General features: G+C 38.8%; 5 protein-coding genes across 6 annotated transcripts in view; 2 read left to right on the top strand and 3 right to left on the bottom strand.

Moving 5' to 3' along the window:
• LOC103695987 (enhancer of mRNA-decapping protein 4-like) overlaps window positions 1–1,970 on the top strand; it is a 21,873-nt gene extending 19,903 nt beyond the window's left edge. The window contains exons 9-12 of the mRNA XM_017840347.3: window positions 429–599; window positions 724–885; window positions 1,065–1,190; window positions 1,390–1,970. Coding sequence (XP_017695836.2) covers window positions 429–599; window positions 724–885; window positions 1,065–1,190; window positions 1,390–1,698 — 768 coding nt within the window. The 3' untranslated portion in view covers window positions 1,699–1,970. The remainder of the gene's footprint in view (window positions 1–428; window positions 600–723; window positions 886–1,064; window positions 1,191–1,389) is intronic.
• Window positions 1,971–29,516: 27,546 nt separating this feature from the next.
• Window positions 29,517–29,813, bottom strand: LOC108510699 (chaperone protein dnaJ 11, chloroplastic). Its single transcript, XM_017840344.1, has one exon. It carries the CDS (start codon window positions 29,811–29,813, stop codon window positions 29,517–29,519), a length of 297 nt encoding a protein of 98 aa, XP_017695833.1.
• Window positions 29,814–44,489: 14,676 nt separating this feature from the next.
• Window positions 44,490–50,926, top strand: LOC103695985 (probable galactinol--sucrose galactosyltransferase 1). The gene is made up of 13 exons (XM_008777450.4): window positions 44,490–44,929; window positions 45,606–45,865; window positions 46,301–46,391; window positions 47,521–47,569; window positions 47,658–47,749; window positions 47,833–47,940; window positions 48,047–48,181; window positions 48,297–48,707; window positions 48,810–48,951; window positions 49,052–49,119; window positions 49,208–49,342; window positions 49,418–49,635; window positions 49,787–50,926. Exons 1-13 carry the CDS (start codon window positions 44,739–44,741, stop codon window positions 50,161–50,163), a joined length of 2,277 nt encoding a protein of 758 aa, XP_008775672.2. The 5' UTR covers window positions 44,490–44,738; the 3' UTR covers window positions 50,164–50,926.
• On the bottom strand, window positions 50,253–59,753 carry LOC103695988 (pentatricopeptide repeat-containing protein At3g24000, mitochondrial). Its single transcript, XM_008777452.4, has 3 exons — window positions 56,730–59,753; window positions 53,260–53,362; window positions 50,253–52,178 (listed from the first exon to the last, which is right to left on the bottom strand). Exon 1 carries the CDS (start codon window positions 58,930–58,932, stop codon window positions 56,956–56,958), a length of 1,977 nt encoding a protein of 658 aa, XP_008775674.2. The 5' UTR covers window positions 58,933–59,753; the 3' UTR covers window positions 50,253–52,178; window positions 53,260–53,362; window positions 56,730–56,955.
• A 1,814-nt stretch (window positions 59,754–61,567) lies between these two features.
• On the bottom strand, window positions 61,568–69,121 carry LOC103695984 (small nuclear ribonucleoprotein SmD1a). 2 transcript variants are annotated; one of them, XR_005507315.1, is made up of 5 exons: window positions 69,012–69,121; window positions 68,829–68,905; window positions 63,135–63,326; window positions 62,736–63,028; window positions 61,568–62,352 (listed from the first exon to the last, which is right to left on the bottom strand). XR_005507315.1 is itself a non-coding variant. In XM_039116891.1 (4 exons), the coding sequence occupies exons 1-4, from the start codon at window positions 69,023–69,025 to the stop codon at window positions 62,967–62,969; spliced, it is 345 nt and encodes a 114-aa protein (XP_038972819.1). In that variant the 5' UTR covers window positions 69,026–69,121; the 3' UTR covers window positions 62,513–62,966. The 2 variants fall into 2 exon arrangements, 1 of the variants encoding a protein (XP_038972819.1); XM_039116891.1 differs by lacking the exon at window positions 61,568–62,352 and having other exon boundaries at window positions 62,513–63,028.
• Window positions 69,122–72,089: the final 2,968 nt, after the last annotated feature.

Raw genomic sequence — 72,089 nt, 5'->3', positions numbered from 1 at the left:
GAAACATCAAACAAACATCAAAAAATATCAATAAAATACCAAAAAAAAAAATCAAAAAGAGTGATTACCGATTAAATATTCTTGAAAAGTTAAAAAAAATTGGATGTGCTGGTTCGGAACTGGCATGCCCTATACATACCGGTTCCGGTTTGGTACTGAACCATACCGGCCGTTGACCGGTATAGGTCTCTAGGTACCGGTTCGGCGGTCATGGTTATGGTTATGTAAGTGCAGTTTTAGTACTGTAAATCTAGAAGGGCATCTGTTTTCTGCCTTGTGATGTTTGAGCAAAAAATGAATTTGACTTTGCTGGTTTTTTTCCCACAGCCGTTAGCTACTGATTTCTTTTTGATTGCCACCGTTTTCTGCTTAGAAATTACAGGGCTAGTTTGGGTCTAAACAATTAATTCACTTGTGTGTACATGCAGGATTCATTAAAATCTTCTCTAGAATCCTCAGTGGCTCCTGCATTTGAGCAGTCTTGCAAAGCAATGTTTGAACAAGTAGATGCTGCATTCAGGAAAGGAATGACTGAACATACTGCTGCAGCACAGCAGCAACTTGAGGCATCACATACTCCACTTGCTCACACTTTGAGGGTAAGTGCTGTCAGTTCCGAATTAGTGATCATGAGGAGGTCGCATCTGGTATTGATATATTGAATTTACCTGTCATACAATTTATATTTTTAGTGATAACTTATTTTGTTTTTTGGTCCTGCAGGATGCAATCAATTCTGCATCAACAATCACTCAAAACCTTACCACTGAATTGATAGATGGCCAGCGGAAGCTTTTAGCTCTCCTTGCAGCAGGAAACACGAATGCATTGAATCCCATTTGTATGCAGCAAAACAATAGCCCAATGCCTGGTCTTCCTGAGATGGTAACACCCATCAATTTCCATTTTTGTTGGTCCTGCTTTTCTTTTACGTTTTTGTATTAGCCTTCTCCCTTTTGATCCTTCAATTGATTTTTGCAATCGTGGTCATTGCTTTCTCTGAATGTTGGCTTATTCAATGAGTATGCTAAGCTTATTCTTAGTGGGCCTTATTTGTACAGCAGGTGGAGGCACCTCTGGATCCAACAAAGGAACTAACAAGACTAATATCTGAACGGAAATACGAGGAAGCATTCACTATGGCTCTTCAAAGAAGTGACGTTTCCATTGTGTCTTGGTTATGCGCTCAGGTATAGCGTGCAGTCCTGCCTTTACATCAAGGAACATCACAAATATCGACTAATAGATGGATTAATGTTTGAGCCAGCAAATATTGGTGCAAGAAATGCTTTCACCTTCAGCTTTATTCATCTTAATGTTTCTGATTACTTACAAGTCTTAGCTGTCCCATTGTTCTTTTCTTTTTGCTCATAGTAGTGTGGTTTTCAGGTTGATTTGCATGCAATTTGTTCCACCGTTCCGCTTCCTCTGAATCAAGGAGTACTGCTAGCTCTTCTGCAGCAGTTAGCGTGTGATGTCAGCAATGAGACATCCCGCAAAGTGGGATGGATGACAGATGTAGCTGTAGCAATCAATCCAACAGACCCTATGATCACAGTGCATGTACGACCGATATTTGAGCAGGTCTATAACATACTGGCCCACCAAAGATCACTTCCCACAACCACGGCATCTGAAGCTACCAACGTCCGACTAATTATGCATGTTATAAATTCAGTATTGATGAGCTGTAAATGATCTCTACCCCTTGCCCCTTTTTCCTTTGTTATTGTGCAGAATCCTAGGGACTTGGTTTGTGGTTGAATCTTGTATAGAGAATGGGGGGAAGGAAAAGGAACAAAAAAAAGGGAGAAAAAAACAAGAGAGTTTAAGGGATTGTATGCTGTAAATTGTAGTAGTGTGAACCTGTCTTGCATCATTTTGTTGTGGTTATTTCTTCATCTTTGTTTGGAATGTGAACAAATCAATTCTAGAAGTAATTTGGATTGGTCTTCTGTCAACTTTTGTCATTTGGTGGTTGCTAATTGATTGCATTTCTTATATCATCTGCTTTTGTGTTTTTCATATGAGTATTCAAGAGATTGATTATGTGTTTTTCCCTGCATGCTCAACGCCACAGAGGCTTCAGAATTGTGATTACTTTCTGGTGGGTTTTCAGTTTTTCGGTCTGATGTCCCAAATCCGTTGGTTGGTCCAACACTTTTAAAGTTGGCTGGTCATCACATTGCATTTTGATTTGTGCTGGACTTGCATATTGTGATGGCCCGGTCAAGGCCTGGAAAGCTTGACCGGCCTAACTCGAGCTTGGCCTAGCCCAAGCTCCCATCAAGAAGGGGAAAAAAAAAGGGTCGAAGTAGAAGATTGTGATCCTCCGCGCAAATGGCCATTGTTAGGGAGGCACGGCTGCTGGGAGTTCCCCAGGGGACTGGTACCAACGGTTGGCGGTCGTTGGGGCCGTTGCAACCGGCAAACAGTTGATCGGATTCGTCGGTAAGTTGAGCTAACCTTCTCCTCCTAAAATCTACTATAAATGCCTTGATTTCCCTCCGTCCGATCAACCACCGAGCTCTCTCCTCCCTCTTCGGTGGCCAGCATGCCAGCTTGGCTGAGCACCGTCATCCAAAACTTTTTGTTCCTCCATTTAAAACTTTGTTTCCTCGTTTTCACGGACAGACTGTTGCCGGTTTTTTCCAGAGATTGGCATCGCTGGTTGAAATCCAGTGCCTCCACCTTGTGTTCTCCCTCTCACCATCGATGCTTCATTGGGCCATGTTGGCCGGCTCCGGGGAAGTTAGAAGGTTCTGCCCCTTTTCTCCTCCTCCTTTTTTTTTTTTCTTTTTTTCTGTTTTTTTTTTTTTTTTTTTTTTTTTTTTTTTTTTTTTTTTTTTTTACGACAATTCATATAACTCTAACTTGAGTACATCCAATCAAATCCAAAAAAGTAAAGAGTACAAAAAAGTGGGAAAGTCAGCTACAGATGTTCAAAGAAACTCTCCGGAGTGCCGGGCGACGTAGGAAGCGACCCAGTCAGCTGCTCTGTTTGCCTCTCGGTATACATGTGTTGCCTGAAAATCACCCATCTCCTGAACCAATCTTCGGGTCTCTAGGATGAGTGGGTGACCGTCATCGTACCTATCCGCACCCCGGATCTAATCGATCACCGCAGAAGAGTCCCCCTCGAGATGCACCCGCTTGGAGCCGAGGACCCTCTTTGTGAAGGATAAACACTTCCAAGCAGCCCGCAGCTCTGCCCTAACAACGGTGAGCCCTGGCATGCGACGACCACCAGCGGCCATCAACCTATCCAGAGAGTCTCTGATGACAAAACCCATACCTCCAGAAGCACCGTCCATCGACCGACTACTGTCAAACAAAAGAGTCCTCGATTATGGTGCCTAGGTCGAGCATGATGTCTTGCGAGGTCGATTATGGTGGACTCGACGCGGGTCCATCGACCTAGGCACCATAATCGAGCATGAGCACGAGCATCCCCATCGGGGGTTAACTGAATTGCAGAGTGAAGTTTGACGGTTTAAAACAAAAGATATGCAAGCCTTATACTCCTTACTAATTTTTACTTATTTTTTGATATTATAAAAATAGTATTAAATGTTGATGATATCATTTTTTTAAAAAATTAAGGATCAAGTATACGATATTATGAATTATAAACTCGATATTTATGAAATTGTATTTTTGTTACGAAAAGAATAATTAATGATTTTTTTGTTGTTAAACTGCTTATTTATGGACTATGAACTCTATAAAGCCATTTAGTATTTTATTTATGTATGATTCAAGAAATATAACTTAAGAAAAATTATTTTAAGAACTATGACAAAAAGGCTTTCAGATAGCTATGTATGACCATTGAAAATGGGGTAGATCGACATTCAGTTTTATACGACCCTGTCAACAGGTAATAGTAATTGGCATACGATCCTGCCAGCGGATAATAGTAGTTTGCATACGACCTTGCGAGTTGGCAATAGTAGTTTGCATATGATCCTATTAACGGAAAATAGTAGTTGGTGTTTGTCGATTACGGCCCAGTCACGGATATAATAGTGACCTTAGCATTTAGTCCGAGAGAAATAATTTAATCAATGATAAATGATTTATGATTTTATGTTAAACACCAGGAATCATATTTTATCAATGTTTTATGCATGCATGATTGGCTTTATGACTTATTTTAATATATTGTATTATGAAATGCTTTATTTTGTAATATCTATTATATTTCTTAAATGATGCATTGACATAAAAATTTATACTTGATATAGTAAAGTAGTGAAATATTTACTTACTGAACTGTGTCGCTTATATACATTTATTTTTATTTTTCTCTCTTCGGGCGAATAGGGTCAGTAGGGATGGAAGATAGTCCAGACATGGAGTTCATGCTAGCTGTTGCCCAGATAGACAACCCAAGAGGAGGGGGGTGAATTGGGTTTTAAAATAATTATTACAATTAAATGGTTTGTGAAATACTAATTAATACTTTTTGCAAGTTGATTAATTAGATGCTATGTGCAGTGAATGAAATGAAAGTAAGAGACACAAAGGCAATCACAAACAATGATTTTATAGTGGTTCGGAGCTAACCCTTGCTCCTACGTCCACTCCCCAAGCCTCACTTGGGAATTCACTATAACCCCTCGGATTACAGCCGGTTGTTTTACAAGCTCACAACCCAACTTGTTGTTTTACGAGATCACAACGAACTCGGTCGGTTTTCCCAGGCTCACCGACTAGAACCACCCGATTGTTTTCCCGGGATCACAATCAAACCCTTACACGTTGGTTTCAACCTAGGCTCACCAACAAACCTTTACACCCTTGATTCAATCCCCTGATTGAATCAAGTAAAGATCAAATGGATAGAAGGAACAAAGAGAAAAAATACAGCTTCTAAGAAAGCAGATATTCAGCAATATAAACAATAGAGAAGTTAAGAGCCCTCAAACTAGTTTATGACGATGTAGAGGAGGGCTTCTCGAACTCTGAGTCTCCTCTGAAATGTCTTGAAGACTTGAAAGCTGAAGGAGACTTCTTTAATGTTGGGAAGAGTTGGTTGAATGGAGTTAATGGCCCTCTTCCTTCTTTTCCGTTGAAATCACTTTGTAGATGAAGATTTCTTGTTATCTTAGAGTGGAATGTTACTTCTCTGCCGTGCTACAGTTCTCTGTGGCTATTTAAGCCATTCCCTACGGAAACTAGCTGTTAGACACAATCTTCTAGCCGTTCTGCACATTCTGCACATCCTGACAATGTTTTCGTTGGGATCGGAGTCGACTCGCGCGATCTGGAGTCGACTCGGCTGCAGCAGGAGTCGACTCATGCTTTTCTGGAGTCGGCTCGGCAACTGTTCCGAATTTGAATTAAAGTGCTCTTCTCGACTGGGAGTCGACTCGACTTAATCCGGAGTCGACTCCCCAAACTCTGGAGCTGACCTGGCACTTTTGGAGTCGACTCATTCCAAGGAATCCATAGAGGTATTCTTCAACTTTGCTCACTCGAGTCGACTCGAAAATTCTGGGAGTCGACTCGGCGCTCAGAGTCCGAACTCCCGATCTTCTGTCTTTTGGCTCGTGCAGTCTTGGAGTCGACTCGGACTGCTTCGGAGTCGACTCGGCTCTCAGTATCCGAAAAACAGTCTTCTGTCTTTTTGGGGTAGCGCTGCCTTGGAGTCGACTCGAACTGTCTTGGAGTCGACTCGCCTCTCAGAGACAAAAATACTGTCTTCTGTCTTTTTGGGGTCGCGCTGTCTCGGAGTTGACTCGGGCTTTGCGGGAGTCGACTCGGCTCTCAGTGTCCGAAAGTTGCTCTCTGACTTTTGCCTTGTATTACACTGAGAGTCGACTCTTGCTTCCTTTGGAGTCGACCTGCCAACCATCGGAGTCGACTCGCGTTCCTCAGGAGTCGGCTCGGCTCTCAGGGTCCAAAATGACTTCTCTGTCTTTCTGTCTGTAACTCCCTGGAGTCGACTAGGCAAGCATCGGAGTCGACTCGCGCTCTTCAGGAGTCGACTCGCTGACAGGTTTTGAGTTGGGTCTTTCTGTTCGTCTGTCTGTTCTCAGTCGGAGTCGACTCGTAATGTTCCAGAGTCGACTCGAGCCTGTGCCAGTGCTTCTGATACGCTTGGAGTCGACTCGTAATATCCCGGAGTCGACTCGAGTCTCAGACTTTGGTTCATATTGACTTCTTAACTTATCCAAAATGTCTTGAACCAAATCTAGAGACACTTAACCATAAATTTAAGAGAATTTCACTGAAACACTAGATTGAATTCATTAGTACACATAAGATATACTCAAATGCTTTGAGCTCATCAAAATCAAATAGGGTTATAATCAATCACTCCACAATCTCCCCCTTTTTGATGATGACAAAACATTGAGTATATGTAAAGTGAATTGCTCAACAAACAAGGAGATTTATAATAAAATTTTAAAATGAATTCAAGTGTCTGGTTATTTAATTTATCCAAACTTGAAAGGTGTGAAACAATAAATTTTGAAGTTAAAGCTCCCCCTTTCATTTGGAATTATATAAGCCTTCATGTCATGCAATCAATTGTTTGGCTTATATATATTTAATGATTTTGCTTTCTTAAAAATTCAGATTCTCCCCCTCAACACATGCATTCAACTTTGTTTTGATTCTCAGAATTTTCTTTTAGTGCATTGAAGCTTTTGAACTTAATTTTTTGGTTTTTAGAGGGAAAATCTGCCAATTTGTTCTTGAGTATGATTCAACTAATCTCCGAATATCCCTTGAATAGATTCTGGAGATTACTCCATTAGGAGCCCCAACAGAGAGATAATGAGCCTCGAGGTATCGAATCCACTAAGAACAAATTATTGTGTGTTTTAAAGGTTTTCTTTTTATTGATTTTCATTGATTCCTTTAACATATCTATTAAATATATTTCTCCTCCTTTTTGTCATCGTATCAAAAAGGAAGAAAGCAGAACACACAAGCAATTAGGGATAAAATTTGCACAATATTGAAGAAAATTGTCTACTCATTGTATTGATGTATGTGTAGGTACATTTGTGAATACAAAGAGTAAAGCAGTAAATACATGTCAAAATAAAAAACAATAAGCTAGGGCTTCCTCGAGGAGGATGTGGCTCCCTTGGTCAGTCTTGATTGTTCCATGAGTAGACTGACCCCATCAGTGACGTTCCCTAGCTGTGTGATGATCGCCGAGGTGGCCCTACTGTGCATCGTGGAAAGCTCAGTCAGAGTCTCCTGGAGTTTGTCCAACTTGGCGATCAACACATTCGCCAGTCGCTCGGCCCCCTGACTCTGAGTGCCCATGTCATGTCGGATGTCATCTCGCATCTTCCGTGTGTTGCTTGTAACATCGCTCATGTTTGAGAATTGGGCTTGAATAAGGCTTCTGACATTGAAGATCTCCTCCCTCAGATGAGCCATCATCTCGGTCACGGCTGATAAGGAGGGAACTAATGCAGAAGAGGGGGCAGTGGCTGGACCTCGGAGCTCCCTCAGTAGGTCGTCCCGAAGATCCCGTACAATCTCCTGTCGCAACTCCCGGAGCTGCTTAGGAGAGATCCGGACCTCTGTCGGCTGAGTGGGTGGTGCTGAAGAGGAGGGTCCGGCTGAGGTGGATGGTGCTGAGGTGGAGGGATAGGTGGGAAAGTCAGACTCAGGATCAGGACTGGGGGAGCGTCGAGTGGTAGGTGTGGAAGAGGATTTCCTGACCCAGACGCCTTCTACCTTATCAAAACCCATCCTGTGAAGGGTTCCCTCACCCATGCGATCAGTGTATCGCAGTGCGCGAGAGGGTTCCCCCTCAGGAATGAGGATCTCAGACTCCCTAAAAATCAAAGTGTATAGCATCCCATATGGAAGGGTGAGCCTAGGTTTGTCTAGTGGCTCACATAGGTATTTGTAGATCATCTTGGGAAAGTTAATAGGGGTGTCTTGGAGAATGTAATACATGAGGGCTAGGTCCCTCTCGGACACAAAGTCAAAACGGCCGGTTTTAGGAAATAGGGTCCTGGATATGATACTCAGGAGGAGCCGCATCTCAACAGAGAGTGAACCAGCGGACACCTCATCTAGTGGGGACTGGGGTGGACTCCCTAAAATGGCCGTAAGGGCCTCAGTCCTATCCTCTGGGTGTGTAGGAAATACCCAACTTGGGAAAGATGTAGGATTTGTGCTATTAAATCCTCAGAAATGAATAGAGGGACACCCGCTACGGTTCCCTGTATTCCACCATTACCCCTAGACACAGTCCCATAGAACTCTCTGACTAGCCCTGGGTATGTGGGGAGATCTAGTGAACAAAAGAACTCTAGGCCTTGGGCCCTCAACCTATCTCCTATGGTGAAGCCTTCCCGGGAGAGATAGTCGAAGTTGACAAATCTCCCGGTGGAGACCGCCTTCCCGGCGCACGGTCGCGAGGGAACCGGCCTCGGCGGAGAACGAACCGGAGGTTGTGGCCTCACGGGATCGTTCCGAGCCTTGGACCGTCGCTCGGCACCTCTCACGGGTTGGGGCCTCTTCCGGCTTGGGACAACCACCTTACGGGGCATTTTTGACCTAGACCTAATGGACGGAAGAAGGTCGACGGAAAAACCCTAATGACGGTCGGAGACGATGTCGGAGACGGCTCTAGGGTTTGTGAACAGTGGAGGCGGTGAATAGAAGTGTTGATTAAACGTTTGGATTAGGGTTAAAACCTCGGATCCCGACCGCGAGTCGACTCCAGTAAGTCGCGAGTCGACTCGACCTCGAGTCGACTCCAAAATATGCGCGAGTCGACTCCCCTAATGCTGTCATCGACCTCGAGTCGACTCCCGTCTATGTGCGAGTCGACTCCCCTTATGCTGCCATCGACCTCGAGTCGACTCCCGTCTATGTGCGAGTCGACTCCCCGTCATGAGCCGACTCTAAAACTTATCCGAGTCGACTCAAACTCTGGCACGCACCTAAAAATTATGCTATTTTCGTACCAAACAGGGGACAATCACTAAGTTATGATCTGATTTGATGATCATAGATGAGAAACTCTATATTTACCACAATCTAATCATCAAAATCAATGAACTAGAAGAGAACATCACTAGGATAGATCAATCACTCCTAATCCTCTCCTAAGCACACTAAATCGCTCTTCACTCAAGGGTTTTGTGAAGATGTCTGCTAGTTGATCATCTGTGCAAATAAATTGAAGTGTAACATCACCATTCAATACATGATCTCTTATGAAGTGATGTCTTATTTCAATGTGTTTGGTTCTTGAGTGCTGACTTGGATTCTTAGTTAAGTTAATAGCACTTGTGTTTTCACAATTAATGGGAATTTTATCTTGTTTAATTCCATAATCTTCCAGTTGTTGTTTGATCCACATGATTTGAGCACAACAACTCTCGGCTGCAACATATTCAGTTTCAGCAGTAGATAATGCAACCGAGTTTTGTTTCTTGCTAAACCATGAGATTAAATTTTCTCCTAAGAATTGACACGACCCGCTGGTGCTTTTTCTATCAAATTTACAACCAGCAAAGTCTGAATCTGTGTATCCTATTAAGTTCAGTCTAGATTCTTTAGAATACCATAAACCTATATTTTTTGTTCCTATTAGGTATTTAAAGATTCTCTTGACTGCAATTAGATGAGATTCCTTAGGATTAGACTGATATCTAGCACACATGCATACACTAAACATGATATCAGGTCTACTTGCAGTGAGATATAATAAGGATCCTATCATACCTCTATACATCTTTTGATCTACAGATTTACCTGATTCATCTTGGTCTAGTTTGCATGATGAGCTCATGGGTGTGCTGATTGACTTGTTTCCCTCCATATCAAACTTCTTAAGCATCTCCTTGATGTATTTAGCTTGATTGATGAAGATCCCTTCTTCAGATTGTTTGATTTGAAGCCCGAGGAAATAGTTCAGCTCTCCCATCATGCTCATTTCAAACTCACTCTGCATCAAGTCAGCAAATTCTTCGCAGAGGCGATTGTTAGTAGCACCGAAAATAATATCATCAACATAAATCTGCACTACTAACATATCTTTGCTTTTCTTCTTTAGAAACAGTGTTGTATCTACATTTTCCCTAGAGAACTCATGTTCTAGTAGAAATTTGCTAAGTCTTTCATACCATGCTCTAGGTGCTTGTTTCAAACCATAAAGTGCTTTGTTCAGTTTATACACATGATTAGGATATTGATGATTTTCAAAACCAGGAGGTTGTTCTACATACACCTCCTCATTAATATACCCATTTAAAAATGCACTTTTTACATCCATTTGAAATAATTTGAAATCCTTAGAGCATGCAAATGCTAGTAATAATCTAATTGCCTCAAGTCTAGCTACATGAGCAAAGGTTTCATCAAAATCTATACCTTCTTCTTGATTATAGCCCTTTGCTACTAGTCTAGCCTTATTCCTAATTACAATTCCATTTTCATCAAGTTTATTTTGATATATCCATTTGGTACCTATAATTGAATATTCAGAGGGTCGTTCAACTAGGTTCCATACCTTGTTTCTAGTAAATTGGTTTAGTTCTTCTTGCATTGCATTTATCCAATTTACATCTTTTTCAGCTTCTTCTATGTGTTTGGGTTCAAAATGTGAGACAAAAGCTAGATGGTTATTTAAGTTTCTAAGAGATGCTCTAGTCCTAACAGGTTGAGAAGGATCATCTAAAATTAATTCTTTAGGATGCCCGTGAGCATACCTCCAAGCCTTAGTCAGCCCATGATCCACAATAGCCTCTTGGCTTGATGATGCATTTCCAATTAATTTTTGTTCATCATCTTGTAATGTCATCTCATCAATCTTTTCTTCAAGAATTTCAGCATCATCATCAAGATCAACTCTCTTGCTAGAAGAGATATCACTAGAATCATCAAAAACAACATGTATAGATTCTTCTATAACTAGGGTTCTTTTATTAAAAACTCTATAGGCTTTACTAGTTGTAGAATACCCCAAAAATATACCCTCATCAGATTTAGAGTCAAATTTTTCTAGATTGTCTTTCCCATTATTATGAACAAAACACCTACATCCAAAGACATGAAAATAGTTTACTTTTGGTTTTCTATTTTTCCAAAGTTCATAAGGTGTTTTCTTTATAATGGGTCTCAATAGAACTCTATTTAATATATGACATGAGGTATTAATGGCTTCCCCCCAAAAGTACTTAGGGAGGTTACTTTCACATAGCATGGTTCTAGCCATTTCCTCTAGGGTTCTATTTTTCCTTTCTACAACTCCATTTTGTTGTGGTGTCCTAGGTGCAGAAAAATTATGAGTTATTCCCTTTTTACTACAAAACTCATCAAATAAATGATTTTCAAATTCGGTTCCATGGTCACTTCTAATGGCTATGACTGAAGTATCTCTAGCATTTGTTACTTCCTTATGAAATTTTTTAAAAACTGAAAATGCTTGATCTTTATGAGCTAAGAACATGACCCAAGTATATCTAGAAAAGTCATCTACAATAACTAGACCATATTTATTTCCTCCTAGACTTGTGGTTCTAGTTGGTCCGAATAGATCCATGTGTAGTAGTTCTAGAGGTCTAGAGGTAGAGACACAATTTATGGATTTAAAGGAGTTCCTTGATTGTTTGCCATATTGACAAGCTTCACATATTTTATTCTTTTCAAACTTTAGTTTTGGCAAACCTATCACGGAATCTCTTTTAACTAGTTTTGATATTGTGTCCATACTTGCATGACCTAACTTACGGTGCCATAACCAACTAGCATCATTATCCTTAGTTTCATTAACAACTAAACTGTTAGGGTTTCCCAGTGCCCTAGGGCGCAGCGAAAGATACGGGATTATAAAATTTTCTTATAAAACCCATTATATGAAACCCTAATAAGCCAAGATCACCTTAATAGTATAACCAAATAATGTAGAAAATATAATCTTGGTATAGAAGAATACCTATCACGCTATATCCAATATGTCTGAAGATGTCCTAAGGTGCCCAAATGTTCACCCTCCGATGTTGATCCACACAGGAATGGGTTCAAGACTCTAGCTCCACCAAAACTTGATTCTAATTGTTCAATCCTTCCAAAGGATTTAATTGGCTGATTTTCCTTCACTTCTTCCTTTCTACCTCTAAAACATTCACTAGCCTTTTTGTCCTAAAGAAGACCCTCTTGTCTTGGGTTAGGACAAAAGAGAGAGGCTTGTAAGAAAGAAGGGATAAGGGAGAGAGAAGGAGAGGCCTTTTTTTTTTGGATGATCTTTAGAACCCCAAGGCACCTCCTATTTATAAGAGATGGAGGGATGCATCATAAAGGGATGCATCCCATCCACACACCTCATCATGATGAGGCATGTACCAAGAGATGCATCCCATCATGATGGGGTGCTAAGGAGAAGGGTGTATCAACTTCTTTCTCACATCTCCCTCTTAAATCCTGATGATCCAAGGGCCCAAATGCAGTGAACCAAAGCCAATGGTCCAGATCTAGGTGCCATCTAATGGTCCAGATCAAGACATCATCATCCAGGGTGCCATCCAATGGTCCAGAAGTAAGATGCCATCACCGATGGTCCAGATTCAGGCGCTGAGCAACGGTCCAGATCTTTCATCCAGAGAGCCATCCAGTGGTCCAGATTCAGGCGCTGAGCAACGGTCCAGATCTTTCATCCAGAGAGCCATCCAGTGGTCCAGATTCAGACGCTAACCAGTGGACCAGATCCTTCATCCAGGAAGCCATCCAATGGTCCAGATGAAGGCGCCAACCAGTGGACCAGATCCTTCATCCAGGAAGCGATCCAATGGTCCAGAAGTGAAGGCCCTATCAAACCCAATCCAATTGGGTTTAACCAACTTAAAGAAAACATTAAACCTAATCAAATCAGGTCTAATTAAAGCCAAATGGGTTTCAACTCTTGGCTAACCCATATTAGGTCATGATCTAATCATATTAGATCAACCAAATCTAAGAATCATATTCGAATTTAATTTGAATCAGGAGCTAGGGTTTGCAACACGTGCTAGCATGTTCATCTTGCAAACATGATCTAATCCAATTAGACCCTTGATCAATTCCCTTGTGTGTGACCCATTGGGTTCCTTATCTTAGCCAGCAGTAGGTGCAGGTGCAAGTTGACCTAACCTGATTAGAATACCTCTAATCCAATTTAGGTTCAATTTAGTGCTAAACCTGACTTAGCAATCAGAACCTTTCTGATGCTTTGATCTAATCAAACTCTTTGATCCGATCAACCCACAAGACATGATTGACGTCTAGCAACGTATCATGTCTACCCGGAAGATGAGGAATGTATTGGACAAATCCAAACATACCCTTCAGTGGAGAGTTACTGTGCAATTCAATCCCTCAGTCATACTACATCCTGAATAAGTGCTCGAGTATGGATCAATATCAAACTCAATCACTTATTCATGTCTCTCTCAATCTTTTATATGATAATTCAAACAATGAAACATTAGAAACTCTTTCTAATATTCATTTTGCTTTGATCAAAGGCTTCGTGAATCATCATAAGATTAGAGTAAGTAGGATGTTACCTTCTCTTACTAGAAGTGACTGATTCCTTGTTGACCTACTCACAACCTTCGTACAAAATCCACCATATCCAGAATACCCCGTACACAACGCAATGTCGTGAATGAGGGTAAACCAAAATATAGCTTCAAGTGCACAAGGTACCATGGTGATCTCAGGTCTAAGGATCACTTGCACAACTCCCACTATGAGAACCATCTTTTGATAATTAAGTAAGAATCCATAAGATGTTCTCATGGCTGGTCATTTCAGTGAACTCATTCCTCTAATGAGCACCCACATCTTTGTATTAGTGTCTCACACAAGTGATTGTGAGATCAATCACCCTCTACATTGAGCATACATAAGATGTGCCAGTCTTTCCGGTAATATTGATCCCCGACTCAATATACCAATTTGACTGGGAATATTCTAAATTAGGATTTTAGGATTTTAGGTCTCACTGGTATAATCTCATCATAACCCTAAAATCAATGTCCTAATTTATGGGGTTCATCATCCAATAATAAAATAGATAAGCAGCAAATGATGAAACACAATGCCTTTATTGATATATATCGAGTGTCAAAATACATGATTTGGAGGATTACAAAGAGAAACCCATCAAATGATTGGCTTATAGGGCATCTACTCTTTCAATCTCCCACTTGCACTAAAGCCAATCGCCCTTATATTTTAACCCCATACAATCGAGGTGACGATTGAATTGCTGCTGTGGTAGAGCTTTAGTAAATGGGTCTGCTATATTGTTCTTTGTGTCTACTCGTTCAATCTTGACGTCTTGTCTTTCGATTATCTCTCGAACAAGGTGGAAGCGTCTCAAAATGTGCTTGGATCTATGATGAGACCTTGGTTCCTTAGCCTGTGCAACTGCTCCAGTGTTATCGCAATAAACTGGGACTGGTCCGACAATCTCAGGAACTACACCCAGCTCTGTGATGAACTTCTTCATCCAGACTGCTTCCTTAGCAGCTTCACTAACAGCTATGTATTCTGCCTCAGTAGTTGAGTCAGCTACAGTTTGCTGTTTGGAACTTTTCCAACTCACAGCTCCACCATTCAAAGTGAAGATATATCCAGAGATTGACTTGCTATCATCTGGATCAGATTGAAAGCTAGAATCTGAATAGCCTTCTAGTTTCAATTCTGATCCTCCATAAATCAGAAAAACATCTCTAGTCCTTCTCAAGTATTTGAGAATGCTTTTCACAATTTTCCAATGATCCTCTCCGGGATCTGCCTGAAATCTACTTACCATACCTAAGGCATAAGCTACATCAGGCCTGGTACATAACATAGCATACATGATCGACCCTACTGCTGAAGCATAGGGAATAGAACTCATTCTATTCCTCTCTTCAGATGTCTTAGGAGACATCTTCCTAGAGAGTTGTATGCCATGTCCTATGGGTAAGAAACCTTTCTTACTTCCATCCATGCTGAACCTCTTCAGCACATTATCAATGTACCTAGACTGGGACAAACCTAGCATCCTTTTAGATCTATCTCTATAGATCCTTATACCAAGTATATAGGATGCTTCACCCAAGTCTTTCATGGAAAATTTCTTTGATAACCAAGTCTTGACCGATTGCATCATTGGAACATCATTTCCAATGACCAATATATCGTCCACATATAATATCAAGAAGACAATAGCACTCCCATTAGTCTTCTTGTACACACAAGGTTCATCTATATTTTTAATGAAGCCAAACTCTTTGACTATCATATCAAAATGGATGTTCCAACTCCTAGATGCCTGCTTTAATCCATAAATGGATTTCTTAAGCCTACATACTTGATTTGCTCTCCCTTTTGAGACAAATCCCTCTGGCTGTGTCATATAAACCTCTTCCTCAAGGTGACCATTAAGAAAGGCGGTTTTGACATCCATCTGCCATATCTCATAATCATAGTATGCAGCTATAGCAAGGATAATCCGAATAGATTTGAGCATAGCTACTGGCGAAAAAGTTTCATCATAATCAATGCCTTGTTTTTGCCTGAAACCTTTTGCCACTAGCCTGGCCTTGTAGGTTTCTACTTGGCCATCAGCTCCTATCTTCTTCTTGTATACCCATTTGCACCCTATTGGAATCACTCCCTCAGGTGCATCAACCAAAGTCCACACTTGGTTTGTATACATAGAATCTATCTCGGATTTCATGGCGTCTAGCCATCTGTCAGAGTCCCTACTCTTGACAGCTTCCGAATAGGTCAGAGGGTCATCGTTATCAATGATGTGGGCTTCATCATTCTCAATGATAAATCCATACCTCTTAGGTGCATTTCGCACTCTTTCTAACCTTCGGAGAGGAGTAGTGTGTAGTGGTTGTACCTCTTCCATGGGTACATCTGGTTGAGGATTATTATGTGTCTCACCTTGTAGGTCTTGAACTTCATCAAGTTCAATTCTTCTATCCTTGCCTTTTTCTAAGAAAAACTCTTTTTCCAAGAAAGTGGCATGCCTAGCAACAAATACCTTTTGTTCGGTAGGATCATAGAAGATATATCCTAAACTGTCTTTAGGATAACCTACAAATATACATTTGTCCGATCTAGCACTTAGCTTATGTCCAAAATTTCTTTTGACATAAGCATGACAACCCCATATCTTAAGATACTTAAGATTAGGTTTCTTTCCTTTCCATATCTCATATGGAGTGCTAGATACAGACTTAGATGGTACTCTATTTAATACTAATGCAGCAGTTTCTAGGGCATGTCCCCAAAAGGAAATTGGAAGATTTGTGAAGCACATCATGGACCGTACCATATCTAATAAGATACGATTCCTTCTTTCAGCTACACCATTTAATTGTGGCGTATATGGAGGTGTCCATTCAGAGAGTATACCCTTTAATTTAAGATAGTCTAAAAATTCACTAGAAAGGTATTCTCCTCCTCGATCAGATCGAAGGATTTTAATACACTTTCCAGTTTGTTTTTCGACCATACTTTGATACTCTTTAAATTTATCAAAGGCTTCGGATTTATGTTTCATTAGATACACAAAACCGAACCTTGATAAGTCATCAGTAAATGTGATGAAGTAAGAGTATCCATCTCTAGCTTGAGTTGACATAGGACCGCACACATCAGTGTGTACGAGTTCTAACAACTCACTTGCCCTTTCTCCATGTCCCGAGAATGGAGACTTGGTCATTTTACCCATAAGACAAGATTCACAAGTTCCTAATGATTTAAAATCATAAGGGTCAAAGAATTTATCTTTATACAACTTATGTAACCTTGTCTCACTAATATGACCTAATCGGTAATGCCAGAGGAGGGTATTATTAATATTTTCTCTTTTTCTTTTATTATCTTTGCCAATATGAAACATAACATTATTAAGACATAATACTAAAAGACCATTTTCCATAGTGCCATGACAATAATACTCATTAGATAAAGAAATAGAGCAACCATTGCTCTTTCCATTTATTTCGAATCCTTTCTTAAGCAACAAAGGAATTGAAATTACATTTCTAATGATTTTTGGCATAAAATAACAGTCTTCTAGCTTCAAGAACTTTCCGGAGGGTAGCTCCAGTATGTAGGTGCCAACAGCTTCAGCCTGGATGGATTCTCCTCCAGCGCCATATAGCTCGAAGTCACCTTTCTTCAGACTTCTAATTTTCTGCAGTCCATACAAAGATTTGCATATGTGAGAACCACAACCGGTATCCAATACCCATGAATTAGAATCAGAAGAACTTAATGTCATATTGGCATGTAATAAAAACATACCTTTTGATGCAACACTTGCATCAGGCTTCACACTTGTAAGAAAGCTCTTGCAGTTCCTTTTCCAATGCCCCGTCTTGCCACAGTGGAAACAGGTACCGGGTCCAGAGATTTTCTTTCCCTTCTTCTTTTTGATGCGACTCTTAGGGTTTAGTTTTTTCTTTGAACCCTTGTTGCCCGACTTCTTCTTTGAGCTCTCACCAACAAGAAGGATCGGACCCTTGTCCTTCTTGATGTGAGACTCTGCTGTTTTCAGCATATTTAGAAGCTCAGGCAGGGAGGAATTCAGTTTGTTCATGTGATAATTCACGACAAACTGCGAGAATGAGTCGGGTAGTGATTGCAGGATCAAATCCTGACTGAGCTCACTGTCCATAGCAAAACCAAGTTGACTTAATCGAGTGATTAAGTCTATAACCTTTAAACAGTGGTCTTGCACAGATGATCCCTCGATCATTCTAGCACGGAACAACTGTTTAGATATCTCATATCTAGCAGTTCTGCTCTGCTCACCATATAACTCCTTTAAGTTAAGGAGTATGGAGTGAGTATCCATGCTATCATGCTGCCTCTGCAATTCATTATTCATAGAAGCAAGCATGATACATTTGACAGTCAAACTATCATTTTTCCACATACGATATGTGGCCAATTCCTCCTCAGTTGCATCTTCCCCTGCTGACCCTAGGTCAGGGGTTTCAAGAATGTAGGAAAGTTTTTCTTGTGTGAGAACAATCTTTAAATTTCTCAACCAATCCACATAGTTGGGACCAGTCAATTTGTTTGTATCTAAGATACCTCTAAGTGAGAGTGAAGATGCCATTTTTGCAGAATTAATCTATAATTACAAAGAACACTAATATAAGCAGACCAATCATGATGACATGTATTCAATCAGACAAGGACTTCTATCTAATTGTTACTCCCACTATTTTTATCGAATGTCATAACCCTCAAATATGATGAACGAGAAAATACTAATTTTCTTAGTGGGGTTGAGATCCAAATTCCTTATAAAAGACCTTGTGGGAATCACAACAAGCCCTTATAAGTTCAAAGGTAGGAAACTCTTTCCAATTGTATCCCATGCAATTCCCAACTTTATTCTGTCCTCTAGCACACATATAGTCTTGTGGGAATCACAACAAACTATTGTGTCTAGTTAAGTCAAACCCTTCATTTTTATACAGTCATATTTGAATAATGCTGCCCTTGTGGGAATCACAACAAGGCAACATATTAAAATATGCCATATGCATCATATGCACCAAGATATTACAATATCAATCCCTAATACTAGCCTTGTGGGAATCACAACAAGCTAGCGTAGATATTGACATAATAATATCTAAGCATGAAGGAAGGACCTTTATAGTGTTATATCAGCAATTAGCTTTTCCATGGAGGTCAATCAAATAGTTGGCCAGGTAAGCAGATGGGAGGCTCTCCTTACTTAGTAAGGTCCTAATTAAATAACCACCTGTAGCCTCTTTCCTAGACACCAACTTAGTCAATTGATTCAGAATGGCTCAGCTTAAAGCAATTAACACTACGACTTAATTATGAATTTAGTGAGGGCTTTCAAATAATAGTATCTTACTAACATTAAGCTCAACCATAAAGGACAATCAAATAATTGGCCAGGAAAGCAGGTGGGAGGCACCCCTCACTCAGAGAGTGAGGTCCTAATTAAGTAACCACCTGTGGCTTCCTTCCTAGACACCAACTGAGTCGATTGTTCCAGAATGGGTCAGCCCAAAGTTTTCATACTACTATATTGGTCTCATTGCATATTCTATAATTTAGTACTAGCAATTATACTGTGCTACAACATGAATATAATACTATCTCATAGCATAAACTAATCATGCATACAAACAACCTAGCTATCTCATAGCATCAAGATAATAGCATGTATTATCATTTGGTTAAACTGATTAAGGGTGGCTCTGATACCACTGTTAGGGTTTCCCAGTGCCCTAGGGCGCAGCGAAAGATACGGGATTATAAAATTTTCTTATAAAACCCATTATATGAAACCCTAATAAGCCAAGATCACCTTAATAGTATAACCAAATAATGTAGAAAATATAATCTTGGTATAGAAGAATACCTATCACGCTATATCCAATATGTCTGAAGATGTCCTAAGGTGCCCAAATGTTCACCCTCCGATGTTGATCCACACAGGAATGGGTTCAAGACTCTAGCTCCACCAAAACTTGATTCTAATTGTTCAATCCTTCCAAAGGATTTAATTGGCTGATTTTCCTTCACTTCTTCCTTTCTACCTCTAAAACATTCACTAGCCTTTTTGTCCTAAAGAAGACCCTCTTGTCTTGGGTTAGGACAAAAGAGAGAGGCTTGTAAGAAAGAAGGGATAAGGGAGAGAGAAGGAGAGGCCTTTTTTTTTTGGATGATCTTTAGAACCCCAAGGCACCTCCTATTTATAAGAGATGGAGGGATGCATCATAAAGGGATGCATCCCATCCACACACCTCATCATGATGAGGCATGTACCAAGAGATGCATCCCATCATGATGGGGTGCTAAGGAGAAGGGTGTATCAACTTCTTTCTCACATCTCCCTCTTAAATCCTGATGATCCAAGGGCCCAAATGCAGTGAACCAAAGCCAATGGTCCAGATCTAGGTGCCATCTAATGGTCCAGATCAAGACATCATCATCCAGGGTGCCATCCAATGGTCCAGAAGTAAGATGCCATCACCGATGGTCCAGATTCAGGCGCTGAGCAACGGTCCAGATCTTTCATCCAGAGAGCCATCCAGTGGTCCAGATTCAGGCGCTGAGCAACGGTCCAGATCTTTCATCCAGAGAGCCATCCAGTGGTCCAGATTCAGACGCTAACCAGTGGACCAGATCCTTCATCCAGGAAGCCATCCAATGGTCCAGATGAAGGCGCCAACCAGTGGACCAGATCCTTCATCCAGGAAGCGATCCAATGGTCCAGAAGTGAAGGCCCTATCAAACCCAATCCAATTGGGTTTAACCAACTTAAAGAAAACATTAAACCTAATCAAATCAGGTCTAATTAAAGCCAAATGGGTTTCAACTCTTGGCTAACCCATATTAGGTCATGATCTAATCATATTAGATCAACCAAATCTAAGAATCATATTCGAATTTAATTTGAATCAGGAGCTAGGGTTTGCAACACGTGCTAGCATGTTCATCTTGCAAACATGATCTAATCCAATTAGACCCTTGATCAATTCCCTTGTGTGTGACCCATTGGGTTCCTTATCTTAGCCAGCAGTAGGTGCAGGTGCAAGTTGACCTAACCTGATTAGAATACCTCTAATCCAATTTAGGTTCAATTTAGTGCTAAACCTGACTTAGCAATCAGAACCTTTCTGATGCTTTGATCTAATCAAACTCTTTGATCCGATCAACCCACAAGACATGATTGACGTCTAGCAACGTATCATGTCTACCCGGAAGATGAGGAATGTATTGGACAAATCCAAACATACCCTTCAGTGGAAAGTTACTGTGCAATTCAATCCCTCAGTCATACTACATCCTGAATAAGTGCTCGAGTATGGATCAATATCAAACTCAATCACTTATTCATGTCTCTCTCAATCTTTTATATGATAATTCAAACAATGAAACATTAGAAACTCTTTCTAATATTCATTTTGCTTTGATCAAAGGCTTCGTGAATCATCATAAGATTAGAGTAAGTAGGATGTTACCTTCTCTTACTAGAAGTGACTGATTCCTTGTTGACCTACTCACAACCTTCGTACAAAATCCACCATATCCAGAATACCCCGTACACAACGCAATGTCGTGAATGAGGGTAAACCAAAATATAGCTTCAAGTGCACAAGGTACCATGGTGATCTCAGGTCTAAGGATCACTTGCACAACTCCCACTATGAGAACCATCTTTTGATAATTAAGTAAGAATCCATAAGATGTTCTCATGGCTGGTCATTTCAGTGAACTCATTCCTCTAATGAGCACCCACATCTTTGTATTAGTGTCTCACACAAGTGATTGTGAGATCAATCACCCTCTACATTGAGCATACATAAGATGTGCCAGTCTTTCCGGTAATATTGATCCCCGACTCAATATACCAATTTGACTGGGAATATTCTAAATTAGGATTTTAGGATTTTAGGTCTCACTGGTATAATCTCATCATAACCCTAAAATCAATGTCCTAATTTATGGGGTTCATCATCCAATAATAAAATAGATAAGCAGCAAATGATGAAACACAATGCCTTTATTGATATATATCGAGTGTCAAAATACATGATTTGGAGGATTACAAAGAGAAACCCATCAAATGATTGGCTTATAGGGCATCTACTCTTTCATAAACATGGGTTATGTTTGGCAAGATCCTCAAGATCTACTACATATACATTCCCACGTCTTATTCCTTTAAAAACTAAACTATTGTCATTTGAGTTGGTTATGATGCATAAGGATGGTTTGAACATAACATCAAAACCTCTATCACACAATTGACTAATGCTAAGTAGATTATGTTTAAGACCATCAACATATCGAACATTATCAATAAAGGTTGAAGGGGTAATTTGTACTTTACCTATACCAATGATGTAACCTTGGTTATTGTCTTCAAATGTCACAGCACCTCCCTTCTTAGGCTCAAGGGTGAAAAATTGATCCTTGTCACCCGTCATGTGTCTTGAGCAGCCACTATCCAAGTACCAACAATTTTTGTTGACCTTGGCTGCAAGACACTCCTACACAAGCAAATCATACAGTTTTAGGTACCCAAGTTTTCTTGGGTCCTTCATGGTTAGTAATGTTGGTTCCTTTTGGAACCCAAACCCTTTTAATTTTTCTTTTAGTTTTTCCTTTTCTATAATCACATACATTTGCTTTATGTCCTAATGTTCCACAGCAAAAACATGTTATTTTCTTAGTTTTACTTTCCCCTGCTTTAACAAAGAAATTACTAAGGAGTTTTTGCTTATTTTTAGGTTTATACCCTAAACCAGTCCTATTGAATACAGCTCGTTGACTATTAAGTATCATCTCTAATTTTTCTGAGCTATATGTAAATTTTTCTACAAAAGGCTTGTACTTTTCAAGTTCTAGTGTCAATTTTTGTTTTTCTGTTTTTAGTTCATTTAGGTCTTTTGTGAGACTCTCTTTTAAGATATGTTTATTGTTTTTAAGTTCTAATATTTCTTTATTCAGCCTTTCGTTATCTTTAGTTAAGGTAGTAGTCTTTTCAATTAAGATTTGGTTGCTTGTCTTAAGTTCTGAATTTTCTTTAATAAAAACATCTTTATCCTTAACTAATGTATCATACTTACGGAGGTGAGTTTGGTTAGTTAGTTTTAATTTTTGTTTTTAAGGTTTATTGTCTTGTACTCGTCCATTAACTCATTGAAGGCATCATATAATTCATCAAAAGTAAAATCTAAATGTGTTCCGGATGTTACCTCATTGTCGTTAGCCATAAAACAAAGGTTGGCCTTTTCTTCTTGTTCCTCATCCGATGATGATGATGTGTCGGAGTCCGATAGGGTGGAGACAAGGACTTTCTTTTTCTTGTATTGCTCCCCTTCTTCAGCAAAGGACACTTAGCTCTGAAGTGCCCCGGCTTCTTACACTCATAACATCCGATCCCCTCATTTTCCCTTTCCTTACCTTTATCCTTGTGATAGGAACTTGAGGGGCCTCTCCTTTGATGTGAAGACTTCTTCCGGTTGATGAATCTTCTGAATTTTCTTACAAGGAGTGCCTCATCATCATCTCCCTCATTGTCTTCTTCTTCACTGCTACTGCTGCAAGACACATCTTTGTTAGTGGAAACCGATTTTAGCGCTATTACCTTTTTCTTGTGAGAAGATTCTTCTTCATGGTGTTGTTTCATTGTTAGCTCATGCGTCATGAGGGATCCAAGTAGCTCCTCGAGTGGCAGCTTGTTTAAATCCTTAGCCTCTTGGATTGCCGTCACCTTGGCTTCCCATGACCTTGGTAAACACCGAAGAATCTTCCTGACAAGCTCACTGTTAGTATAATTTTTGCCAAGGCTTTTTAGGCCATTGACAATATCAGTAAATATAGTGAACATGCAAGTGATTGTTTCATTAGAGTCCATTTTAAATAATTCATACTTATGAACTAATATATTTATTTTGGATTCTTTCACTTGATTTGTGCCCTCGTGGGTCACTTCAAGTCTATCCCAAATCTCTTTTGCAGAATTGCAAGTAGAGACTCTATTGAATTCATTTCAATCTAAAGCACAATAAAGTACATTCATTGCTTTGGCATTTAGTTGTGCCTTCCTAATGTCATTGTCATCCCAATCTTTTTCAAGTTTGGGTACAGTGACACCCTCTACATAAATGAAGGGGATGTATGGTCCATTTAGTATAATGGTCCACATCTCATAGTCTTGGGCTTGGATAAATATTCTCATCCTAGCCTTCCAATATGAGTAGTCGGATCTATTAAAGAATAGGGGTCTTTGGGTGGACTGGCCCTCAATGTGGGAAGATCCAAATGGGGTTGTCATTTTGATCTTTTACTCTTTGGGTAAAAGAGTTCCGGCTCTGATACCACTTGTTGCCCAGATAGACAACCCAAGAAGGGGGGGGTGAATTGGGTTTTAAAATAATTATTACAATTAAATGGTTTGTGAAATACTAATTAATACTTTTTGCAAGTTGATTAATTAGATGCTATGTGCAGTGAATGAAATGAAAGTAAGAGACACAAAGGCAATCACAAACAATGATTTTATAATGGTTCGGAGCTAACCCTTGCTCCTACGTCCACTCCCCAAGCCTCACTTGGGAATTCACTATAACCCCTTGGATTACAGCCGGTTGTTTTACAAGCTCACAACCCAACTTGTTGTTTTACGAGATCACAACGAACTCGGTCGGTTTTCCCAGGCTCACCGACTAGAACCACCCGATTGTTTTCCCGGGATCACAATCAAATCCTTACACGTTGGTTTCAACCTAGGCTCACCAACAAACCTTTACACCCTTGATTCAATCCCCTGATTGAATCAAGTAAAGATCAAATGGATAGAAGGAACAAAGAGAAAAAATACAGCTTCTAAGAAAGCAGATATTCAGCAATATAAACAATAGAGAAGTTAAGAGCCCTCAAACTAGTTTATGACGATGTAGAGGAGGGCTTCTCGAACTCTGAGTCTCCTCTGAAATATCTTGAAGACTTGAAGGCTGAAGGAGACTTCTTTAATGCTGGGAAGAGTTGGTTGAATGGAGTTAATGGCCCTCTTCCTTCTTTTCCGTTGAAATCACTTTGCAGATGAAGATTTCTTGTTATCTTAGAGTGGAATGTTACTTCTCTGCCGGGCTACAGTTCTCTGTGGCTATTTAAGCCATTCCCTACGGAAACTAGCCGTTAGACACAATCTTCTAGCCGTTCTGCACATTCTGCACATCCTGACAATGTTTCCGTTGGGATCGGAGTCGACTCGCGCGATCTGGAGTCGACTCGGCTGCAGCAGGAGTCGACTCATGCTTATCTGGAGTCGGCTTGGCAACTGTTCCGGATTTGAATTAAAGTGCTCTTCTCGACTGGGAGTCGACTTGACTTAACCCGGAGTCGACTCCCCAAACTCTGGAGCTGACCTGGCACTTTTGGAGTCGACTCATTCTAAGAAATCCATAGAGGTATTCTTCAACTTTGCTCACTCGAGTCGACTCGGAAATTCTGGGAGTCGACTCGGCGCTCAGAGTCCGAACTCCCGATCTTCTGTCTTTTGGCTCGTGCAGTCTTGGAGTCGACTCGGACTGCTTCGGAGTCGACTCGGCTCTCAGTATCCGAAAAACAGTCTTCTGTCTTTTTGGGGTAGCGCTGCCTTGGAGTCGACTCGAACTGTCTTGGAGTCGACTCGCCTCTCAGAGACAAAAATACTGTCTTCTGTCTTTTTGGGGTCGCGCTGTCTCGGAGTCGACTCGGGCTTTGCGGGAGTCGACTCGGCTCTCAGTGTCCGAAAGTTGCTCTCTGACTTTTGCCTTGTATTACACTGAGAGTCGACTCTTGCTTCCTTTGGAGTCGACCTGCCAACCATCGGAGTCGACTCGCGTTCCTCAGGAGTCGGCTCGGTTCTCAGGGTCCAAAATAACTTCTCTGTCTTTCTGTTTGTAACTCCCAGGAGTCGACTCATACTACTTTGGAGTCGACTCGGCAAGCATCGGAGTCGACTTGCGCTCTTCAGGAGTCGACTCGCTGACAGGTTTTGAGTTGGGTCTTTCTGTTCGTCTGTCTGTTCTCAGTCGGAGTCGACTCGTAATGTTCCAGAGTCGACTCGAGCCTGTGCCAGTGCTTCTGATACGCTTGGAGTCGACTCGTAATATCCCGGAGTCGACTCGAGTCTCAGACTTTGGTTCATATTGACTTCTTAACTTATCCAAAATGTCTTGAACCAAATTTAGAGACACTTAACCATAAATTTAAGAGAATTTCACTGAAACACTAGATTGAATTCATTAGTACACATAAGATATACTCAAATGCTTTGAGCTCATCAAAATCAAATAGGGTTATAATCAATCACTCCACACTAGCAAGCTTGACAATTTTGTAGAAGAATTTTAGTATTGACTATAAATTTGTAATTAATGATTCTTCTGGATATTGAGGATTATGGGCTTGATATTTATATTTAGATTTAGAAGCTTTGAACAAATATTGGTTTTTATTTAATGAATAATGAAATTGGACTTCTATTTATTCTACTATATTTGAGATAGATTTGAAAGCTAAATAAAATATTTGACTTCATGTTATCGTGGGTCGCACCCCTCGGTAGCATGGCTATGTCATGTTCTTGATATGGGGCGTGATAGTATAAAATGTTTTATTTTTGTAATAACTATTTTTTTTTTTTAAATGATGTATTGACATGGAAAAACTTATGCTTGATCCGGTAAGGTGGTATATGATTTATTTACTGAGCTATATCGCTCACATATCTTTATTTTTCTTTTTCTCTTTTCAGACAAATAGGCTCAGTAGGAACAAAGGATGATCCAGGCTTGAAATTCGTGCTAGGAAGCTTGGCGATCTATGTAGCAGAATTTTAATTCTTTAGTGGTTATGAATATGTAGCTTAGCATATTGAGAATTATAAGTTTGGAATTTATGTTTGGGTTTAGATGCTCTGGACTGATGTTTATTTTGTTATTTAATTGATGATGAAATTAAACTTTTATTTATTTATATTTTGTTCGCGATAAATGGTTGACTTCGTATTATCATGGATAGTATTCCATGGTAGCATGGTTGTATTATGTTCCAGATTTGGAGCATGGCATATATGGTAACTATCTAGCAGGCATAAAATGGCAAATTGGCCGTGATAACTTCTGTTTTCGAATTTTAGCTATGCATGTAAGCTGGAAGCACAGAAAATGTTTGCTTTTGTTTTTTGGTAAGTTGTTTTTTCATTTTCATTTTCTTTCGGTAAGTTGTTTCTGATCCAGGAACAAATCTCATAAAGGAGAACTCGGTTCTGGAACTACATTATGGAATTCCACTACTGAGTTTTTTTTCTGAATTTCTAAATGTTTCATCTTATGATTCCCAGAGATATATCTATGGAGAGAACTCGGTTGGGGCAACCTTTGTGTATTGTTATTGCATGGAATTTGTAAGAGAGCAATTTTTGTTTTCATACCAGTTGCAAGTGATTTCTTTTTGTTTGTTTGTTTGTACGTGTGTCATTCTTGTGGAGAGAATTGTTTGGCAAGAAAAGTAAAACATTCATAATTTTGTCCAAATTTTCCAGGCACGCTCTACCATGCCAATTGACAAGCAGTTTGTTAAAAGTTCTGAGTTCTGGTTTGTACCTGTTACGCGGTTTTAACCGTAATTTATAACGATGGACTTAAAGTCTGAAGGACATCTGTAAATGTTGGTTCTCCTTTCAACAAAAACTAGAAATAGACGCTCTTTTTGAAGTCAATAGTTTCATGCACCAAAATTTTATCGAAATTCATAAGATATTAAAAAATAAGAGAGAGAAGAAATAGAATGCTTGTTTTGAGAACCAGGCTGTTCGCCGGGGACAACGTCAAATAAAAAAATAAAAAAATAAAAAAGGTCATGTGGTATTACCTTGAAGTCGGATCACTTGTGAGAATCATCAGAAGTCTTTCTCCTTGGCAGACCTTTGGTGCATTTGGATAAAATTTCTTAATATTGTAAGAAAGATATTAGGAAAAGACACTTATATGGGCTTAGGCCCGGTTTGGCGGAGCTTTTGGAGGGCCAAAAAATACTTTCTGGCCTTCCAAAAGTATTTTTAGATAAAAAATGGTGTTTGGTAAAATTTTCGAAAAATTGTTTCAGCTTTTACGGGAAGCTGAAAATAGCTTTTGGGGAGAAGCTCCAATTTGAAGCTTTCCGAAAATGTTGTTTTCAGCTTTGTCGGAAAGTTGTTTTTTGAACCAAAATACCCCCATTTAAATCTCACTTTTTTCCCTTAAAACCATCATCCCACCTCTTCCTCTCTCACCCATCCTCTTCCTCTCCCTCTCTATTTTCTTCTTCCTCTCAACGCCGCCGCCTCTGTTCCTTCTTCCTCTTCTTTTTTTTTTTTCTTTTTTTTATTTTGGGAGCTCGTGGCTGCCCACGGTAGCAGCCACCATACCGGCCACCACCCATGGCCGGCGACCCATCTATATTTCAATGAAATAAAATAATAAATAAATAAATAAAAATAATAATAATAATGAGTGAGTGGCAAATAATCTGATCTAAATAAATAAATAAATAAATAAAAATATTAGTAATTATTTAACCAATTTTATCACTTAGGTAGAAAATTTTTTAGAGAGATAAATAATTATTAGAAGGATGAAAAATTAATTTACACTAATAATTATAATATTTTATATATTTATTATTGTATTATACTATAAATATAATATTATCTTACATTATATCATAATACATTAATATGTTATATTAAATAATTTAATATTATATTATATTATTATTCTATAATACATAATGATATAGTACTATATTATAATAATATTATATTACATTACATTAATATTATATTATATCATATATTTATATATTAATATATATTATTTTTTATTATGCTCTGTTGTATAATACCGATAATATCCTTTATGGTCATTTTGTCACATAAAAGTACTTTCTCAGTTTGTTTACTAAATACATGTTAAAGTGCACAGTACTTTAGAAATGTAGTTATCAAACAGAAAACAACTTTTTATAAACGCTCTGCTTCAGACAGCTCTACTTCCAAAATCTTACTACTAACAGCTCCCTCAAACAGGATCTTAGTTTTCTTAGTTTTATTTTAAGTTTAGAACATATAGGGAGAGATACCATGTGAGTTTCGCACATTTGCAATAATTGGTACACAAATTATAAAAAATATATAAATAAATCTCTTCAATCTATGAGCTTAAATTTTTCGAGCAAGTGATGATTTCAACAGGAAGCTTCTTTTTACTTTTCTTTGTTTCTGGCAGGATAACTTTCATTGGTATCTCAACTATTCCACTCACAGCACATCGAAATGAGCTTTCCATTTGAAGCAGTTCAACTATTCCACTCACAACACATCGAAATGAGCTTTCCATTTGAAGCAGTTCAACTTTTCAACTTTCTGGCAAAATCTAAATATTTTTTAATTTTTTTATTCAACACTTTTATTTTATCTAAAAATATTTTTTTAGAGAGACAGCAATTACTTTCTGACCGAGCTTTTTCTGGCCAACCAAAAGCCAAACGGAGAGTTAGTCCTATCTGGATGTCGAGGGCTTTTTTTTTTTCCCCACAGTTTCTTGCAGCTCCCAAATCTTAGTAGTCGGATTCTGGAGGTTCCAAAACTTTTCTTCAGAGGAAAATAGTTAAGAAATGTTGAGCAAAAACACCCTCGAACCTATACATTTTCACCATTCGCGCCACCATCTGCGAGCTTGTATATTTCTTCTTCTTCTTCTTCTTCTTCTTTTTTGAACAAAAAAATCCCCCATCTCGATTGATCGATTTCTTTTTTTCTTTCCCGGTAGAAGTCATCTCTAATCTTTGACCAAGAGGGGATCTGGATGTTGATGGGCCATTTAAATGCCGAACGTCGCAAGGGCGGTCCGCATGCGATCCGTACACGCGCTTATATCCGGCCCGGGTTCCGGCCTCTCTCCCCGCAACCGAACCCTCGCCGGTTGGTGGTCGATCGCCTACCAGCACTGGTCCGTCTCCCATCTTCGGGACCGCAGCGGCGCCGCGGCTGCGAATCCGAACAGCCCGATGGAGAGGTCGTACCGCGCCCTCGCCGTCGGGTCGGAAAGCGTCTCGTAAGCCCGGTGGATCTCCAGGAAGTCCAGCCCGCCGGCTGCCGGCGCCACGTCCGGGTGGACTCGCTTCGCCATCGACCGGTACGCCGCTTTGATCTCCTCGGCCGACGCCGTCTTCTTCACCCGCAGCACCTCGTACAAGCTCTTGGGCCGCCTCACCGCCGTCGACACCTCCGCCATGGCCACCGCGCCGCACGCCGTTCGGCGGCTTGGGCAGTTGAGATGGGGGCACGGATTCAATCCAGAAAAACCTAGGGTTCCGGCCATTTCGAAATCAGGGGAACGGAAGGAATCAGGGTTTCAGGTGAGTGTTTCTCTCGTTCTTTTCGGCAATTTGGAAAGGTGGAGAGAGGGAGCGGGGGTTTATAAAGAGGGGACGCGATCACAGGGGACTTCAAACCGCTTCCTGCATTGGACCACCGACTCGGGGACACAGCTTACCGGGCGTGGTTTGCATTCTTTAACACGAGTGTCCGTTCGGTTACTTTATATGCGGGTTGTTCGATCTTCCGTCCATTGGGTTCCGATTGGAGTAATTGGAGGGAGATCGAGAGGATCGCATATAAAGTGATGCATCCACATCGGCCCTTCGTTCCAGCTGGCGATGTAACGCGCCCCCAGTGTGATGGACGGGACTGGGGGCCACGTGTACGCTTACCGGTTATGATTCGGCAGCGGCACACAGAATAAAAATCCATTGGCACCTTTTCTTTCCCTGGGCTGGCCGGGAAGAGCACTTGTAACAATCAGCCACCGGAGGTGCCTCTCAATGTTGGATTTTGATATTATATATATATAATTAATCAAGGAATAGGACAAATTGTGTATTAAGATTTGTGTGCATTAATGTCAGTAAAAATAATTAGAATGATTAGTGCGGATTAGGCAATAGTTTTTACAGCAAAATCTTATCTGAAAACATATGTGTTCAAAGAAGTTGCTTGACCTCCATCTTAAACTTGAAAATAATCTCGCAACATTGGTGTCGGATATTGAGAGACATTAATCTATCTTTTTAGAAAGAGATTAATTCACATCAGGATATATAGCTTATATAGTTGCATATTGAATATGTAGAGATTCTTCAAATTAGTTATAAGATTGTTTAGCTAGTTGAATAGTTTAACAGGTTCACTTATAGATCACTATCTTTTATACAAAAATTATTATTATTATTTTGTTTTTTTTTAAATTCTTTATAAATAATTTTTGTTAACTCTTTTTTTCTAATAAAGACTACATGGCTTTGCCTCCCTCGAAAAAAGAAAAAAAAGATTTACTAGGTGCGTTGGTCCTAATGGCTTGGGTTAAAGAAAGAGATAAATAAATAGATTTAATTTATTTTTAGAAATAATTGTAATTTAAGTTTTGCCGTCTAGGTGGACGAGCTGCACCATCGATAACACGAGTGATGGTAGGTCCCCCTTTTACAATACCACCTCATTCTACTGCATCCTAAATTCTATGAAGAGGTAATTTGTATACATCATAATAGCTAATTGGCAACTCTCTCCCTTTCAGGATTTGAATTTTACTAGTGGCATCATTATTGTATTTCACAAAAGAAGGTTTAACTAATTTTTGAGGAGTGCTCTCTCCCATAACGCGTCATCTCATCATGAGAACAAAAGGCTAATCAATCCCTTTATCTTGAATTCCCGAGGACTTCTGAAGAACGCATGAGGTAAAAAAAAAAAAAAAAATCTCTTGGGTGCCCCCACCCCTTGGCCATCTCAAAATTAACTTCGATAGCGGCATGTCGGCAGATGGACTATATAAATGGGTAGGATTTGTGATCCGAGACCATCAGGGTATACTGGTAGTAGCCGGAGGTCGGCGCACCCTCGGTTCGACTGTTATTAAAGCGGAGCTTCGGACAGCTGGAGAGGGTATCTCTCATACGAGGAGGGTACTTGATGCAGATAGGATATACCTGGAGAGGGACTCCTCGATAGTGATCGATTGGATATGGAGAGTTGATCGATACATGGACGGTCACTCACTGATTTATGAGACTCGCAGACTGGTTAGGGATTTGGCTTCTTTTCAGACAGCGCACATGTATTGGAAGGCGAACAGAGCTGCGGACTGGGTCGCCTCCTACGTTGCTCAGCACACTGGAGAGTTTTCTTGGACTAGTGCCATTGAGATTTCTTCTTCCTTATATCATTTTATTGCTTCGGACTTGGCAGGCTGTACTCATGTAAAAGCTATATGAATGTCTATTTTACCAAAAAAAAAAAAAAAACACTATTTGTTTGTATTGTGAACGAGCTATAAGATGAGATTTATGAATCCAGATGGCGATACAACACCCATACACACGAGATATATCTCAAATGAGTTAAAGTTGTGGCCTGGACAATTATATTGATATGTTCCTTTCTGAAAAGCACTGATGGGGATGCTGCTGTTCGGGCTTGAGCTTGCAATGAGCTAACAATCCGCCTAGTTTCATAGAAATCTATGGGCCTCTTGTAGTTCAGAGTAGCAAATGGAATGGCAAACCCAGCGATTTCAATGAATCATTGTTTTGGTATTGCCCGTACAAACCCACCGCATCGTAGGCCCCACGAGAGACTGGGATTGGAATATTTTTTTATTTTTTCTGAAAGAAGGAAACTCAAATGCCGTGGGTGCTTAACGGTGGTTGGCCGAAGCTTGGCGACGACGACTTACACTTGGTTCAAGGCGCGGACTTATTTGCTTTTAAGTTCTTCTTTTTATTTTCAAAAAATCTAAAAAAAATAGAACTGGACGGAACAAATAAATGAAACCTTTTGTATTTTTCAAGTTATTCGCAAAACCTTGAGAGTTGCTGATAGCAAGCCAAGGAAAGATGAAAAATAAAAGAAAAAATGACAGAAATTATATATAGATTTTATTTTGAATATGTCGATCATTATGTAGTATTTTATTAGTTTCTAGGGATAAAAATATAGAAATAACTACGATGCTAAAGAGGCCATATATTATCGATGCAAGGTTATAAAACTCTGAAACACATTGCCGATTTATATCTTGTCAAGCCTTTTTTTAGTTTTCAAATTATTTGCAAAATCTTGAATGTTGTTGGTAGCAATGATATATTGCTTCCAAAAAAGATAAAAAATAAAAAATAATAAATTATATATAAATTTTATTTTGAATATGCCGATCTTTATGTGGTATTTTATTATTTTGTAGGGATGAAAAATATAAAAATAACTACGATGCCAAAAAGGCCATAAACTATTGATACGAGGTTATAAAACTCTAATATACATTGATGATTCATATCTTGTCAAGAGTTAAGTTTCTAAAGTTAATTAATTTGTTACAATTAATACTCATACATTTTCTTCAAGAATCTTTGGTGTAAGTCTCAAGCATATTTGGATCTAGTAATTAATTTTCTTTATTCAAATAATATATGTGAAACAAATCCAGTGGAAATTTAGCCCAACTCAAGTATTATAAAGGAAAATGCAACTACAAAAGTTAAATAAATAATTTCTTGAAAAAATCAATGTTAACACATATTCTAAGAGGAGGAAAAGATTCATGCATAGATGAGCATAACAGCTGTAAGAAAAAAGCTTTTGCATTCTAATCTTTATTATTTTGGTTTGTCCGTTTGATTGGGTATCAATTAATTTTTTTAATAAAGACTCAAGTAGAACATACTTTCAAATTATCATTTTGCTCATTCAAAAAAAAAAAAAAATCCGACCTTCAACTTTTTATTTTGTTTATTTCTCCTCTTGATTCCAATAAATTATTAAACTATTGGGTTTTTTTGAAAAATGAACCAACTTGTGAAAATCTGAATGGAATAAATTTATCTCTGACATGTGGGTCCTAAAGATAACACAAAGATTTTATTTCTTGAAAAAACAACCAAATCAATAAACAGAACACACCAACAACCAGTGCAGAAAAAAAAGAAAAAAAGAGGTGCTCGTGCCGGTGGCATATGTATATATTCTTCTGGAACAGCTCAGCTGAAGTCTAGTGCCGGTGGAACATGATTGTAGCTCCAAATTCCCTTCTTCTGGAAGGTGTAGACCAGCATACCAACGAGTCCTTGTTCTTATTTTTCTTGCAATGAATGACCAATGCGTCTCATACCTTTTATTTTTTTTAATTTTTATAAATACGGTCTTACACTTTTGTAGTTATCTTTTCACTGGGTAAGTGACTAGATGCGTGTATTCGGACGTGTGTTTGGTTCTACATAGATCATTCGCCATCAAAATTTTAGATATTTATATGGAATTAAAAAATCCAAATAATATCTTTCTGCTAGTTTTTTGGGTGAAATTATGGACTATGACAAATGGTATTAAAGCATATTCGGCTTACGGCCCATGTGAACTAAAAAATACTGCAGCACAGACTCATTTGAGATTGACTATGGACCGATTGTGATACTTGTGATTAGAATTGAATGGTTTGGATTCTTAGCTTGACGAAGACGTTAGGGCTTAAAAGAAGAGAGTATGGGAGGATCTATATAGATATATGTTTAGTCCCACATCAGTTATTCGTCGAAGAGATCTTGAGTACTCATACACAACTAAGGAATCTAAAAATATCTTCGAGTTAGTGATTTTGGGTGAGGTTCTAAGTTGTGACACTGGGCCTTTTAGAAGCATCCCAATTGTGGTGCTGGTACTGGTGGGTTCTTTGGCAAGCTGTCTTCAGAAGGCCTCCTCTCTCTTTCTTGAATGTGCTGTGGGCTGGAGCTGGCCTAAGATATATGGCTGAGGAAAAGGATGTGAGCCATGTGGCCGAGATAAGAGATCCAAGTATATAGGGCATCACCTCTCACCTCATGGTGCGAGGGCGTGGCTGTAATGGCTTTTGAAGTGAGCTCGGTCAAGTCCAAAGGGTAGAAGTTGTTTGTTTGGTTGGTGCAGTCCAAATGGATCTTGTTCTCCTCTCTTCACCTTGCTTCTAGAGAGAAAAAAACGAGGAGGAAAAACTAAAGATCAACAATCCTTCACAATGCCCGCTATTCGAAAAAGTTTAGTATGTTTTTTTTTTTTTGGTAAAAAATGGCTACTCATTCGTATAGATCTAACATGAGTACAACCCGCCACATCGTGGGAAAGGACAGACAACAAAGGAGGAGTATCTGAAGCAGACGTTCACAGAAAATCCCCGGAATGCTGAGCTACAAAAAAGGCGACCCAGTCAGCGGCCCTGTTCGCCTCCCTAAACACATGGACAGCCTGAAAACCGCTCATCAGCTGAGCCAACCTGCAAGTCTCCCGAATTAGGGGATGACCATCACCGTACCTGTCCGCCTCCCGGATCCAGTCGATCACCACCGCAGAGTCTCCCTCAAAGTGCACCCGCTCGACGCCAAGTACCTGCCTAGCGTAGGACAAACCCTCCCATGTAGCACGCAACTCCGCCCCAATAACTGTAAGCCCTGGTGTGCGCCGCCTTCCTGCTGCAATCAACCTACCACAGTGATCCCTGATCACAAAACCTACCCCTCCAGTCACACCATCCAATGACCTGCTGCCGTCGAAGTTTACTTTGAGATAGCCAAGGGGTGGGGGTACCCAAGGGACAAGGGCAAAACGGGGCGCTGAAGCAGTGTGAGGAGTACCCCAGGTGTCCCTAGCCATCCCAAAAGAAAACAGTGGCAGCCGCCATAATCTCCCTCGCGTGTCGCGCCGCTCTGTCCACCACCATCATCGGAAGCAACCGCCTCCCCTCAAAAATACCGGCGTTCCTGTCCAACCAAATATGATAGGACAGGTACGCCCTCAATATCCCGTCCACCGCCAATCTGGGCCTACATATGGAATCTCTCAACACCCGCAACAGATCCTGCGCTGAGCCCACCGCGTCAGGTAAGGGGACCAGAGAACTCCACCATATCTCTCGTGCTCTAGGATACTGCAGAAGAACATGCTCGATGGTATGTTAGGTATCACTGCAATACTCACAAAAAAGTTTAGTATGTTAGGTATGATGATATCAGCAGAATTTGCTCTGGTATCCCAGTTGTTGGTCCTGATTTTGGACAGATATCACCATATGATTTAAGGTTGCCACATATGCTTTTTATCAGTGGCAAAGGAAAGCCATGTTTGCTTCCCCACCCCCTGGTTGCCATCCCATTTCTTAGAGCATGCGCTAGCTAGAAAAAGGTTTAGCGTTGGATACTGAAAGATGATGCTCTTATTGTAAACTCTCGGAATAGAAGTTGTACGTCGTTTAATAGATAGATGCTGCCTGAGTTGATTCATCTTTGGCTTGACCAGGCTTTGAATTCCAAAGCTTACTGTGCTGTGAAAGGGTCTTCTAAGTTTAAACACTGAAATAGCCCTCGAGACAGCAAGATCGCTTATACCGCGACTTCCCTATCTTTCTCGACTTTGTGCAGAACTTTCTGGCCGTGATTGTAATCAGTTTAGACGTCCGTATCTTCATCCTTGGACGGTTCTCTCTCCTGTTGGAGCATGAGTCTAATAACGAGAACTCATAAATCATGATGTAGCAATAAGTGACCAAAATGATGCGACATCATTAGATTCATCCAGCTTATAATTTATATGGCAATTGAGGCACATTCAGAGATTCTCTAAAGTGATAAAGATCCCCTAGTTGACCTGAAAGTTCGGACGAAGAGACCAGAAATAGCCGACCTTCAGAGGTAAAGTCTTTCAATTCGGTCAGACAAACCAACCCAAGCCAAGCAGTACCTTCTCGCAACAGAGACAGCTCGATCCCTTCGCCCAGATGCTTACGAGGTCCCAACAATTCCATCATATGTCAAGTGGTTATACCACATTCCTGAGTTGTTACACCATGTCAACAGGTTGTTACAGCACGGTGCTGAGTTTGTAATGATACGATCCTCAAAATGTTCGGGATCTTAATTATAAATAGACCCCCCCAATGAAAGGTAACAAGAGAAGGAAACATCCATAATACCGGCATTACTAAGCTCTACTCTCTTTACCTCCTTCACACACACACACACACACACACACACACACACACACACACACACACACACACACACAATCTCTTTTGAGTTAAGCAATTGGAGAGTTTAGCCGGAGATAATCCGGCGAGCTCTCTAAACTTGTTTGTTGCTTTGCAAATTCCTGCAAGCAGCCCACGTCATCGATTCGAAATTGGCAGCAACAAATCAAAAGATGCAATTCCTTTTTTTCTCTCCCTTTTAAACAAAAATATTGTGTAGAGTGCAATCTATAAGAATGATACTTACAAGACATGATTGTAGTTTCAGCCTTTTTAAGCATGTTTTTACCAATAGACACAAATAACTAAAAGAGTTACATTATAGTTAGTCCAAGTGTCTGGATTAGCCAAGCTATGCAACATGACATGCCCAATTCTAGCTACCAAGCACATGCACAGATCTGGATCAAAACCCCAATCCCAAATTCAATATGGATCAGCTACAAATTTTGATGACATGCTCATGTGCACCTTCTAAGATTTGCTAACTAACATAGGCCAGGAGAGGGATCAAAAAAAATCAGTATTTGGGCTCATGGCCACCCCAAATGCGTCCACTCCGACGCAAATTCGGTAGGCCACTTGGTTAGCCCTTGCCATTATAATATGCCTTCTGATTAAGGGTGAAAGTAGATTGGATAATAGCTATTCGAATTCATTTTTGTATTCAAATCTATCTAGATATGAATAAAACTTTGAGCATCCGACTAATATATATATCCATATTTATATCCATAAAAAAAAATGAATATGGATATAGATATGGATAAACAAGTATCTGATCCATATCTGAATATTAGTCTTTATTTGTAACCCTATTTAATTTTGCATAGAGCTCATAAACTTTTAAGAAAAATATATATCCATATTAACATGCTATTAATTTAATTTGCCATCCACTTAGTAATACTTTGATTCTATAGTTATAAAATTTAATTATCAACTTACATCTATATTTATATCCATACTTTCAGTATCTAATTTATATCCGTATCAGTTTAAAACAAATATGATTGTAAATTTTGGCATCCGATTAATATCCATATCCGTATCTGTATTCGTAAGACAAATAAATATCGATACGAATATACCGATATTCGATCCATATTCGATTTGGTTTCAGCTCTACTTTTGGTGTGATAATCCCAGCCCTCCTCAATTGGACTGGTTAATTTTATAGGGCAAATAGGCCTGTCTCATGGAGCATAGGGACATAAACTAATCTCAGCCCTGCCGTTGGAGTTTGACATCAGCAACCCTGTCATTTATCAGCTGGTTGAATGTGATGTTACTTGCATGGGCCGTTTGGTTAATGAATTTTACTGAGACAAATTTATAGAACAATCAAGAATAACAAGTTTTATAAAAGTGGTTATTTAATTCTATTTTTTCAAAACCGGCAAATCATAACACCTTAAAAACAAGTTTTATGAAACATACACCTTAAAACATTTTTTATAGAGAATCATATTTTATAATAATCTATTTCAGAAAAACAGGCAGGCAACCAAACAGCTCTCTGGAGTCATTCTCTATAATGAATCTTGGGAGCTTGGCAAAGGCAAACTAATCCTTAGCAATTTTAATTTGCTTAACACCATATTTGGCTTTCTATATGCAACATTTTCTCAGGGAGTTCTATGTGCAATATTTAATGTTACTTGTACTGAACCAATAGTGGGAAAAGATATATGCTTATCTAAGATTCAACTGTTTCCTTCTTCATCAAATTTTAACTCAGGAGGAATCAAGGCTTAGTTAGGTTATAGCAAGAAATATTCCAAACCTTGTACAATTGTAGAGAATTCATGAAATTAGTGGAATATTCTTCCAAATTCTTCGAACGCAGCATATTTTAAGGATGAATAGTGCATTCACAGCAAACCTGACAAGCTGGAAATTTTTCTTTGTTACCTTTGGCTGAAAATGAACCCAGTGGACCAACAGATGGATTTTCGGATGCAACTTCTCAGTTTATCTTTGTTTGCTCAAAGATTTGTCGGCGGCGATTCAGAGGATAAGGCGATGATCCAAAAGCTTGCATGCATATTTTTACACAAGACCTTGAAGTTGATTTGAAGTATAAACTTTGCTTCTGTGAATCCATTCCTTCTGCATTCTTGGATTGGCTGAAGGACCAATGCTGACGGCACTGGAAAAGGGCCTGCATAAAAATTACTATGCGAGCATTTGGTCATTTAGGTCAACCTGAGAGAAATCAGAATGCAAACCCAAATGGGCCTTCAGATTCTACATCAAAGCCCAAGATAATACTACTTGGAGGAAGTCCAAGTACGACTCCATAGTCCATACTTAAAAACCAGATTGGTTTAAGATGATCAGATTTACTCAGTGTGCTCAAGACATCATAAATTTACAATTCATGCAAGATGAGGGAGATATGGTAAAGTTTATGCTCATTGCTTAATATTTTATTTACAATCTTTTCTTATATTTTGATTGTTGATAGTTCGAACTCAAATTTACTCCGTCCATCTCCAATGGAACCATGCTTGATCAACTTGGCCTTCTACTAGATTGGGACAAACCAAAGTTTTCAGTTCCAACTTTAGAACCAAGATAAATAGTGGATTTTACCTTCTTTTTGAGATTAAAAAGTAAAAAAAAAGGGGAATTGGGGGCTTGACAAGCTTTTCCGAGCCTTTCAAAGTTCGAATTCCTCCATCTCTACTCTCTGACGTGCCAATTATGTACTCATAAAAATGAAATTTATCGAAAAAATTACTTTTTTTGTACGAAGATTGTGAAGCGCCATTGGATTACCCTACCTTGCATGATATATCTTGCAAGTGCTGATGGACTTGATTTAGTTGGAGTGGTATCATCCAACTTTACACACGTACGATAGTTTACATTATTCTATATCTTGTTTTATGTCTTCTAGGAATTCAAAAATTTCAAAGACAATAATCTCTGACCTCCACCCCTTATCAATGTCGCCCCCTCACGATTTAAAGATTATTATGCTAAAACATTCTGTCTTCCATAGTTTTATAGGGTGATGTTGGGATAACCCTTTAAAGATTCAACCATATCAATTGACAGTGCAGGTTATTTGGATCAACTATAAGCTAGCTTGATGCATGGCCAAACCAACAGGGAATGGCAATAATATTAGCCAAGTGACTTGCCAATTTCGATCTAATAATTTCGGCAATAAATTGCAAAATGATGAACCCTTTTTGGATAGATTCTTGAATTAGTGGACCTGCATCGAACTTGATATATATAGGTCAGATCCAAGCTGGGTCCTCTTATGGTAGATGTCATTCTGACACCAGTTTTGAACAAGAATTCTAGGCATAGAATATAATCCAACGACATTTAATAAGAAAAAAACTACAACTACAACTACAACTACAACTACAACGAATGATGAATTGCATTTATATCTTTTTTTTTTTTTTTGACGAATACGAATACAAATATTAGTCTTTCGTGATCTCATGTGATAGAAGTATTCGACGACGACGCCCGAGTGTTTTTAATGATGCCTCTCCAAAATCCCCATGGCAGACCCTCACGAAACCAACTTTTGGACTCAAATCAACCACCAGGATAATTGGCTGAAACATTTGTCTAAGCATTCACACCCATAAGGTGTGCGCCGCCGTTGTACCAAAAAAAAAAAAAAACATTTGTCCAAGCAATCAAGCCCATGCATGCTTCATAGCTTTTCTCCTCTTTTGAGGCTCTCTTTGTCGCACCTTCTTTCTAAACTATTCAAGGATCAATGGAGGTTCCGATACATTCATATTGTTAGGTGGGTATGTCCCTCATGGATTTGGACAGGAAGAATCTTAGCTCACATGTGTTTCAGAGCTTTCTGCCGGTTTAGGTAAGAATGACAGTGTCTCGTCAGCCTTTTGGCAGTTCAGAGAATCTAGGAAAAATATCTGTGGAAAAATCTAGCAAGCAGACATGGTAGCAAAACAAAACTTTACTTGGTTCAATGGATAATTACTTCGGAGCCGTTGAGATTTTTTTTTAAAAAAAAAAGTTAATGGAATTAGTTTCTTAAAAATTTGATATTTAGTCAAGCCTGGTCAAACAACATTTCTAATCATGTCACAACAATAAGTATGATAAAAAGTGATGCCATAGCTCCACTCCATTAACCACTCAAAAAAAGATTAGGGCAAAACAAATAATAAAAAAGGGTAAGCCAAGTAATAAATTTTGTTATAGCTTATAATAACTGCAATAATTATTGAATTGGAAGTCACAACTCTAATCCACCATCCTTTATTGAATGGTTGGAGGGATGCAAGCCTCCTCATATTACAAGCTCTCAAAATTGCAGCCATAGGGATCAACATGTGTCTTCTTGATTGGAACATCCATCGATCAGATTGTACAAATTCAAATGCCGGTGCGACCTCTCTTGTAGGTGATATCATTTGCTACGCTATCTATCATTTGGTTTTCCTCCCAATGATATGGTAGATTTTAGACAAGTGTGGTTGATATGTGGATTTTAGACACTACCCAAGCCTGAAGGTGTTTGACTGCGTATAGGATATCAGCTAAGCAAGCTCTGTCATTGGTACAATTGTGCAAATTGAGCCAAATTGAACGCAGTCTGTTCCCTTGGTAAGATTGTTCTTGATTTACACCAATATATTCTTCATCATCAGATGTCACCACAGCATGAGCATGGTCTTTGAGACCCTCGAACGATACGTATTAGATTTTGGGGATTAGAATTGGAGTGTTCTAGTGGTTCAAGGAATCGAAGTTAATGGAGTGCTTATTCTTCTACAGTTGGAGCATTATCTTCCTCGCAGAATTTCTATTTAAGTGTTGCAATCAATCAATCATCCACCTAATTATCACCCAGTTTACCAGCTAATATGGCAATCGGGACTGGTGCAATACACAGGGGGATAAAGGGTCCGTCAGGCCCACCTATCGCTTAGCCAATCATCAACTTCTATATCGAACCAATGAACTAAGTGGTGATCTGTCAAGTGATCTCTAGCTTTTTTTCCCTTTCTATTAATTGTATATATTCAGTCATAACAAAGCCGTGTTTTTCACGTCACAATGGAGGCATCGCATATATATAGTCTATCTGCTAACAATTTTACGCTATTATACATGTTAAGGATGCACACCACAATGCACCGCCATTGGACGAAAAGATTTCAACATTTAAATGTCTCAGAATTGTCGCTATATAAAAATCTTACCTCTTCAATTTTATCAAGTATAACACTAGTTGATTTGCTGGGAGAATATATCTAAGCTGTTGTATATTTTAAATACATAAGTGCGAAGGGGTTTCTAGCCCAAAAGATAATACTAGGAGTGGCCAAATTTATTAATTAGCTATTGTTATTATCATAAAGTATGTGAATATGCATGAGAGTGTTGATGAAAATCTTATCCAGACATGTACTGTGCCATTCCTGCAGCTACAACAGCTCTTCTTTTCTTTTCTTTTCCTTTTGCTTTTTTTCGTGGTTTGAGAGTGTAACTCATAAAGCCATGATAAAATTCTACACCTCTTATCATGTGTAGAGTAACTTCCAACCATTCGCATACATACACGGACAAGTAGCTTTAAACTAGACGAGCAAAGTATAAGTTTTCTTTTATTTTTTTTGTATATTTATATTTGAATAAAAGGATAAATCTTAGCATAATAGTAAGATTGCTCTACTATGACTTGAGCATCCTAGATTTGAAACAAAAATATTCTCTACGAAAATGAGGATAGATTGTGTACATCTAACCTCTGCAAACCTTATAGTGGTGGAAGCCTTGTTCGCCATCTTATATTTGTATAACTATAGAAAATCATATGTTATATCCAGTTCCAACATAAATTAATTTGAGTGCCCCCTCATCTCATGTTACTCTTCTCTAATAGTCACTTTTTTTAAACAATAGGCAGCACTCTCTTCCTTTTCATATTAAAAATTGAATGTTTTTGAGTGCCAATGGATCTATCTAACCTCTTTCCTGCTCCATAGAACCAGACTTCTAAAGCACAAGACGAAAGAAAAGCCTATGATGACATGATCCACCACGTATTAGTTTTTTTTTTAAAAAAAAAATTCAGTAGAATATGAAAAGTGTGAAGCAAGATACCCACATTTGTTTTTTCGCTGAGATAAGAAAAAGAGGAAGCAAGAAAACTTTTCATTACCTCAGGGATCTTTTATCAATCTTTTTGTTCCACTATATACACCTCTTTTGTATTTCATACTCTTTTAATTAAAAGTACTATGAGTGGAATCTTATTCATCTATCCTCATTGCTAAGTATGAAGTTGTGAGGTCGCATGTTACAACTTCATCAACTTTTCTCATGACTCCAAATTAACAAGGTCCGCTCAAGCAATCTAGTTATAAGTTTCCTTAACGTAAAAAAAAAAACTCTCAACGTTGTTGTTCGGAGGGTAATTTTACCCTTCTCTTTTTTGTTTTTTTTTATTTTTTTTTTAAATCTTTTTCTGCTGTCCTATAATAATCAACCTGAATGCCAATAGTGTAATAAGAAGATGCACTTGTTCAAGTCAATGGTTGGTTTCAACTTCTCTTGCTTTAAAATGAATTAAAAAGCCATAACCAGAAGGAACACAACATAAAGAAAAATAGCTACAATGTTCAACAATTTTTTTAATTCATATTTACACGAGAGCTGAGTGAATTATTTAGGGAAAATTTAGAATGCATAATAGCTACCAATTTGCTTTTCCTTGATTTATGAAATTTGCTCGAACGTAAGAAGATACTCAGGTGTGGATAATACAAAAATAAATAAATTTAGTCATGCTTGTCCATGATAGCGAAAAAATGCCAAGCTAATAAGCCATATATATTCGTACGACTTTCTATTGTGATTGAGGGTTTATTTGCAAAACTATGGGCTAGGATATAAACTACCTCTTAAAATACCAATGAATAGGTTTTGCAAACATTACAATTACACTGGAATCATGTTATAGATATAAGTTGATAAGCAATGATGTAGCTCTAAGTAGAAACATGAAGGAAAATATCTAAATCATGCTCCTTGGGAATTGCTGACAATAGGTGGATATCACATGTGATTCATTGATAAACTAGAATTATGCACAAAGAAATTCGCATGTGTGCCCATCATCATTTGACAATCTCAAAAGATTCGGTTGGTTTAGTCAAGAACATCTCTGAATTAAATTGGAGCCAGTTTTCTAACCTATCAACATTTAACATGTGCTCAATTGACATCCACATAGATATCATCGTAATCCAATTAGCTTCTTCTTCGAGAATTGGTTCTCTAATTGCTCAACTGAATCATGAACCTGGCACCCATTACCTTCATATCCTAGACAACTTCTTTACTTGGAATTTTGAAAAAACCAATCTACTCTTGAGCAATTTTAAACCTGATAGCTCTCAAAATGAAGAAACAATATAAACATATTTATCAATTGTAGATGCATAAAAGGTTCACTAAGTCCAATTACAAGTCTGCAAATATTGAATTGGCTTTCTTTGCCAACCCCCAGCCAATCATCAGCCGCTCAAAATTTCAACGCACCGCAAGCTTACGCAACCAACCTCACTCATCCAGGTAGGAGTCCGTGACCAATAGGGGCATTTTCGTCATTCCGATCGTATAGGGGCAATCCAGTCATTTCACCCCTCGCACGCGATTTTGCTTCGAACCGACACCGGGTGTGGTCCGACGCAGACGACGGCGGCTGGCCGGTCGGTAGATATTTTTATCATGGAGAGAGTTACTACCAATTAAAATACGACAAATCTTCCATTTCCACGTGTACAGCTAATATGACTCCCTCGTCACGGGGGTTGCGGTGCAACGGGCCGTTTGCCTGCCTTCCCGCCCATGCCTCCTGCCGTTTGTCGGCCTCCGTGCAATAAATAAGCTCTCCCGAAAGGCCGCGAGGCTTTGGGATCTTGCGAGTCCTATTTAAAGGAGGACCTGGTCTTCATTGGATCGCATCCAGTGCTTTCTTGGGGTTTTTGGATCTGTGAAAAGGAGCCTCGCGCATCCGGGTCCGGGCGGGTTTTGGGGGATTTCTTTCCCCTTTTTTTTCTTTTCTTTTCTTTTTTTTTTTTTTTTTTTGCTGAGAAGATGACGTTAGGGGCGGGTATATCGATTGCGGATGGGAATTTGATGGTGCTGGGGACCAAGATCTTGTCGGATGTTCATGGGAATGTCCTCTTGACGCCGGCCTGTGGGAATGGGATGATGAACGGGGCTTTCATCGGCGTCAGATCCGATCAGGCTAGGAGTCGCAATGTCTTCCCTGTCGGAAAGCTTCAGTAAGTTTTTCCTTGTTTCTTTCTTTCTTTTCTCTCGCTGTTTTTTTTCTCCTTTTTTCCTTCCTTTTAAAAAGTTCCTGCTCTATAGATTTGTTCTCCTGTTCATACGAGTTTCGGATTATGGTTTAATTATCTTTTATTTATTTATTTTTCTCGTAGAAGACTATTTTTCCATTGAAAATTTGTCTTTTGTTTTACGATTGATTTTTCTCCTTTTTTCATTTGTCCTCTTTTTTTTTTGATTTTTTTGATCGTGTCTATAGTAGATGTATTTCTATATAGTGAAACGTAGGCTCTTCCCCCAACTTTGAAAGTAAATGGAGGGGAACCCCCACCAAAATTCATATTTTTCTGATTGTAATATTAAGTTGTTATGCAATCCTTTTTGTTCCCTTTGATGTTTGATGAAAACGCTTCAGCTTTTTCTTTCTTAAGCTTGTCCTGTTTCATCTAATATTGATCAAATATCTAGTGTTTTTGAAAAAAATCTTCTCTTCTTCTTTTTCTTCCGTTCCCATAAATGCTCTATTTGTGCGCTTTCCTAGTTTTAGGAGTTATACAGTGTCTTTGCCTTGTAAAATTTCATATATAATTTTGTTTACCAAAAAAATGAATGATCTGATTGCACTATTTTCGGGAAATTTTGCTGGATTTTTACCACTCTATCGGATTGCAGGGATTTACGGTTCATGTGCACATTCCGGTTCAAGCTGTGGTGGATGACTCAGAGGATGGGTTCGTTCGGCCGAGACATCCCCTTTGAAACCCAGTTCCTGATTGTTGAGGGAAGCGATGGCTCTCACTTTGGGGGGGGGAATGAAGATGGGTTGGGGCAATCTGCAGTCTATACTGTGTTCTTGCCAATCCTTGAGGGAGCCTTTCGAGCAGTTCTTCAGGGAAACGCAAATGATGAGCTGGAAATTTGTTTGGAGAGTGGTAATGGATGAACACATCTCTATGTTTCTAGGAAAAAAATGGTTTCCTCATGAAAAAAGGAAAAGAAAAGGCAGAATTTATGCCTTCGTTAATAAAAAATTATGAAACATCCCCTACTATATTTAATGCAAGGGAAGATAGAGATCATTGGTTTGGCAGTCTCATGTGACACCATGCAAGGGAAGATAGAGATTAAGTGAGTAGTTACAGGGGAGTTCCACAAAAAGAAAAATATAGATTTATTAGGGTTTCAAGAAAAAAATATTTTAGACTATTAACAAAAATCTAACTTGAATGAGTTTTCCATGTGCATTGCATGAGTTAAATGCTTGCAAATATTTGAAGTGAAAGATGGGATTTCAAGTTCTTTTTATTATTTACCAGATGCTTGATATGAATTAAACTTATTGGAAAATTTTCTTGCTTGCGTTTCAGGTGATCCAGCAGTTGAAGCATTTGAAGGAACACATTTAGTTTTCATGGGAGCCGGATCAGACCCATTTGAGGTTATTACAGATGCAGTAAAGTAAGTAGTTTAATTTTCTTTTGTCATCTCTGTATCATTCAGCACCATACTTCTGTTTATTGTTGCTTGAATTTGTCTCCGCAAAATTGAATTTTTTTAACATTATTTGTCTTATTCATGCACTATATTGTCAGAATCTTTTTTAAGTAATTTGTTGAAGCCTTCTGATCTTCATGTCTACTGTATGAATTTGTTACTACATGTTCAACGTATCTATTCTCATTAATTTTGTTGCTATATTCCTATTGTAGTTTCATGAAGAACTGTTCAATATCTGACATATTGTACATGTACCAAAAAAATAATGGATATGTCATGTTGGATAAAGAGAGAAATTAGATACCATAAACTAACCTTGGGGTCTTTGCAATATTTATTTATCCTATTGAATAATTTCTCTTACTTAGAATTTAAAGAAAAAAAATGAACTGCCCAATATCTGGCATATACTTTGTAACAATTCCTGCATTCGAAACATTAGATTCTAGTTATGAAGAAGGTGCAACACTCATTCTTCCTTTTCTCGAAAAAAAACAAGAGAAAGAGAGAGAACAGAAATAGTTTTCAGTTTATTATTAATATTAAGGCTTATAACTCCTTCAGTACCATGATCTGGAATTTTGTTCTGAAATTTGCGAGTGCCTTTATAATACCTCCTTTTGAAAACTGAAAGTAACACATCATGTTGCTTATATACTAATTTGCAGGAAAGTTTTGATACTTGAATTGTTTTGTTTGTTTGTAGAGTCTTGCATTTCTAGGAATAAGAATATAGAATAATTTATTTATTTAAGTCAAAGACCTCCATACTTTAAATGTGTTTGTTTTTTTCTGAAACATAGTGTACTGATGAATCAGTTATGTTGATTCCAATTAGAATGATTGTCAAAATTTTCGTAAAGCAATGCTTGTTAGTGGTTGTTGTTATGATAATAAAAGGATTTGTTGGGTTCGGCATTGTATGCATATGAATTATCAGAGCATATATGAAAAGATTTATCTTTCTAGCTCAAAGGTTCTTTTCTTGTGATCCAAGATGTGGAGTCTTTGGGACTTCTGAATATTTCACTGATTAAATGTTACATATTCAATATCACTTACTCTGTTTCGATACACTGAATTTTCACAGGACTGTTGAGAGGCATTTACAAAGTTTCTCTCACCGGGAAAAGAAGAAGGTATGTTTGTTATTCTAATTTCTGTTGATATATTTATTATATTCTTTGAGATGGTTTGACTTATTCTGTAATCATGTTCCTTTGGCAGATGCCAGATATGTTAAACTGGTTTGGCTGGTGCACATGGGATGCCTTTTATACTAATGTGACTGCTGAGGGGGTTAAACAGGGACTAGAAAGGTGCTTACATATTCCTTCTATGCATTTCATTGGTTTGGGTCAAGTGTTATATAATGTTCTGAGATGTATTCCTTTTTCTCCAGTTTAGAGAAAGGTGGAATTCCTCCAAAGTTTGTTATAATTGATGATGGTTGGCAATCTGTGGCTATGGATCCTAATGGTATTGCTTCCGAGGCAGATAATGCAGCAAAGTGAGTGCTTGTTTAACACTCTTTGGGTTAAACAAGTTCTTATTAGTTTTTATTACTTTTAGAATAATTTTCTAGTGATTAACCTTTTGTTTGTCATTTTTTCCAGCTTTGCAAACAGGCTAACCCATATTAAGGAAAACCACAAATTCCAGAAAAATGACAAAGAGGGTCGCCAAGATGAAGATCCTGTGAATGGCCTTGCTCACATCGTCACTGAAATCAAGGAAAAGCATGACCTAAAGTAAGACACTTCTGCAATTTTTGGATAAGATGTGCCATCATTTCTTATACCTGTCCATTCTTCTTTCAAACTAAACTCAGGAATTGCTAAATCTCTTATAACTTTCTGCTTCCAGGTATGTTTATGTGTGGCATGCAATTACCGGGTACTGGGGTGGAATAAGGCCAGGTGTTACTGGAATGGAACATTACGAGTCCAAGTTGCAATACCCCATTTCATCACCAGGAGTTCAGTCGAATGAACATTGTGATTGTTTGAATAGCATAACAACCAATGGCCTTGGCCTTGTGAACCCAGAGCAAGTGCACAATTTCTACAATGAACTCCATGCATATCTTGCATCTGCTGGGATTGATGGGGTCAAAGTAGATGTGCAGAACATTCTTGAAACCCTTGGTGAAGGCCATGGTGGAAGAGTACAGCTTGCCAGAAAGTACCACCAAGCCTTGGAGGCTTCCATTGCTAGGAACTTCCCAGGCAATGGAATTATATCTTGCATGAGCCACAATACCGACAACCTATACAGGTATTAGACTTTTTTATCTCTTGTTCTTCTTTAGGTTGCAAGGAATAAGTGTGTTGGAATTCAATCTGATATACCATTTTCTTTTCTTCTCTCTGGGTATAGCTCAAAGAGGACTGCTGTTGTGAGGGCCTCTGATGATTTCTGGCCAAGGGATCCAGCCTCGCACACAATTCATATAGCATCTGTTGCATATAATACTGTTTTTCTTGGAGAATTTATGCAGCCTGATTGGGATATGTTCCATGTAAGCGAAGCAAAACTCCCTCTAGTGCATATTTTAAACTGCTATCCCATAAATTGTTGCACCTGATATCTGATTTGGGTTGCTGGTGTTCTTCTCTCAGAGTCTCCACCCAATGGCGGAATATCATGGGGCAGCCCGTGCAATTGGTGGTTGTGCCATATATGTCAGGTAGCTCATTTAGCTAGTTGTTCTTGATCTTGACTCTTGGAGGGGTACCAGGAGTAGTTCTCTCATGTAATTGAATTATTTTATGCAGTGATAAACCAGGTAATCATGACTTCAGTTTGTTGAAGAAGCTTGTGCTGCCTGATGGATCTATCTTGAGAGCCAAACTTCCAGGCAGACCCACAAGAGACTGCTTGTTCTCAGATCCTGCCAGGGATGGGAAGAGGTAAGCTAGAGATTTTTCTTCTTTTCCCTGTACTACTTTAGTTATTTTATTGATGACGTCTTCTAATTGTTGCAGTCTTCTGAAGATATGGAATTTGAATGAATACTCTGGAGTAATTGGAGTCTTCAATTGTCAAGGAGCTGGCTGGTGCAAAATTGAAAAGACAAATTTGATTCATGATGAACAACCTGGCACAATCACTGGTGTAATCCGATCAAAGGATGTAGATTACCTTCCAAGGGTGGCCGATGATGGCTGGAATGGTGATGCTGTTATATATTCTCACTCCAGAGGTTTGTCTTTGATGATTTCAGGAACATCATAATATTTCTCAACTATTTTGAGAATATGCTTTTAATATCTATAAGTTCCATATGCACAATCTATCTTAGATGTTTTAGTTTCTGCCATCTAAAATCTAAATTGCATCAATGTTTGTCACAGGAGATGTGACTTACCTACCAAAGAATGCATCTATACCGGTGACATTAAAACCCCGTGAGTATGAAGTCTTCACAGTTGTTCCAGTCAAGGAATTATCCAATGGAGCCTCTTTTGCTCCCATTGGACTGATTAAGATGTTCAATTCTGGTGGAGCCATCAAGGAGCTAAGATACGGGTCCATGAAGAGTGCAACCATAGAAGCTAGGGTACGCGGTGCTGGCATGTTTGGGGCCTACTCATCAATAAGGCCCAAGAGAATAGCAGTTGATTTGGAGGCAGTAGAGTTCACATATGATGAGGGGTGTGGTTTGATTGCCTTCGCTTTAGGTATTCCACAGCAAGATTTGTACCTGTGGTATGTAACCATAGAGCTGTAAATGGTTAGGGTGCATGAGGTTGTCAGTCTATTGGAAGACAAACAATTTCACTGCCTTGTGAAAACATGTCGCAAGATCTTTTGACCACCTTCTGAAACATGCTGCGAGGTTTCATGAAATGGTTGAAGAGCTCTATGAATTGTTCAAGGAATGGTTGAAGAGGAGATCTATGAATTGTTACGCTTCATACATGCTGTGAAAGGATTTGCTATCTTGACCAAGATCAGAATCTTCTATACTGCCTGAAAGTGGAGGTGTCTTTGCCTTGTGTCATATTTCTTGTGTTATCTTTGCAAGGCAACACCTGATTTGAAAGTGGTGCTAAGTGTCACTAGAGGAAATGGTGCAGTTGAAGTCTTAAGAAGGTTAAGAGTTCAGAATTTGTGGTTGCTCAAAACCTTAGCATCGCTACAGAGCATGACATTAGCTGCTTCTTTTCAACCTTATTAAGCTGGGCCAGGCAGCAGTTTTTGTGGTTTATGCATCCTGATATGTCAATCTCAAATCACTGGAAATCAGCATTTCAAGTTTCTGGAGTCTGCAAGTATGTGTGGTTGTGCTACCCTTGTTGTGACTCCATAAACAGCTCTAGTCTCCATGAAAAGTTTTCATCCTTCACTAGGAGGTTATTTAGAGAAGGCTATCACATAACAGTTGCCATGGTGTTCAGGTGGCAGAATCTTGCTCTTTTATAATTGGGAAGGATGCAAATCCTTGTCTTAATTCTTCATTGTGGTTTTAAATAAGGTGGCAGTTTCACTTCTCGTTTGTGTTGATGATATATTTATTTAGCGCTTGAGCTGCTCCAGCTAACCCTACTTCGGGCAGATTCTCAGTTTCTCATATATCTTCCAAAAAAAAAAGAGCACCCTTTCTCATATCATCAAGCGTACTCTTAACTTGTTTGTGGTCTTGTGAAAAGAGCATTATTTTTTCACTGTTATGGGTAACCATTATTGCTTTTAATCGTGCATGCCAACCTTCACAAACATGATCTGCAGCATTCGTTCTTGTCTATAATACTAGAGATATGAGGATCCTAGAGCTACATTTAAGCATGTTATGTTAAGCAAACTTGTCCTCAGAGGTCTCGTAACAAGGGGTGAAGTACGTCCCATATTAATGTATGCAGGCAAAAGGTGAACTACAAGTTCTTAGGTTTCGCATGGCTCGATAAGTGGCATGTAGATGAGCATCACTAACAGGCACACAGATTCAGCACCTGTCTAGTTATATAACTTGCACATATAGATCTTAGAGCTCTTCTATTATAGCATAGCATATATATTGTGGATCAACACACATCATGACCACTAATTTGGGAGTGTCCGAAAGCTCCGCTAATACCTGCAATCCCATAGATCGAAATCCTCGACGCTGATCGCACAGCTTAAACCCGAGTCCGACCATGAGCAGGGTGGTAAAAAATCGCTGCACGAAGTAGGGTATTGTTTTAAGGAGTTCAGCAAATTTACCCTTTGCCTCTCTTTTTTTTTTTTTAAAAAAAAAAAGGGATTAACATGCCCATCATGCTTTGTCACGAATCTCAAAGTTTGAATCCCAGTAGAATAATGCCCCTTGACTTTCACTGCACCTACAATTAGAACACCAAAGACCATTTTATAATTCCCTCAGGCAACAAATCCCTGGCTGGAAATTCCTGTTTTCAGCTCAGGTAATCCTTACAGGAGGAATTGGAAGCAAAGAAGGAAAAAATTCATTTTGTGGAGCAACATTGAGCTTAAAAAATTAATGCTAGTTCACATATTCCAGGAACCTGGAAGATGCATAACAAATAAAGCATCAGGATCAAGCAGTCTTATTTGTACTTCATTCTGAAGCTAGCTAACACAGGTATCTCACACCTAAAAAAAATAATAACAAAAAAAAATCAAGTGCAACTTTTCTACCCAACTTATTCATAGGAGCGTCTCTCCGGACCATCAGCTAGCTTCCTTGCAATTGCATCTTTTAGAATCCACGATCATTGTATCGTATTATACATCTTCAGAGGACTGCAACAACCGCCAAAGAGTTTTTAGAACTTGCTACAAACATAGGAATGTCAAATCTCCATAGAAAATTCAGAAACTACTCATTTATCTGTTTCAATCAATCAATCTGCAGTTGATTGAAAATTGTGTCTCAATATTGTTTGGGCTGTTATAAGATGAAATGATTCTTCTTGTGAGAGAGTTACCTCAAGTCTCTTACCTTCATTCATGAAAGATCAAAATAAACTACAAAGATTTTTTAGTTGCACTACCTGATATAAACAAAATATTCCAAATGCAGGTTGTACTCATTGCAATTCAACTGCTTGGTTGAGAGACAGATGGAATAAATCTATCAGCAATATAAGATTATGAAAATCAATATCAATAAATAAAAATTATTAGCTATTTGGTTTCATCTGGGTGCAACATTGCTACCAGATTCCTGTAAACTCTATTAAGAGTGTTTTATGCGTCTGATGGAATATGTTGAGGAGGAAGTGCAGGAAGTTTCAGCTAGATGATTAAGTTAAACCAGTGATCCAAAATACATCTCATTAGAATTTTATATTTTAACTTAAACATGTAAGTTAGATGCAGAGGCACAACAAACAAGTGGTGAAATGAACAAAGTTGTACACTAGGCAGTGTACATCAAGAACATCAAGTATATACAGCCGTAAAATGTTTGCGGGAAATGAAAGAGGCAAGTTGAGGAGTTTACTTGTGAACTAATTATATTATCAACCTAATCATTTAGAAGTCCTATGCTGGCATAGGCTATTTGAACCCTTTTATTATCTTTAGAGGGGAAAAATTAGAGCTGGCTCTTTGGGCAGCCCAGCTCAGGTTAAATCTGGACAAGAGTTTTAGTAGAATTCTGGTAAGAAAAATCCAATCCATGATGCTGAAGAACTTAGACCTGATAAAAATAACTACTTCAAAGGTACTCTGCTATGAAAACCAGATATGTTTCTTAATGACTAAGATTACGTGAAATCAGTACAGGGATCATACTGCTAAGCAGGATATTCGTTACCTCAACCCAACCGCATCTCAAGCTTATTATTTGAGTTCCACTGAAACAGGGATTAGAAGATACCTCCAGAAGAACCAAAAAACAGTACAGAATCCAGATCAGCTCGCTCTGCTGAATTTTCTCTCCAAAAAGAGGATCATCATTCTCAGCAGGTATGGACCAAGTTCTGCAAATGATTTATGCAAAGAACCTTTATAACCAACATGTTTTGAATCAGGAAGAATGCAATAATCAGAAAAACCAACAGCTCGAGAAAAAGGTCAAAGGTTTAGTTCCAGATCCTGCTAGTCATAGGAAACAGATCAAGCACATTCCTATTATTGCCTCCCCAGTAGACATAAAAAGCTAGTCAGGAATAAAGTTCACACAAGTGAGGCCCTTGTTACAATAGCTTCAAAATGTACATAGTATAAGCTAAAATCAATGGGAAAAAAGCAACATATCAGTAAGGCGGGATGACACCGCCATCGTCTAGAGATGCACATCTATAAATTTGATGAAGAGTTGATATGTTGAAAAACCGATTAATGAACATGAAAAAACTGAACTACTTATCCACCAAGCTATGAAAAATCAACCTTCTCTGCTCCTTCAAACAGGAAAAAAAAAGAGGAAACCTTAATAGTGTAACAAGGATAGTAGTTGAAAATGTTCATAAACAGGCTGTTTCAGTGGTGAGGGAGACTGGTAGACAGAGGAGGTGGTCTGGGTTAATATCTCCAATGGAGAGAGGGCCCCAAGTGTTAGGTTTGATGCCATTAAATAGACTTGATATTGTTCATCTATTATTTTAAGTCGCATATAAGATAAATATGATTGCTGCAAGAAAGTATATCAATTCTTAACAAGGAACTATATTAGGGCTTTAAATACATCTGGTTGAAACTAACTAGCCACGATAATGTTGAAAGTACATTAATTGTTAACAAGGAACTATATTAGGGCTTTAAATACATCTGGTTGAAACAAACTAGCCACGATAATGTTGTCTTTACATATAATGGTGAGTCTCAAACAAAACAATTAGTATATCTAGACTTTGTTGTTGATAGTCAAGCTCCATGTCATCTATATTTAAGTCGCATATAAGATGAACATATCTGCAAGCAAGTAATCAATCTTAACAAGAATACTAGGTATCAGTAGAAAAAACCAACAAAATAAAAAAACCCAGACTTGTAGACTGTGTTTGTGTGCTCATTTTTGTCACGATTCGCATTTGATAGTTTATAGATATAGTGTACACATGACTGTTATTTTGATTTTCTAAATTTATCATTATTCACTATATATTATAATTTTTGAGCCAACTGACCATTGTTTACTAATCTTCTTGATACAACCACCTTCACTCTTGGATGGTAGGATTTGGGTCCAGATTTTAACCCAAAGCCCCTAATGGTTCTAGGGACAGGTTGCCCATTTCCCGGATTCAAACCAACCCAATGAGACATCATCAAGTTTGAGTCGATGGTTTAATTGGTATAGAAGTCTGAAACTGCTTACTGGTCAAATTTAATTGTATACATTGTAACGTTCTGTGCAAATAAACATCATGAGTAAACGGTTCCCATAAAGTTGGATTAGGCATTAGGATCCTATGCATGCAATTTACATTCATTTAAAGTTTGAATGAAGGATTGAAGTATTATGTGCCATTGGCATGCTGACCTAGCACTATCATGATGGGCATCATGCTGTGTCATTGTATTACACAACCTTAAGAAACAAGTTTACATTTTGTTTAACATGGAAGGAATTGCATGCTTAAGAAAGTTGAAGGACCACCAACATATGTTTTTTACCTTAAAAGGATGGGTACGTGTTTATGTTGTACAGTATTATCAAGGTAGGCAAATGTGGTCAGATAAGAACATTGTCTAGCTAATTGTCTAAGTAATCAATTACCTATTTACCACCTGGGATATAAGATAATTTCCAGGCTTGCAAGGAGTAAAGCATCAAACGAAAGAATCTAGTTTTGGTATACAAGTTAGATGTTGGGCCTTTATCACAAAGTATTTGACAACAAAAGCTCATTATCTATTATCATTATAAATGTATTTTTACTCAATATTTCAAATGCTGTGTGGCTTTTATGTCTAGAAAATTTTAAAATTTCTAGCTGATTGCCTGATTTCTATGGACATGATAATTTTGTTTCCCACTTCTATCTGCCATCATTCTTTCATCAATGAATGCATGGATCACTACACAGTGTCACACAAAGAGCTCGAATTGGGTTTTTAATCATGTCAAACACTTATTTTATCAAAAAAAACAAAAACATGTCAAACACTTAGACACTTCTTAACCCTTTAAAACACAATGATGTCATCACCATTACATGCCAGCTTTTGATGCTTGTATTGTTTTTTAGTTTAACATAACAATTGACAATCAGGTCACAAAGCAATCGGTCAAACTATTTGTTAGTCTTGCTGGATGGCCTAGGAAGCTACCTAGTGCCTTGCCTAGGGCCTGAGCAGCTTATCCCAGCAGCTGAGAATTTGGGTGGCCACATAGGCAGCCTGGTACGCTGAATGCAATCATCTAGGAGGTGGTGGCAGCTATTGTCACAAGCAGCATAATCAACTACTGATGCTACCAAAGAGGAATTGAGGAAGAGGGAAACTATTGCTTCCTGCCAATATTGGGAAACTAAAGTATCATATGTCAAAAGAAATGTGCCTGACTTGAAAAATTGGTGCCTTCCCAGGCACGAATCCAGTGCCTACCCACTAGGTGAACACATAGCTGCACATCGAATACCATTAGTTTGTCAAAACATTGTTAACTTTTTATTATACATATACATCCATGCATATTAGCATACAACTACATACTATAGACATGTCCTAGTATGATATCCAATTTCTTTAAGGTTCTTGCATCAAATCTTCTAGACATCTGGGCACGCATGTCAACTGTCTGACTCCTAATATCAAGAACCAACAACTTATCTAACCAGATTAACATCTACCACGTAAAGCTAACTTGCTACAAATACAATAACTGCAAATAGCACGGAGAGAAAGAGAGAGAGAGAGAGCTAAGCAATTCACTAATTATTAATAGTAAAAGAAACTGGATATTTTTTAACTTAGGGAGAAAAAAATGAAAAAAATATTGGACCTTTGTGATACAGAAAACATGCCACCTTCCACCTTCACAAAGATCACAGAGATAACGGCATCATTAAGAAAACAATGCACTTGACCAGAGTCAATACAATGTTTTCTAAACCAACATTCTAATGGGCAGGACTTGAAAAGGCAAAGGTCTACATCAGAAAGGGAAGAATACCCTTAATCAAAAAACCCAGCTAAAAGCGAAAACAGTAGACAGAAGAAATCAGGGAGGTAAAGGAATCAAAAATTTTGTCAAACTCGTTTTAGAAAGAAAAAACAAGGGAAAAGAAAATATGAACTACTGTTGTGAAAAGTCCACCCTGTGCAGAGAGTACCCATTGGACCAACAAAACATAATAAAAGGCCCACAGATTGAAAATGAAAGAGAAACATGCTACGCACCAAATAAATATCCAAGGGGCTAGGCTTCTTGGTTGAGAACTTGAGATGCTCTCAGATCTACAAGATTGAGCTTACAATCAGTGTCACTCCCTCTGCTCTGGTTACTGATGCACCCACACCATCATTCAGTGAGATCAACAACAGCATTTTACCTCGAGTAATTGACAACTGACAAGCATCTCATGTATCTGTCGGACTAAAATCCCAATAAATAAGTATGAATATATCACCAATAATCACCACATGAACAAGACCCACCACTGAAATGATGGAACCTGTTTGTGTCTCTCACAATGATCTCCCTCTCCATTACTTTAGAAACATGTTTAATTGCAGAATGGCAATCTCCACACATCCTTATATTCTTCATGATACGAATTGTCGCCCTCAGTGGCATGTTTAGCAGCGCAAAAGCAAGAGCAAGCTTCTCACTGTGGTACTGCAACTTTGCCTCTCTCTCTTGCTCATCCACATACAATAGCACATGATTTGTATCAGGTACATACCCTGCTTCCTTAATCTTCCCATCAATCTTCTCCCACATCTTATGTATCTCTTTAATTTGTGGGTGGGAATCATCATTTGCAACAAACATGTGGACCAAGTTCTCTATCTCGACCCAGCTACAAGCAGGCTCTTTCTTCACCCCATTCTCTTTCATCATTCTTCTTACTTTAGCTGCATCATCCCATCTACCAGCAGAAGCGTAGATGTTATAGAGCAACACATGTGGGCCAGCATCATGCGGGTCGAGTTCAAACACACGCTCGGCAGCATATTTTCCCAGTTCAGCATTCTTGTGCATTCTACAAGCTCCAAGCAAAGCTCCCCAAACAGCAGCAGTTGGTTGAATAGGCATATCATTTATAAACTTAAGTGCTTGATCAAGAAGCCCAGCTCGTCCAAGAAGATCAACAATGGTCACATAATGCTCAACCTCTGGTTCTAACTTATACTTCTTCATCAATTCAAAATAGTGCCGGCCTTCACTCACTAACCCTCCATGACTGCAGGCAGTAAGAACACAAAGGAAAGTAATATGATTCGGTTGCACTCCAAGTTGACGCATCTCCTCAAAAAGGCAAACTGTTTCCTTACCAAGTCCGTGTTGTGCACACCCGGTAAGCATCGAATTCCATGAAACAACATCTCTTTTACCCAACCGCTCAAATACTTTTCTCGCATCCTTGATGTTGCCTGATTTCGCATACATGTCCAAAAGAGTATTCCCAACAAAAGCTGTAAGCTTCTGCCCGGATTTTATCATATGCGCATGCACCCACTTCCCTTGCTCCAGAGCTCCAATACTAGCGCAAGCACTAAAGACACTAGAGTAAGTAAAATGGGTTGCTTCAAAACCACTCCTTTGCATCTCCCGGAACTGCTTGAGAGCGGTCTCACCATTTTCCCTCCTTGCATACCCAGCAATCAATGCATTCCATGATACCTCATTCTTTGAATCCAATCTATCAAAGACCAAACAAGCTTCATCCATCCTTCCATGGCGAGCATACATATCCAGAAGAGAGCTGCCCACGTAAACATCCGAATGACAACCATACTTGATGCAAGCTGCATGTATTTGTTGGCAAGATTCATCTCCAGGGGCAGCTTCCCCACAAGCCTTCAAGAGGCTTGCAAAGGTGAATCCATTCGGTTTCAAACCGAGCCGAAGCATACTCGGAAACAGTTTAACTGCCTCCTTTGGGCGATCATTTTGAGAGTATCCCGTGATCAGAGCAGTCCAGGTAACCATATCCTTCACCGGCATTTCGTCGAACGCCTTCCGTGCGTCCTCCAGCCCGCCACATTTGCAGTACAAATTGATGATCGAATTGTGGAAAAAGAGGTTATCTTTGAATCTGGAAGTGAGGAAGTGGGCGTGAACGAGCCGCCCTTCATTGAGTCTCTTCACCTGGGTGCACTTCTTTACGAGCTGGGAGTAGATAGCGGCGGTGGGTTCGAGGCAGCCGGCGTCGATGAGGTCGAGAACGTGGAGGCCGGGTTGGGATTTGAGGCTTTTCCGGAGTAAATCCTTTTCTTGGATGATAAGGGAGGACGGGAAGTCTTCTTTCTCTTCCGGTGGCTCGAGGTCGGTGACGGCGGTGGCGGAGGTGGCGAAATGGGTGGAGATGACGGGAAAAAGAGTGGGGTTGGTGGCGCGGGTGGAGGAGAGGGGAGGGAGCCGGAGTAGATTCTTCATGAATTCGAATGTTGGGGGAGGGGGGAGAGAGACGTTTTGGTTCAATCACAGTAGCTGAACCAGGAAGCCACGTTTGGGAAACGAAGGGAACTAGCTAAGTTTCGAAATTGGAAACTTGCGAAAAAACTATTTACTTTCTTCTTGCATGATCAAAACTCACCTTTAAAAAATAAATAAAGAGAACAATTTTTTCATGGGATTTCAAACTTTAGATGTGCCAATATCTGGCATGTATCATAGATAAGAGGAAATATGACAGGAATGGGGATAAACAATAGAGTATGCATTTGGCTTCTTCCATGATATTCTTTTGGAGATGGTACTTATGTGAATGGTTTTAAGAACTAGAATTCTCCGTGATACGTGTTTGTATCAAAAAATGTATAGCCCTCGACACTCACCATATCATCCATGTTGAAGATAGATGGCCGTCGTTTATCTTCAAAACTAAATACGACGCATGTTTGTTGGTACATGCCTTGCATTGTATGTTGAATGTAATTGTCCGTCTCTTAGGCTGTAAATGGGTTAGCTTGACTCGTGACCCGATCCGACCCAACTCTTTTTAGATGACCCGTGAGGCCGGCTTGGATTCTAAAATTGGGCACATTTCATTTTTTGGATCGGATCTGGATTTACTGAATTCAAACCCGATCCGACCCGACTCAACCCATTTGAAATTTGGATACTTTTGGGTTTTCAATCATATGCCCCAACTCAACCGAATCTCTAAAATTATTTGGGCCCACGGGGTGCAAACAATTTTGAAGTCATGGATGGGATGACCTGAGGCGAACCCACTTCGAACCTGAACCAAACTCGAATTTTTTAGATAGATCCGGATTATACATAGATCCGACCCGACCTGAATAATCGGTTTGGTCAAAAATTGTTGCAGTGGATCGACCTGATCCGATCTTCTATTAGGTTCGGTCTAGGTTCAAAATTAGGACCCAAACAAGGAATTGGATTGGGTCAAGTCACTCACGACCTGACCCAACTCGAATAACCCATTGGGTCAAAAATTATTGCAGTAGACTCGACCTAACCCGATCTTCTATGGAATTAGGTCTGGGTTCAAAATTAGGATCCGGACAAGAAATCGAATTGAGTCGGGATTACTCATGACCCGATCTAACTTATTTGCACCCCTATCTGTCTCCGAAATGGATAACGCTATCACTATCCAAAATTATAAAGCACTCTGTGGTGTAAAAAAAAGCACCATAAAGGATAGCTGAGGGCCGCGTGGGCGGGCCTTCGTCACACCCGGTGTGTGTTACGGGCCAGTTTCATTGTCCCGGAAGGGGACTCAACCACAGTCATCAGTTGGATCCGGAGGAGCCCTAGGGGTAATGGTTGCATCCACCCCTTGCTCCGAGATATCTGGGCAATGATGAGGGATGGAGGGACCTTCTAGGCCAAGCATGTTTTCCATGAAGCTAACGGGGCTGCAGACTGGGTAGCTACTTATGTAGCCAGTTACTCCAATAGTACCCTGTGGGCTGGAGATGGAGAGTTGCCCCTGGCACTCATAAGTATTTTGTTTTTTGATTTTATTAGGTGCATCTGTACTCGCCGGGTATAATCTGTCCGCTTTAACAAACAAAAAAAAAACACTCCAAGTTCCAAAGTAGCATATTGAACTTATAACATTTTTTTTATTATTATACACAAAGAGTAGAATGATCATCCATCTCCACTCTACTCAAATTATTTCATTTTAACCTAATACATTTTATTTAGCTTGAATAGTTATTTTAAAAATTAATAATAAAGAATGCACTTGTCAAAATTGAGGGTGTGGTTACTGAATAAGTGATAGTTATTTGAAACGATCGCATCCATTCATGAGTATCAGCGAAGCAAATTGTTTGCGCCAAACTTTTTAAGATAGATCAGAAAGTTAGCCATTTAAAAATGCTAAACACAAGTTAACCTTAACTAGCGGGGATCAAAAGTAGGTATTTTTAACTTTTATGTTTATGTAGTGACCGTTTGGCCATTCTTAGGTCACTAGATATGGAGAATTCGAAATTTGTAAAAAAAAAATTAACAAAACTTTTATATTTATGTATGTGACCGTCTGGCCATTCTTAGGTCACTATATCTAGAGAATTCGAAATTTGTAAAATAAAAAATTAACAAAAAAACTTTCTCCTGAGTACATAAATTATATTTCAGTCTATAAGTTATCTATATCTTCTTATAGTGCCTGCGACATCATCCTGCATTCGCTAGGCGAAGAACATGAGAAATAAGAAATTAACAATTATCCCCACAACAATCTTCAAATTATTTTTAGATGGACTATACAAAAGGGCCCTTTGCCACCTAAGTCTTATAAAAAAGCTCTTTGTAGATCCTCCAATGAACATTAAATTAACCCATCTAAATTAGAGATTAGACTATTCATGAAATAAAAATTTTGAACCATGTGCAAAATGCTTAATGTTGGATAAATGCAAATTCATGTGTTTGATGGATAGTTTGCAAATAATCATTCTAGTTTCAAGTTCACTAATGACCTGATAATAGGATTTTTGTAAGCCCCATCATATTTTCAATATTTAAATTATTGAAATATGTTGTATTAATTGTTGTACTAATCATGCATGCACTGAGGAGGAAAACATGAACCCCTAAAAACCTCTTTATTAATCAATAACAGAAGATCAAACAGACAAACACCTTGTCACAAAACCACCCATCGTGCCACTTAAATCAGACCGAAAAGATCAATTATATTAAAACTAACAACAGATACTCTCAAAGTGCTTATGAAGCGAAACACAAACATCACGGTTGCCTCTTCCTAAAATAACATAAAGGGAAAAAGGGGGCTATGGCTTAAACTTATTGCATTGCCCCTGCAGTCTCCCTTGCTTCCGCCTCCACCTTCACCTTCCTCTTCGCATCTCCATGTGCATGTCCATCCTCCACCTAATCAAGGCCAGATCCAACTTATCGACCTCCCTACCGCATTCCGACCATCGATCCAGTGGAGCTCTCACCGCCCTTCACTCGGTCACCCGAGCGATGGAGGGATCAGTCGATGTCCTCGATCACAATGATGGACTTGCAGGTCTGAGTTCATGATCAAGCGGCAGAGCTTCATGTTGAGCTCGAGATAGTAGACATCGTAGTCAAGGAAGTTGGCCATGGAGGCAATCATGGTGGATTCGCCGGTGCGCCCCGAAGGGCTCCAGGCCTTGCCTCGCAGATCTCGGCGCCGTAGTCCTGGCTCCAGCTGAAGGTCTCAAGGACGTCAGTCGCCCCTTGCTTCTACTTGGGAACCATTGCGAGGGTGGATCTGGAATGTAGCTGGGCCACCTGAATTTCCACGTTCGAAGTCGAGACTCAATTGAGCTGGCCGCAGCTTAGCTGCCTTACGGGGCGGATCCATTTGAAAGCAATAACCTAGATAATTAAGATTGAGGAAACCAAATGGTTACTAGAACGGAATAAAATTAACGATGTAAGCATGCTTTTGTTCAATACGTACTAGGATCCTCTCTGATTTGTGTGGTAATTGAGGACTCTACATATTCGCTCATGATCATACATGCAAGCGAAAGAATTAAGCTACAAGTCTATCCTTCATTTGTTTATTTGTAGTAAACCCCAAATCATTAAATCAATCTAGAATAAATGCATCTGAAGATAAAATGTCTAACAATTTGGAAAAAATATCTCTCACACTTGTCTACTCTACAGAATAGATCCCTATGATCAGCAATATATGCCGCCATCAACTCACAAAATACACAGAAAAGGGAAGCAGCGGTAAGACTTGACTTAACTGAGTCCCAACGTAATGATACCATCTTTTTTCCGACATGAGAACCTTTTCCACTTAAAACAAGGTAATAGCGAAAGGCGACAGCCAACGCCATGAAGTCTTGTAAAGATAACTTTTGGCAAACAAACAATCCTGCTTGCCTAGTGCTTGGAGAGTAATCAAATATTCTCCTTGTAAGCAGGCTACTTGTACAGAAGCAGATGCTGCAAAAATTGATAGAAGGGTGACAGAGCTAACGGCCACGGCCACGACCTCGTCCACGCCCACGGCCCCGACCCCGACCCAAAGGTCTCCCTGTTTTGTAACCAACAATAATCAGTAAGATAGCCTATATGATGATCCACTCATCAAAGAAAACATCACCATTTGGAGATGGAGATTGGTGGAATTGAAAAGATACCGGCAGCCGGCTTTTTGGGCTTGACCCTAGGTGTTTCCTCAACCAGTAAAGTCTCCAGGTTTAAGCTGTCAGGGAGGATGTAGTAACGAATGTTGTTACCTCTGACGCTTAGGTGATCAAGGGTAACTGGATTTTTTCCTTTCAATGTAAGCTTCACCGTCTTCAGATGTGTATTCATACTAATATCCACTCCTGTAACAATGAGGGCCATGCATCGCTATCACGTTTCGAATTCTAAACCATCATGCAAAGTGCAATTGATAAAGGCAATCAAAGAAATAAACTGAGACTTCTAGTGAGTAGTCAATCAAAGAACTAAGCAAATTAACAGTTGCCGGTGACTCTAGCAAGAAGGCACCAATCTGTTTCTGGTATTGGCTATCCTTTGCTTTTAACTTTTTTGACTACCAAACAAGAAGGTACACAAAATAACAGTTTCCATTGAACATAATTTCATTTTATTTTCTTGTCCAAATTACTTTAATTAGCGAATTCTTCTTCGAATCTAATAAGCACCTCGTAACAGTCAACAGAATAACTGCCACAAAGGTTAACCCTTGTGATTACAGTTTGCTCAAAAACTTTAAATAGAAGCAAGTATTTCAATTGGTCACACATGACCTTAATGCTTATGCTTTTTCTCAGACCAAGCTTGTCCACAACTTGCACAGCTTTTGCCCATGTCCTATGACTATATAATACTTGTTGATAAAACTGGAATAATACAACAAACACCCTTCCAAGACTATGAATATACATGAGCGATCTGGTAAAATTTAGAATTTCACCATGCAACCTAAAAAGTTCATTAAGATGCATACTAGAAAATAACCAGCATCTGATATTCCTTGTGAAAATGTGACACAAAGCCTACAGGCTTTCAACTAACACAACTTTAACCACCAAGAATTAACCAACACAATTCCTGGAAATTTTGAAACCTACACTAGAATTTAGCACAGTATTCAACAGACTTTGCTTCAAGTAAAAGCATCTGCCATGCTGCCACAGGCTCCTAATTAGGCCTCAAAACTAATCAAAATTCTTGTTTTAAGATACAACCATACATGTGCTCCCTATTCAACTTTTGTCACCTGTCAATGCCACGCCGAATTTTATATTTGGATTACTAGAGCAGAAAATTCTGTTAGATGAAATAATGCCCCTATGAAAACTACAAAGATCTCTAGCACAAGCTTAGAGCACTCTTAAATCACTCCCATTTTCATTTTCCTAATGCATTCAGGCTTTTCATAATATAGCACCAAAATACCAACAGATCTATCATAACATGGTCCAGCTTCAAATGCACTTACAACTAGTATTCTTTTCAACTCTAGCAAACCTCTTAAAGATGCAGCAGATGTTAGTGACTACAGGAGAAACAGCATAGACAACAAAGGATAATCACCATAGAAGGGATCGACATGTTCATGAGTTCATCAAATATGCAGAAGTATCTGAGATGTTTGACATGCCAAGGGCATCAAAAGCCAACAATATGATCCCTGCATTAGACAGTCTTACAGCCATTAGCTAAATCAAATCTGATTGTAGTGACTTCTATATCCCCTATCGAGCAGCATACTTGTTAATAGCCTGCAACTAATGTCCTACACCTTCTACCACTATCTTTGAGGATCAATAATGCTGTCACCAGGCATGGACTCAAAGGCACCCTCTAACAGAAGCCTTCTCAGCCCTCCACTTGCCTTTGAAGCTCATGACGCAATATCAAGCTCATATGGCAACACGAATAAAAGGCTTGCACGCAACTTCAAGTTAAACAGCATGTTGCAGGTCATAAATATAAGATGGACCATCCAATAGGCCATCAAACATAATATTAACAAAGTTCCTAGTACACATTCCACCTCTAGGAAGTGTACCACACTACCACTGATGATCAGTAATTCCATTTGCCGCTAGCAGATTTTATTCTTGATTTCTTTGAACCTGCAAAACTGATAGATAACTTTGACTTTTCACCATTCCAGTAATTGGAATAATCCTTGTTCCTAGTTCAAGAAACACTTACTTGCCTTCTTATGAATACCTTGTCTTCTCAGTCAACAGCCTTCCATTCATCAGATTAGATGAACCAGGACTTGCTGGAGCTGTTATCAGCAGAAAAGCACAACAGCATTGGAAAGTGAAATTTGCTTTCCTTATTCAACCAACAATTGTGATTGGGCTTTGCTTGCAACTCCTCCAAATTCAGCTCAGCATTAGATCATGCAGCATCAAGTTGCCCCTCAAGCTACTTAATAAGTGGATTACAACCCACTACCTCAAACCGTGTACTGAAGATATTGTGAGGCACACACAAAATTGTGTGACAAAACAAATTGACAACATAGATTGCAGTCCTTCCTTCTAATATCTTACTGAAATATTCTCGCTCAATCTTCAAATCCATATAACTAAATAGTCTCTATAACTTGATCTTCTGAGTATCCTCAAGACTCACAAGATTTTTATTTTTTAAAAAGATTATAACAACCAGAGGCTCAATTGTCTACACTTGAAGATATCTCCACCATTCAAATCGTGAGGGAATAGAGCAAGATTCAGTAATAAAACTCTAATAATAGTTTTTGGCAACCGGCTACCCTCGTCCCATTAGTCTAAAACTGAAATTCCATGCCTTTCCTAGCTTAAACTACAAATTACTTTAAAGCTATACAACCCCTCTGATAACATCCTTCCAGAAGCCTCTCAGAAATTTGGTAGGTTTTTCCCCCTTCCACATCATACTCTTATTAAATTTAGCTTTTATACAAACAATTCTCGCCGGCTAAGCATCGAACCCACCTACCCAAAGGGACCTAATCATGACCTTCAAGCTATAAGCCTATAATCTAATGTATTCATTTTCATTCCCATGCATGTCATGTGCCAAACAACAAGATGGATGCCTCTCCAAGTCTTCTCACCTCACGGTCAACTCTACTAAAAAACTGGTAAATGCTTTTGAACAAAAAAGAAAAAGAAAACGTAAAAGGTTAGATAGCATCATATCAGGATTAATCTCACCTCCCAATGCCAAGAACTTGCTATTCCATTTTCTTAGTTGCATATTGAAAGGTCCAATTAGAGATCTCAATTATGACCTGTTAAGCATTCCAATCATTCCAATCTTTAGACCTAGGTACTTGAGAGAACCTATTCTATTGTAAAATCCATCGCATAGGCTCCCAACCTATTCTTCACATATTCTTTACCAATATGCACCCAACACTTTTTCCACGCTAACCTTTAAGCTCCCAACCTACTGCAAATATTTAATGATGAGCCAAAATTCACTAACTTTCAAAGCTATTTAACAGGACAAGAGGCTGTTGTTAGCACATTGAAAATATCTTATTAAGATCAACTAACTTCTCCATTACCAAGATAAAGAGGAGAGGAGACTGTATTTCTTAGTTTAAAGACTTTGTTAAAATTGATAATATCCATCATTGATGAGAACAAGTAACCTAGTTTTCATATCAAAATTCTTTGCAAATTAAATTTTTTATATTCAACTTTAATCAAACTTAAAAAAAACAAATTGAGCTAATAGATTTGGGTCCCAATTTCATGACATGTTAATTCACTCATAACCCACTAGTCGTAACCTTTAAGCAAGTTATTATATGCATCACCCTTGAATTAAACACTTCAATTCCCAAGACAAATTTTCTTAAGACTCCCAACTGTTCTCAGTGAAGGCCTTGCTAACGATTTTATGCACTCAACTAACCAAAATAATGTTTCTACAATCCTAAATACTGACAGGAAAAATCCTACTTTTCCTTGGGAATTACTAAAATGAAGTAACGGAAGTGGCACTAAGACCTATCAACAAAAATATAATGTAAAAAAACCAGAGAAATACTAATGGCATCCTAAGAACACATCAAAATTTATAATTGAAAATAACAAGAAAACTATACTTTGCTAAACACCAGGATACTCATAAACTTCCTGGGAAGTACCACCAAGAGTGGCTATTATGAAAGAAATCAAAGCAAATTCTTCTAATTTCTTTTTTTTTTCTTCAATATTTTGCTTAAATACCATGACATTTGAATACTTCTTCGGAAGCAGCACCAAAAGTGGCTATTATGAAAGAAAACAAGGCAATCATGGACAAAATATAATGTAAAAAAACCAGAGAAATACTAATGGCATCCTAAGAACACATCAATATTTATAATTGAAAATAACAAGAAAACTATACTTTGCTAGACACCAGGACACTCATAAACTTCCTGGGAAGTACCACCAAGAGTGGCTATTATGAAAGAAATCAAAGCAAATCCTTAAAATTTCTTTTTTTTTTCAATATTTCGCTTAAATACCATGACATTTGAATACTTCTTCGTAAGTAGCGCCGAAAGTGTCTATTATGAAAGAAAACAAGGCAATCATGGAAAACAAAAAAAAACCACCATTACTAGTGTTGCCCTATAATCTGAATACCACCTTTTTATGTACTCTTTGATAAACAGCTCTTTAAATACATCCATAAATAGTTTTTATCCCAATCTTTTTGCGTCCGCTTGTCATGTTATGGAACATTACTATATCTTTTTCCCTCTTCACCAAATCATCCATACTCTTTGCACAACTCCAAAGTCATCTTTTTTTTTTAATGCTAGTCTTCAAATTTTATTTGAGTATGATTAATCACTTACATTTAAGCCAGCCTAACATCCACCTTCCCAAAAATTTCTACCTTCCTTACTTCAAGGAATTTAGGCATTCTTTTCATATAGCTAACCCAAAAGTGCTGCACACATGCACCTGATCCCTCTCCTGTGAGTCAGTAATCTTGCTTCCCTATTTAGTGTTCCTTAACCACATATATGCAGACATGAATATCATTCTTAAGTCATCTACTTCATATTTTATAAGGGTGGGAATGTGATCAGAGACAGGACCACGAAACAACACTCACCGCTGATGCAAGAGCACGGCATCCTTCAATTGAACTACCTACTCCTTTTCTCATAAGTTAATTACCTCTATGAAAGTTCTCGCCCTAGTTTTTGAATCAATCATTATAATCTTAAATCCTGGGGTCATTAATCCCACAACATCTAGCATTTAGAAAGACCCATCTTAAGCCCACAGCCTTATATCTTCCTTGACCTGCTGGTCCGTAATTGTCTTCCATTTTCTTAATGAATGGTGATTTGTGCTTCTGCTCATCCTTTACCTCAACAAGAAGGCCCACATTATTGAAATGAATAACCAACAGCCTAGGAACGCCATGACCCTTCGCAGCCTACATCACTGATCAAACCCGATCGTTTCCTAAAGCCTCCTTTTGCTCCGAGTTCCCATACCCAGTACCCCAAAATAGAACCGCTTTCGTCCTCTGATTAAAAACAATGACCACCTCATCTTAACCACGTAAGCAGTAAAAACAAACTGATATTAACTACCGATATTGAACCAACCAGAAGGAAGAATAGAAGAAACAAAACCAGAAATCGCATGAATAATTGAAAAAAATGAAAGATGCGTCCTCTGCCATACAGTGCCGACTCACTCCCATCAAATCTTGAGTTGGAATTAATCGACAAAAAAATCACACGCAGACCTAAAACGCTAAAATGAAAAAAATTAAAACCCATGTGGTGGATCTCACCAAAACCCTACACAAAGAGATGGACAGCGAGAGAGCGAGAGAGAGAGAGGAACCTGTGATGGTGCCATGAACGACGGTGCCGTTCTTGAGCTCGATCGAGACGGTCTCGTTGTTCAGCTTCATCAAAAACCTAAAGACGTCCACATATCAATCAAGACCAGAAAAAGAACGAGAGAGTGAGAGTGTGTGTGTGTGAGAGAGAGAGAGAGAGAGAGAGAGAGAGAGAGAGCACCCGCCTGACGAGCTTCATCTTGGAGATAGATGGGAGAGAGAGAGAGGAAGTGGAGAGCAGCTAGGGCTCCAAGCGAAAGCCGAGTTCTCTCTCGAAGCGGGAGCTAAAACCCCCCTTTAAAGCCCCCCACCGCGGTCTATATTGACCCTCTGATCGGTAGACCGAAGTGGACAGCTTTCCACGATCTTTGACCCTATGATCGGACCGATCTACAATCCGGTAATTTGGATATTCGGTAAATTGGATGGATGGATCAGCTGGTTGTGGAAGGTCAAGATTGACGTGATGCATGGCGAGATGCTGAATGCCAGATCGTAGTCCAAAATACTCATGCAAGCTCTTAGTGTTAGTACGTGATCACAATTTACAACTCCAGATCAGTATAGAAAAATTTTATAATTTGATATGCTAACAATTAGGCGCATATAATATATGTCCATAGAGAGTGTAACTTTTCTCCTTTTTTTTTTTTTTTTTTCAGGGGGATAAGGTCTTCAAGCGATGAGGCCACAATAACTCCCTCTCAAATTCTCAATCTTCTATCTTCCAAACCTATAGTAATTGAGAAATTTTGCAACTAAATAAGCTAGATTTTAAAAGTTGGGGTGTAAATGTGCCGAGTTTGATCAAGCCTTGGTTTAGTCAAGCTCTTCTTAATTTAGAGCTTGAAATTTTCGTTCAAGCTTAGTTTGTTTATTACTATTTTGATTTTAATTTAAACCTAGTTTCAAAATGAGTCGAACACAAGTCTAAACAAACAGCTTGCAAATCCTTAATCAAATCATAAATTAATTCAAGTTTGAAGGTTCAAGCTTGAATTACAATTTGATTTCAAGTTTGGTTCAAGCTTCATTGCAAGCTTGGTTAATTTAAATTAATATTTAATGGATTCAAATATTAAAACATGCTAATTAAAATCTTAACTACAAAGTAGAAATTTAGAGAGAAAAAAAAAAACGAAAATGCTATTGACAATGCTACTCTACAGGAAATATAACCTTATGGAGCCGAGCATCTTTTTCGTTGGCTTGGCTTCAAATTGTTTTTGAGCTTGAATTGGTTCAAGCTTGGTTCCCTTAATTTCAAATTAAGCCTAAATTGAGTTCGCCCTAGGTTGAGTCCGATCAGAGTTTGAGGTGTTTGTTTAGTTTGCCACACCTATCTTGGAGGATAGGCTTTGGATAATGAATAAGTGTAACTGTCCATCATGCAATGAACATAGATGAAAATGGGTTGATCTTCGGTATTAGTTTGACTCTATTTAAAGTAAATTCTAAGTCAGCCATTGTTGAAGAATTTTAATAATTTTGATAGACATGCTCATTTACATCTCCTCTTTGAATGATATTTTATAATTATTCATTTTTATTCCGGTCAAAACCTTCTAGTTGATCCATTATCAACCAAAGTATTTACATGTAAAATGCAAATTATTATGAACCGAACTAAAATTACTAAAAATGTCTTTTAATTTTCTAATTCTATGTAGTTTCAAAATTGTAAATATTTGAATTATTTGTCTGTTTTTATTTTAAAGAAATCTCTTAAGAAGGCTCAAGCACTCCCACCGTACCAAGCCACTTATCACCATATTTGCCCTTCTGTTTGCTCCATTTGGGTGGCCCATCAATGATCATAGATCAAACTTATCCAATTTTTATAGTACGATAGTTGGTTGTTCACAAATTAATGATGCCTACCATTTTTTTCTTAGGATCAATATCAGCATTGCAGTTCATCCAACAGTAAACCTAATTTGAATTGTAGAGTTATGTCACAATCAAATCCAAATGAACAAAATGTTAAATTGAACCATACCACTCTATACTGGAATTTATTACTCATTTTTATACTCGATGCTTTGTATTACAATTATTTCTTCAATTGAGAGAAAGAAAGAGAATAGTAAGAATTCTCTTATCTTATCTACAAAGATACGATCCTCATAATGTACTGGTTGTTTTTGTCTCTAGCATGACCACCTGATAGATTATTGTGGAGAAAAGTGGGAAATGGCCGATACTACTAGAAGGGTTCCTCTTTAGCTTACAGATATTTTTATCATCAATTTATTATTTATGGTACATATTCCAAGTTGGGTTCATCTATATAGTAATCGGATGAACCGAATTTTAGATACGAAAAAGTAAAAACTCAACGGGACCAAATAAAGAAAGCAGAGAAGCAGTATATACCAGGCGGCGCCGAGCACAAACCCAGTGGCACCACCATCATCTAGGCCATGCTCTCCGGCATCGCCATCGGAGGCCCATTACTCGGTATATGGGCTTCACTCCCTTAGCCCAATAATCCTCCGCCGGCTTCGGCTTGGCTGCTGTCATGGCTGGGTGTCAGCTTTCATGCTGGCTCTCCGTTATATTCGCTGGAGAGCAACCATGGCGATCAGCTGAATGATTGAGGCCTTGAAGGAGTCAAGGCAGAGGTAAAGGAAGAATGGGCTTTTGCTGGCTGTTTTATTTCTATTTTACTTTGCCGATCCATGTTTCATGTTAGATAACTATTTTTCAGTGCTGCACTTCGGAAATTTTAAATTTTATGTAATTTAGATATATATTACCTGTAATGCACTACCACTTCATATCCGATTACTTCGCGCTTTTAAAATGTAAAATCAAAATTCATGAAGACACCCGTAAAACTTGTAGATCATGCAATATGATAAATATACTATGCTTCACTATCATATTCACTGATCTATTAAAGGTGCTTTGTATAATTCCTTTCCTATTGCGTAGGATGGGAAATGAGCTCTAAGAAGACCTGTGAGGACCCATGCAGACGTATGTTTAGTCTCATATCGGTTATTTGATGGATAAATCTTGGGTATTTATATATGATTAAAAAACTTAAATTATATCTTTCGACTAGCTTTTTTGAGTGAAGTCCTGTCTTGTGACAAATGGTATTAAAGCGAATCTGGCCCATAGTTTAGTGGACTAAGGAATACTGCAGCACAAATTTATTAGGGCTGACCATAGGTCGATCGTGGTACTTGTGATTAGATTTGAATGAATTTGAACTTTTAACCTAATAAAAATGCCTGAGTTGACCTTGGGTGCTT

The sequence above is a fragment of the Phoenix dactylifera genome, unplaced genomic scaffold (assembly GCF_009389715.1).
Source record: "Phoenix dactylifera cultivar Barhee BC4 unplaced genomic scaffold, palm_55x_up_171113_PBpolish2nd_filt_p 000143F, whole genome shotgun sequence".
Taxonomy (NCBI): Eukaryota; Viridiplantae; Streptophyta; class Magnoliopsida; order Arecales; family Arecaceae; genus Phoenix; species Phoenix dactylifera.
The sequence above is the reverse complement of the archived record's forward strand: the minus strand, read 5'-3'. Positions and strand labels throughout refer to the sequence as shown.

Coding starts and splice junctions, on each gene's coding strand:
- LOC108510699 (XM_017840344.1), bottom strand. CDS start 29,813: ATGGCGGAGGTGTCGACGGCGGTGAGGCGGCCCAAGAGCTTGTACGAG.
- LOC103695988 (XM_008777452.4), bottom strand. CDS start 58,932: ATGAAGAATCTACTCCGGCTCCCTCCCCTCTCCTCCACCCGCGCCACC.
- LOC103695985 (XM_008777450.4), top strand. CDS start 44,739: ATGACGTTAGGGGCGGGTATATCGATTGCGGATGGGAATTTGATGGTG. Junction 45,866..46,300: donor GGAAATTTGTTTGGAGAGTG/GTAATGGATGAA, acceptor CTTGCGTTTCAG/GTGATCCAGCAGTTGAAGCA. Junction 47,570..47,657: donor CTCACCGGGAAAAGAAGAAG/GTATGTTTGTTA, acceptor TTCCTTTGGCAG/ATGCCAGATATGTTAAACTG.
- LOC103695984 (XM_039116891.1), bottom strand. Junction 63,327..68,828: donor CGTTCATGGCACCATCACAG/GTTCCTCTCTCT, acceptor TCATTGTTACAG/GAGTGGATATTAGTATGAAT. Junction 63,029..63,134: donor GCCCAAAAAGCCGGCTGCCG/GTATCTTTTCAA, acceptor GTTACAAAACAG/GGAGACCTTTGGGTCGGGGT.